Source organism: Ischnura elegans, chromosome 4 (assembly GCF_921293095.1).
Source record: "Ischnura elegans chromosome 4, ioIscEleg1.1, whole genome shotgun sequence".
Classification (NCBI taxonomy): Eukaryota; Metazoa; Arthropoda; class Insecta; order Odonata; family Coenagrionidae; genus Ischnura; species Ischnura elegans.
Window position 1 is genome coordinate 46,897,530 of NC_060249.1, and position 63,102 is coordinate 46,960,631.

The window sequence follows — 63,102 nt, forward strand, 5'->3', positions numbered from 1 at the left end:
CGTATTTTTATTCCTCTCTTTCCGAATGCCATTTTAATTATCTAACGGCGATGAGTCTTCGTGTTAGAATGCTCTCGTCTCTCTCTCTCCCCCCTTGAGAAATTAACTTTGCCGTCTTCTTCCTCGTCCAAGTCCTGACTCTCTCTCTCCTGTTGCATGAATTAATTGGTTTGCGATCCTGATGCAGTACAATGCGTATATGTAAAGCTTTAAAATGATGCCGTTTGACTGCAAGATTTCTTAAGCCAGGTATAGACGTCGAAGTCAGACGCCGCGCACTAGCTTTCATTTTCTTTACTTACGTATTTTTATTAGTTATGCCTTCAATTTAAGTGAGTTGTTTATTTGTTGTCAAGGTTTTGCGAAGTTTTGTCAGCTCTCGTTAATTTAGTTATTTATTTCAATCGGTTTTATCTTCAATTTATGTGCATTTTTTATTTGTTTTCATGGTTTTGTGAGGTTTGAGGGAGATTTTTGAATAAAAAGGGAAGAGACGTTCAAGTTACCGAGCTTGTGTGGTTGAACTTTTCTTCTTCCCCAACTGGGCATGAAAAGCACATATAGAGAGTTGGATTGAAAGTTTAAAGTTGGATTGAAAAGTTGGATTGTTGGATTTGGTTGGATTGTTGGTCAAGTTGGATTGAAAATTTAAAAAATAGCGCTACCATATATTAAGGCGTTGCTAATGGGGAACAAAAAAATTATTAGTGACACCCTTGGTGTCATTGACTGTTACATTTTTTTGTGGTTAATCGGTTAAAATTAAAGATAAAACTGCTCCTGCAGTGGCTCAAGAAAGACATCTGGCTACTTTTATCTACCAAGAACAGGTAAGTTTTTCGAATCCAAGGTTATTATAGACAAAGTCACAACTTTCACCACACAAAAAATACAACAGTCATTGACACCAACAGTGCCACTAATAATTTTCTTAGTCCCCCGTTATGATCGACCGAGTAAGTAATGAGGAGGCGCTAAGGTGAGTGGGAGAATAGATATATCTTATATCCTAATATGAAGACGGGACAGCCTAGTCGGCCACATCATGAAACCCTGACGAATACAATCAAGTAGGACAGGTTGACGGGAAGAAGGGCAATGGTCGGCCCCGTATGAGTTACTTAGGACTAGTTATTAAGAATGCAAGAGAGAATAAATAAGCCTCTACATAAGACTAGCAGATAGTAGATAGCAGTGGCGCCGACTCCATGGGGCCTGAGGGGACCCGAGCCCCCTCAAAAATTCGTTATAGGTATGAGGAAAAAATGTGTTAGGCTTATCGATTTTTCCCGCAGTGTCCAGATATCGAGATTCGAGTTATCAGGGTTCTAATGTTGATCATATGACTTCTAAAATGCTTAAAAAACTTATAAAATTTTCCGGGGCAAGATCCCCGGTTTGGGCCCCCCCAATATTTTTGTAAGTCGGCATCTGTGGTAGAGAGGAATGGAGAACTGCGTCAAACCAATCTTGGGATTGTCAACTTATGATGATGACGATACAGGACAATAAAAATGAGATCCTAATAGCACAGTGGACACAACTTACACGGCAAATTGGATATAGTGGCTGGAGTAGAATTCAGTATACTATAAAATCACTCCATTTCCTGGAAAGAGACCAGAGTCAGTTCCAAATGCCAAGGTTTAGAAAATAACACTAGCCCAGGACTCTTTCTTCACCGATGAAAAGGCACCCGACTGGGTAATTCGGTCAAAGCTTAAAGTCTATCTATTTTCCCCTTTTGGCGACAACCCTCAAGGTCCAAACTTTCGCCCCTTCTTCGTAGACGATCAAGGTAGGGAGTTGTGAGCGAATTCTGGCGAGGATCCCGGTTCTCGAAGCAGTTGGACTGACTGAGACTGCGTGAACAGCTGTGGCAGTCCGGGCGATGTGGTCGAGGATGAAGACGATGTAATCGTGCGGAATGGTAAGGATAAGTTTGGAGCACGTGGGACTCATGAATGGGTTGTTTGTCCTCAGATATACGTGGTGACATGGAGTGGAATCTCTCTGCCGCGATACCTACGCGAATTAATAATGTCATCTCCTTGCCCACCGTATGCAGGCTACTATTAGAAATTTCCCCTCCCTTATGTAACCGTTTCATAGGAGACTGTATTCCTTCTAAGTTTTTATTGAAAGTGTTCCATTTCGAAAACCCTAAGGGCTTGAATAGGAGGGATATTCAAAGGTGTAACTATTGCCATTGCAGTATTTTCTCTCCTAAAAGCAAATGTTTGTTGAGCGGATTTTTCGTGTGTCACTTAGGATGCTAGTTAATCGTCACAGAGGCAACTTGGATAATTATGAATCAGATCAGTAATTAAATATCCCTACAACCACACCAAGAACCGCATATCAATCGTGAAATCGATTTTAGAGTACTTATGATAGTTTTTACGTCTCTCTGCAGGAAAAAATATCTTTCTTGCTAGTGATTGATTCCAAGATAAATTGAGCTTTTTCCGACCAATTTCCGTCGTAAAACGAGTAATGCCACTTTAGGTTGTTGTTAACTAACAGACTCCCTTACTATGTTCAGTTGAGTCAAATTCAGCTGCAGTAAACCAGCCATATATCCATCCATTCTTGATACCTGTAAGTGACGTCCCAATTTAGGCTGGTCAATCATTGAAAATAAAAATAAAATTCGATTGCGTTTCTGACGCTATTTGATTTTGATAGACTAATCTCACCAGTTAAATTACCACGCAAGAGTAAACGCATCACTGGACTTGATTGGAAAGAAAACGGGACGTGTGGAATTGCGTTTCGTCACCTTTTGTTCTCTGATCAAAGCAAAGAAGTGCAATTAATGCCTCTTAAATATTTTACATTGATTAATGAATAATTTCGTTACTCTATACCTTGTATTTGTTCGTTTAATGTCTCCAAAATTCAATTAATTGCTTGTACGCCTGTTTTTTTCCGTTACCTTCTCCAAATTTACAACGGCGAGCTGTTGACAGCGAAGGCACGATGTAAAATTCCTCGACACAAATATTCTCTCGATATTTCTTTAGATTTACAATCTATGACCATTTTAGATTGGAGTGATTTAAGTTACCTAACTACTTTTTCTCTTCAAATCAAATAAAAAGAGGTAACTTGTGGCACAGCTATTTTTATGAAGAAGTTGTATCTTTGAGAAAAAAAACAGTTTAAAAGAGAAAGAGTTAAACAATAACAGTTTCAGTACTTTTTCTGTATTTCCGTATATTACTGGCAAAGTTTGAATTGAGGTAACTTACCGATGAAAATTTAATACGGTTGTACATTCCGATATTTCAAATTCGTTATGATTTGGCGCCATTCTTCATGTGAAGGTACAAGCAAATGAAAAAATAAATGCGGAATTTCACGCAAAAACCTTTCGAAAATGTTCATGTGAATTTTCAACTGCCTGGCACAAAGAACCGCAGTATTGTGCAGTTTTTTTTTAAGATTTCAGGCCAACATCTCGCAGCAGCGATTTGCTATTTGGTCTATTTATCCATGTTGTCGATTTATCAATCGACTTTTAACAATCGATTTAATATCTATCGATTAACTTCGATCGATTAATCATATTAAAAATCGATTGTTAAATATTATTATTGCAAATTAATAATTATGTTATTACTAATTTTTATGTGTGGCCATCAATATTAGGTATTTAAGCTTGGATGCAATTAACGAGTTAAAAATTGACCATTATAAGATCTTAAAGAAATTTATGCCGTACCTCTATAACCTTCACTTAGTAATAACAGTCCTTTAGCGGTTCGAAACTGCTTTCATCGTACATTCGGCTTCTCGCGTGTTCAGAAGTTGAGGATGGAATGAATAATGAAGTTGCGAAACGCCTCTTGTTTACTTTAATTAGTCCCCTAATTTTCTCCCAGTCGTCGCTTTATTTTTCTCATTTTTTTGCTTAGAATATTCGGTATCTTTATAATTACCATAAAGTTGAGCCTCAAAAATGATGGATGGTTAATTCAAGAATTTCCAACATCAGCCTACCGAGTTCTGGGGGTGAGAAATTAATGTGTATGCTACTTTTGGAATGATTTTTTTTCATAAATGGGATGTGCATAATAAAGAGATGAAGTTTTTATTTTCAAGCGACAAAATATCCTCGATCGCTTCATTTTTTTTTACTTTCCACGTACATACCTTGCATATGCAGAATAAATCATCACCCCACGTAGAGAAAATTTGTTAAGGAAGCGGAAACTGCCTAATAGCACACCTAATATCTTTATTTTCTAAAATCTAATATAGAAAATTACGTCTAAAAGAATCAATAGTTTGTAAATCACACCGAGTTTTTATTGCCATTGCTGATAAGTTGACTAAAGCTAAAAACATCCGGCTCCTTGCGACATTAAACTAACAAATACAAGTTATCGAATAACTGAATAATTTTTTGTGTTATCTTCGTGTAAAATCAATGAGAGGCATTCACTGCAATTATTAGCCTCGCTCAAGACAATTTAATTTTGCGTAAATTGACTAAATGTCCTCCAGAACTAACAGTGATATATTCAATAAATAAAATATGATCGTTTATCAGTTATGAAAATTATTTAATAGAACTTTGGATAGTTCATACGGCTGTCAATAGATAATAATGCTTTCCTCGGTTACTTTCTCAGGTCATTTCCCTTTAAATTTGATATGTTTTTACTAATAACCATTCTATATCGAGTTACGCCATTTAAAGTGATTGTGAGCCATTGGCCGCTCTTCTGAAGTAATCTTCAACTACATTGTTACGCCGAGTTAGTTCATGTCGCTGTTATCGGAGCTTTAAGCTTTCGAAAGTAATAGGTACAAAGCTAATAATTTTGATGTATTCTTTCCTAGAAAAAAAATTATATAGTGGAGACTTGAAGAGTATGGACGGCATGCAGATTATTCTTGTGTTGCTGTGTGTAGTATCCTGGTTAAGAGTAGTTTTGATGTCATAACTCCAAATGCCCCCTCCAAAGGAATTTTCAGTCGAATTACTATCAAATCGTGGTCTGATCGAGAAAAAAAAGGTTCATAAAAAAATAATGTTTAACGAAACACTGCAACCATTTTAATTCATGCTAATGTACCATTTATCAAAAATTATCGTGACTACAATTAATCTCCCTTTGAATTGCAGTAATGCGTCTAAGATGACATGGCTCTGTGCAAGACCGATAAGAATCGATAGATTAGCAAGAGATTCTTGAATAGATTATTTTCTTTTATACGTCTTTTATACAATTTCGACCAATTATTTCAACTTTTATGGACGCTCGTCCGTTAATATTTGGACATTGATGACGCACTGGTATTAACGAGTTTACTTATAACTTTTTATCACGGAAATCTTTCCCTCTTTACAATTCAAAAGAACATATCTCAAAGTTCATCACCAACAGATTCTGTCCCTTTCATCTTTCAATAGTGTATCTCGCTGAGATTGTCGTGTTCCGCTTTTCGAGAAGAAGTTGCTGAGACGCTTTCAATGCAGACGGTATCTGGAATACTCTAAGAAGGGAATATGTTACTATGTTTACTACAATCAATCTCCCTTTGTACTGCAACAGTTATTACAGATATAATTTATAATAATCCACTCGCCCGAGTATTTTGCTGCGATTACTCGGTGCATATACTTCTTTGCGTCTCTGAAATCAATGAAAATGACATAAACTTCCTTTCTTTGACTAACTTGTTTCGGTACAAACTAATAACCCCTGCAGGCTTCACTTCTTCCTTCCATTCTATGCTATAGTTTATAAACTCACTGTCTGAGATGGCGATTCGAGCTTTTGAAATTCATCGTTCATATTCCAATATGGATACACCAAGTTGTTAAAAGCATTTTCAAGCACGAAGCATTAATATTCATAATTTTTTGATTCCGGTACCTTGCAGTTCTCGCGTCTGCTTTAAGAATTTTAAATGGCAACGCTATTGTTTTATTTTGCTCTAGAACGTACCATATACCGTGTCGTTAATATTCCGATGCCCCGACGAGATACTGAAGTTTCGAAAAGCAATAATCCATCAGGTGAGCTTAAAAATTCACATAGTCCATTCACCTGTAAGCTAAGGAAATCTGCTCGAATGAGGAATTTCATATTACGAGCATAATTACCGTAATTCACAGCAATCTTTGCGTCTTTTATTAATTCCCGGCACGTGTATATTACGCGTTTTTGTTAACTATCAAATATTCCAAGACTTTGAAATGAGCCCAGTTCAAGATGAGTGAACTTCCATACGTTCCTTAATGGGTTCATGAAGTTACTTATTTGCCTTCCGAAGTCCTTACTTCTGTTTCCTGTGCTCCAAACTTTGCCGGAACTCATGGGAAAACAATCGCTCTTGTGTGTTTGTGTGTACACGTTTTCGAGTTATATTTGGTCCCTTGAGGCATAAAGCGAAAACTTGCTCCGTGCAGGAGTGCAAAACACGACCGGTGTACAGCATTAGTTACATTGCACCTTCGATTCGTTCTTGTTTGCAGCCTTCTGGAGCGCCAAACTCGTTCCATTTAGACGTTTCCCGGAGGAAATAGATGTTAAACTTCATTACGTAGATAAGTATATCAAACTATCTTCGATTGCAATGAATTTTTCAATCGCTCCGTACCTTCTTGGCCATACAGGAAGAGAAGAGCCTTGTTGCTATCTCGCTGAATTTTGCACGCCCGTTAAATTAATTTACGCGTGTATTGAGATCTAATTAGAGTCCTGTGATTATTCATGCTTCTTCAGTGATGCTTCTTTCGCCATTAGCAGCGCAAATCACTTTATAAATTGCCAGTGGTCATGCATCTATGTTATTAAACCTTTGCACTTAATTTTACATGATTCCGTAATTGTTTAAATAAGGTAAATTTGCGTTGTAGAATTCCACCGCCAGCAAGGATTTCTAATCTAGAGTTACTACGTTACTTCTTTGGTCGGTTCTGCTGATAATCACATTAATTAAGTAATTACTTTATGATACGCTCATTACAGAACCTTTTGATCATTCTAATGCCATCAAAGGAAACGTTTGACTCATCGAAGTCACACCTTTTAGACTTATTAACACTCTTTCTGGGGAACATTTCTATGGAAACGACATAGAGTAACACTTTCGATCATATTTGTTCACATGTGACCGCAATTGAGAGAGATGATAATTGTACGTACTGCCTTGTTTCGCCAAACAAAAATATTTTGTAATAATTTTGTGAACTTTAAGGAACAACTTTTTTGTACATACATTTTTATGAATAACGATTGAAATCCATGACACATCATTTATGAATCAAGTAAAATATCTCTCATCTTCATGTTTACTTGTTTATTTCCATTGAGAAAGAAATTTTCAGAATATGTATATTCATCACAAAGAAGTATCATACAGTTCCTTATAATTACACTAAAAGCGCTAACTCAGAGATATTTTATTTATTTGGAAATGTTGGGATAGCGTACTTTGGTAATAAAATATTTTTCATATTATCATTTTCTTAAAATTCGTTCATTTTTTACCTGCGATTAAGCTTTTTACCATTTCCCTAATAATTATATTATCCTTCAGTCGACGTGTTTATTGTTCAAAGCAATGCATCAAGTTAAAGCAATTAAAATAACTAAATAATAATAAATAATTATAAACGAAAAATGTAACTCCTAAAAATAATTTAAAATAATAAACTTTATTTAATACATATTAGAAAAAATATTAAGAAAATCATGAGAACAATAAATTTGGCTAAATTTTTGGGCTAAGAACTGACGATAACTATTCGTGTAATTCTCTTCCCTTTCTCAGAGTAAAATTATATCTTGCTTGTTGTAATGCTGTCCGATGTATGTTTCTAGCTATTTCGTCGAATTATTTTCAAATTGTATGAGTACATTTTAATTTCGATTACATAAGTTTTAATTCACCTATAAGCCATTCATATAAATATTACATATGACAGTGCTTTCATTGATCATGATACTCGTCTCAGAACATGGCGTCATGTTTTTTTTTCTATTCTTGGAAGAACTTACACTTTTTACTTCCATAAATGACCCAAAATTTCCTTATACCCGCAAAGCCGCTAAAACTAGTCATGGACTTGTGATATAAATCTCAATATAGTGTGAAGGAAAAAGAAGTATGAAACGGGGGATGGATCTTGAAATGTAATAACTTTACGACCCAGACCGGTTAGGCGAAAACAGCCGATGACCGTAATGCCGACCCCCCTCGCAGGGGCACGCTTCTTGAGGAAAAGCTGTATGTTTGCCGCGATAAATTCTCCACATTCTGTGGCTACACTCTTCCCACATGATTAAACATTGGCCAAGAAATCGATCACGGTCCAGCCCTTCAAAGTCTACGCTACTTTTTCTTACTCAACCATTATCGTGAGTGATTTCTTTGATGATATAAATCTTCCAATACATTGAATATAAAAGTCGTAACTTTTCCGATGACTGGTAAAGTAGTTACACTATCCTCGCTCTATTTTTTTCTTTTCCTTTTAATTTCGGATAGCCAATATTCCATTTTCGTATTACCGGTGAGGAAAATGTGGTTACATCATGTGCCTTAAAGTAACACATTTTTAGGTATGTCGTAAAAAAGTGCTTTTTCTAATTTCATTTCTCGAATTAACTCGGGAATGGTTTGTAAATGGTTAACAGATATAAAAATTGCATTGGATTTGTCACATAGGAAAATCTCCTTTTTTTACCTAAATACGAGAAAAGAACAATGAGTTAGCAGCAGGAATCGCACCACTATTACATGTCTTCAAATTTTGGATGCCTAATCTAGGAGTGGACAATGAAGCAGTTTGACCCTTTAAATGCAGACGACAATCTTCAAAAAGCATATTTTACCATTTTTTGCGGAGCAACACAAAGGCTTTTCTGTTTGCCTTAATTAAATCATATTCACCCCGACATTCCTTTTTTCGTTCACCTATGTTACCGTGTGACACCATCTTGACACTAGGTTTATAGGAAACGCCTACGTAAGAACAACGTTATTTTACACCTACATATTCTATTCCTATTAAACCTAAATCGAGAAGGGCAAACAAAGCCATTGAAGACGGATTGTAACTTCAGCGGCAAAAGAGGGAAATCAAATTGACACCGTAACCTCTTGTCAATACAAATGGCTCTGACTCCATCTACTGAATTTCTTTAAAATTTTATATTCACAGTTCCAAGCCAAATGGCTGTCTCCTGGGTGTTGTGAAGTTTGTTTATTAAGATAACTCCCTGTATCTAGTCGTGGCTTAACGGGTATGTTGGGTGGTCTGGGGCTAGAAGAAGGGTTAAGTGCTTAGTCAGAAAGTAAGTTCGAGTTTTAGGCTTGGGGGAAATCATGATCAATGAAAAGAGTGAGAAGTGTGTTGCTTATAATTGCAAAGATTCAGAGGAGCACGTATTTCTCCCAACCGACGCGTATTTTTTCCCCGAAATCTCACTTTTCCCACGCTTTTTCTTAACTTACTTCGTCCGTTTATTTATTTATTTCTCACTTCCCCGCAAACAGCACAGAATGCCCTTTACAGCGTGGGTTGCAACATTAACAATAGAACATGACAAACATCCATGCCCTGGATGGGGACCACCTACCCAGGCGGGATTCGAACCCGCTACCTAAGGATTTGCAGGCGAGGACTTTACCCCACCGCCACCGAGGCCGGCAATGTAATGATTTCATCGATGTAATGTTGTAATTGATTTTCAACCTATTCCCCATTGTCATATTGGCTTGAAATTTTCAGTACAGTGGCGTAACTATGGGGGGATGAGGGGTATATCCCCCCCAAAACCTCAATGACATAAAAAAATATTTAAAACTATTGTCCAGTTTTGATGCATAATAACTGCATCTGTTCAAAGTTATATTTTAAGTGCCAAAATGATGAAAAATGCATTTCCAGACATGTCATTTTCAAAAATTTTCCCGGACCCGTTGCTTGGGGAGGGGTTGCCCCATAAGGCCCTCCTATCCCGCCCCCTCCCCCCCCCCCCCCAAAGCATATTCCTAGTTTCCTAGTTACGCCACTGGTATAGATCATAACCAGATGACAATGCATTCTTACAATAACCATAGGTCTTAGGCACTATGATCAGCCACCTTTTACCACAATTAAAATTTGTATTCAACAATTCATGACCACAGTAGGTGTCATCTGGCGCAACGGTAACGCGTCAGCCAAGCGACCTCAAGATTACAGGTTCGGATCCTAGAAAAAAATCATTGTTTTCCTCGTACATTAAAATTTTGTTTACTATTGACTTACGCGTCTTCCATCGTTTTTAGCTTAGCTATTTTGCACTTTATACGAGAAAGTTTTCATAGCCTTACCATTGGACTCACATTTATAAAATTAAATTATGAATATAATCAGTAGCGTCACTAGAAATATGCTTTGGGGAGGGAATAAGGGGAGTGGGGAGTCGACTCCCCCCACCCCCCTCCAGGCTACGAGGGGTCCGGAATTTTTCAAAAAATGGCATGCTTGAAAATACATTTTACGTCATTTTGGCCCTTAAAATTTGGGTTTCACTCGTAATTCCACGTGAAACCATCACAACATAAGTATACTATTATTTCTCTGAATGTTTGGGGGGGGGGGAATCTATCCCCCTCATCCCCTCCATAGTTACGCCACAGAATATTATATTAAATGGCATCAAAAATTTAATTTAAAATATGCATATTTATTCTAACTAAAAAGAAGAAATTAGGAAAAAAAAATTTCAAAAATACGATTTTTACAAAAAACCGTATAAAATGCACCAAAAATAAATAAATACACTTTTCATCGCTTGTAGAATAAAGCATTGGTGCCAATCCTTCCTCACCTACCAGACGCTTCTACGCTCACCTCTTCTAGACCTAATCAACACCCACACTTTATTCTCCAAGTGATTAAAGTCTTATTTTTTTTTACTTTTTAGAGCATTTTATACTGTTTTTGGAAACAGCGTGTTTTTATCTTTTTTAATTCATTTAAAACTCTACCTTTTTCGAATTTAGCGTTTATAGGGTAGACCCTCGACAGCGTTCATGCATCCTGAGTTTAAAAAAAATTCCTCAGTATTTTCTAAGAAGAATTTTTTAATGTGATGTACTAGCATCAGTCATCAGAAGTCTGCTCGGTACACTCCGGAATTTTCGAGTTGATAGCAAAAGTTTTTAACGAGCGAAACTTCACGTAAAAAAAATGCAAAATACGACCGGCTGAGTGGGTATGTCGCGTTCTCTTAAGCAATACTGTAGAAATGCTCCTATTTGTAGTCGTTGGCGTAGTCCGGGGGGTCCAGACCCCCCTGAAATATAATAACACAATTATTTTCCTTCATTAAAGAGAACAAAATATTGAAAATTCAGTGAAGGTAAGAGGCGTGGAGTTGAGCAGGGTATATCTACATCTACATAATACCCCGCAAGCCGCCTAAAAGGCGTGTGGCAGGGGGTGTTAGGATACCAGCCGTTTACACATAAAAATGAAGTGCTCTAACAATGTTAGGACTTTCATTTATTAAAGTCCTTAAGGTTCGGGGGAAAAACGAATTCCCATTTCTATCCGTTCGACGAAACAACTCTCTTAATTTATCGCTGCTATCGGACCTGGAAATATAGTGTGGCTCTAATATTATGTTCTCTGTGTCGCTCTTAAAGACATCCATTCTCAATTGTTCAAGCAATATAAGCCTAGCGCGCAGGCTCCGAGTCTCCAGCGGCTCCTAGCCTAATTCGCTTCACATCTGGGTAAAGCTGTCTGTACGCCCGTAGCAGTTTTTGACGAAGCGCGCAGCCTTCCTTTGTATTTTATTTAGTTATATGTGCATATGTGAGGAGGGATTATCCGTGCAATATATGTACAGTAGGGTGGGCCGAAAAAAGCCACTTCCTCGTGGTGAGTTCTGGGTAGTTTCTTCACGAACTAGCGGAGAGCTACTTTGTTAGTTAAATACTCGGTGCTCAGGTTCTGTTCTTTCTCAGCCTTGGCTGAATTTCTTGTTGAAAATAGCTCCACAGGTACGTTATTCGTCATCATGATTGATGTTAATTTTAAAAATATATATCTTATTATTAATTTTTGTGTGATTATTTACTACCGTATGATGACTGATTTGCAAAAAACTTAAATTCAATCTAAATAAATATTATTTTACCTGCGATTTAGCCCCCAAAATGGGATTTTAGAAACGTAGACCAAAAAAAATGTGCTGTGCAGGTAGTCTATACTCTAATTTTGTTGTTAATTCATAGACATTGTTTGAACCATAGATTTTGTCAAATAAACTTCCAATTTCATTTTTATAAACTATAAACATTTATCCACTCTTTAATATTATCCATTATCCCATGTTTTCATAAAATTCGTCTTCATAGCCGTTTGATTCTGAAATCAGCCTGATTTTTCGCAAAATTTTAAACTTTAGAGCTCGGGCGGCTATGGTTAATATCATCCGATTAGAAAAAAAATTTGTGTGCGAGATCCTTATATCATTTCGCAACTTTCCCGCATAGGGCAAATTTGATCAGGAAAAAAAAAACTTTTTTCGGCCCACCCTAATATACAGTGCTGTTATTTACGAGAATTTTCGTTTCGATGCGGAGTGATGAAGTCGATTAAATGAAACGGCGAATAAATGCAATGACTCCTTCGGCATAGCTGACTATTGTTTTGATGTGAGACGCCTAGGCGAGTCCCTTCACCTCACAGACACCAAATTATTTCGTCATTCACTGCTTTGGAATGTTTATATTTTCGATCTGGGGGTCCTCTCCCAATTTAGTTTTTAAATTTTCGTTTTCTTACAGTTCACGTCTTCAAACTGCATTTAATAAGTTCATCCATATAGGTCAGTTAGGTTCACACATTAAATGCGGGTAATTTGCATAGAATTCTCAGAATTTATTTCAAAATATTGGTTTGATTTGGATGCTATCATTGGACGGACTATGGATGTCGCCAATGGATGCTATGATTTCCATCTTAATTTTCCGAAAACTTGATCGGCAAGACTTTTCCTCCACTCATCATTTACTCGGTGTTCATCCTTCAAGATTTTTCGAGGGCTCATGTAAGACAACGTAAAAACGAAGGGTTCTCTGGCACTAACTGCGAGACTCGACCTGCTTCACACGCCATCGCCTTGCTTCCTCAGAGAAGACTAGAAGAAACAAACGTCTTAAGAGATAGTCGCTGGAGGCGTTCTTGCGAGACGTCCACGGCACGTGGAATGGTGATTTAAGGATGTAGGGCGCAGAGTGAAAATAGTCTGCCAAGAAAAGGGTATCTTAATGATTCTATTTTTCACTTTTTCCACCAAAACAATAGATAAAAAAATATACTAAGGTGATGTTTTTAGTTACTAAATAAATATTTTGAAACCTTGTCAATTCTAAACTGCTTTTTTGGCAAAACTTGTCGGTTTCAACACTCATGTCGACCACAAGAGGAAAAACAACTTGTTTCTCACGGCGATTGCGTTCACATACCAATGTTTAAGTCACGCGAAATGTGAGGAGGAGAGTTGGAAGGGTTGTAGAGAAAGAGCATGATTATGGCATGAAGGTCAAAGGTGAGTAAACAGACTGGGAGTGGGTATGACCAAATATTTTCTTGGAGAGGGGACGGGGACTTGGTAGAGTGGAGAATGGCATTGGTGAAATCTTCTCGGGTTTTCCACTGGGTGAGTTACTTGTAGGCCGTTTCGATAGCTACCTCTACCATCATCCTCGGGGCTTGATTACCCTCCACCTAAGGACGATGGCAGAGGTAGCTATTGAAACTTCGGCCTACAAGCAACTCACTCGGTGAAAAGCCCGAAAAGATTTCACCGGTATCGTACGCGGGGAAAGAAAAAAATCATATGGGAGAACGGCATGATTGTATCAAGTCATTTAACAAATGCCTGTAGATCAGTGTGGCGTACGTCTTACTTCACAAGTTCTCAATGAAATCCAGCTTTGCACCTTTGTCGACTACAAGCCAAACATGCGCTTAGCGATAAAAATCAGATACATGAATGGTATATATAAAATTATTTTCAAAAACTGGTTTGTTGTCAACATTGATAAAATATTTTAAATATAATGTTGTCCTTGCACAACTACCTACGTCCTTAATTAAGCGGAAATAAGTAACGCTGTTTGTCAACCGAAAGCCACGTGGGCGATCGACTGTTATTTCATGTACTTAATAATTAGCCGATGAATTGTGTTAATTTCCTCCTGGCTGGAAAGAGTCAGTTAAATGAATTAATATAATATCCGTGCATATAAATGAATCAAAGTAACAACTCTCGTTATCTCGAAAATATGAATTAAAAACGTTCATATCAAATTCCTGCCGAGTGGACTCGTGCCGAATTAGATACTACGGCTTTGATTGTGAAGGGGATATTTTAGGCACCATGTATTGCGGAACGGCCAATTACGATGACAAAACCGACTAACATTGATTCCACTCCAGAGAACTAGTCTTTATTACTGAGTCAGTGCTTAATTTCGGCCGGAATGCACCCATGGCCGGTTTAAGCGATAAGAAAAGAACGCGACCGCGTAAGGCGCCCAAGCAATAGGGGCGCCCAAGCGCTCACTCCGATGTTCAGTAATTTATGCGTAAATAAATTCTTAAATTTCTTCAAATCTAACTAGTGTTGTATTTATTCATTTATTTACATTTTTTACTCTGAATTTTTATGTATAATTGCTTTTTAAGCTCTAAAAATATCACATTCAATAAGTAAAGGCAAGCAAGTTTGATATTTAAGTCTCGACCTTCATTCCTAAAGCATTTGTATTTACTTTAAAATGTATCAAGAGGTAATCCCTAATGCCTCTCAGGTGATTTTTGAGGGGTGGGGCGGAACGTTCTTCGCTTAGACTAGAAAAACATCTAGTACTGGCCCTGACCGCACCGGAACGGCGTTCCGCCGCCTCCCAGGAAAAATTAGGTTACGTCAAAAAGTCGTTTTTATACTTGGTAAAACATGATTCCTCATTGTCACTTTTATTACAAGTTTTAAAAATCGGAAGTTTTAAGGGGGCGGCGACGGCTTGTATTTGAAAATCATGAGAGGAGTAGTATGCGTTCCGAAAAATAAATTTTTAGAAATTAAGCAGTTATAAGTTGTAATTGGGTTTTTCTCTAGGAAGTCGCAAAGAATTCTGCAAATGAACGTGAAATATAGGTTAGGATATTTTTTTTATTCAACATTCACCCGTTCTCTTGAATGAAAGTTTAAAAATTTAAATTGACGATCAAAATGAAAATAGGAGACATTTTTTCTTACACGATTGATGAATTGATGAGGGCCGTCATTTGAGTTCTGGTCCTTTTCCGTCGCATATCGTTCGAGAGGTAGACGAAGGATGCTGATGAATGAAACAACAAACACAGTGTCCCAATTATGAATTATTACATAAAAAGCAAAACCACTTCCAATAAAGCGCGCAGCTAATAGTGAGGACATCACTTCGTTTTATAAATGACTAACCTTTATGCCAGAGATTGAACGTATTCATCATTTTCTCACTTTAAATTGCTAGTTATCTGTTCGTATTTCATTCCCATTCCTACAGAACCCTAATATCTTACAGAAATCTTTTCGCTTAACTTTTGATGCCGCTGCTTTTCAAAAGGCTCTGCGTAAACCAGCCTTCACCTGTAGACAACTTAATAATATTATTATAAAATAATCGTAATCGCTATTCGGGCTCACAAATTTGTGGGAAGAAGATTGACCGGTAACCCGCATTACACGCCGGCTTATTTCTTCCATTTCGCACTGAATGACCCAATGAAAACATTTTTTCTAGCCAGAGCCGAATAAATCGGTTGATTCATTGGAAAAGTCATGATGATAAAAATTTTTCCAGATTCTCACCACCTTCCTAAAAACAAAAGATTTATACTTTTATCACTATTTTAAGACTGGCTATGATAAAGTTAGGTTAATTTTACATGTATTTCAAGCGCCACCACTATTTTTCACCATGCCTTTCACGATATCGGCTGTTAAAAATAGCTTCATTGGGTCATTTACTACAGCAATATGAAAACGAATACCTACGTGTGTTGCATTTTGCCTACCACACAGGCGCCGCTCTTAGGGCCGTAAATTATTATCTTTTCCGTGGAAAATAAGCATATAATTGGAAAATTAATGTTTTAACTCCAATACTCAACAACATTTAGACACTACTGCCGGCAACTATTGTTACCCTGGGCAAAAAAGTTTATGCTAATTGTTCATTTTTCATTGAAACTTTGAAAAAGTCATGAAGAAATGATAATACAATTTGTAAAAAAATTTAGTTCTAATATTGATGGGGGTAGATACACTATTCTAAGCATATGAGATGTAACGGCACCCTGATAAGTACTGCAACACAGTAGGGAAAAAGTACATATATAAACAAATTTTTCATAGAGAATGAGAAATATAATATGATAAAAGTTATCTTTAAAAACCTGCCGGAGAAATCCACAAAAAATAATTAAAAAATAACCTACCTTATCAATAAACTTATTTATTGTCTTCATGATAGAAATAAAAAATCAAATCAGTGCGTAACACATAAACCCTGGAAAATAACCTGCCAGTTATACATTAACTTAGTCCATACAATGCACAAAACTTGGGCATAGAACACTTTTGGGGTTGGTTGAGTAAATTCCACTTTTAATGTTTCACCCATACATATTTACAATGCATGCTAATTCAAGAAAATGTCTGTTTGGTCCCAATCATAATGTTTTTGTGTGCCTCTCCTTATTCCGAAAAATCCTTCAGGAAAAAAATGTCACTGCGGATTATTGAGCTTTCACAGAAAAGTAACACTCTTTGGATCAGTCATTTTCATCCAACCTCTGCCTGACATTACGCTTCTGGCTACAATTAATTTTCCTCTTCTTAAAGGAAACTGAAGAACTATCACCTCCGAGGGACTCAACCTTTTTCTCCTTGAATTTTACTTTGTTTTCTTCAGTTAATTCAGGTACATTATACTCGATGAAATTCCTTTGCTCTGGAAGCTCCAGGTCCACAGATGAAACACTAAAAAAATACAAATATTCAATCATTATTAAGAGAGAGAGAGGTATTCTACTTTACAAAACCCAATAACTTGCAGTGATATTTGAAGAAAGAAATTCATAACTTTATATCCAGTGACTCATGAAAGAAACAAATCTAATTTTTCCAGTTCCTAACACATCTCATGCTGATGGAGAATTCATAATTTTTCATACATACCATATTTCTCCGAATATATCCCCCCCCCCCTAATTTTGAGGCTTCTGATTCAAGAAAAATTTTAGAAACAAATTATTAAAAAGTCACTCTCTTCACTTTTACCATGGGCACTATTAGGAGAAAGGGGGGACTATGGTAATTTTTCTCTGCCTAGCACCAATGAGGTAGCTTGCAAAGCATAATATTATATTGGTACATTGATTCTTAAAAAAATAACAAGGAAATGCATTACGAATCACCAATTAATTCATATACAGACTTCTTACTGAATTAACCACAACACCATTACTCAACCAGTCCTTTCAAATTTCAGTGAAATTCAGACTGTACATTCTAAACTGCGAGATAAGTCCCTCGTTAATTTCTTGTTAAATAAAACTATTTATAACTCTTCATACAGGCTTTAAGTTACTGGGAACATACATATGAAATTTTGCAAACACTGTGGTGGAAATAAAAACTGAATTGCAATTAGAGTAAAGATTTTCTATACTACTACCTATACACATACCCTGCTGAACAAGTTAACTGCTACATATTTACTGGTGTTTCCTTTATAGGTTAGGTCTACTGTCATTCTAAAAAACAACTACCACTTCTTGAAGTTCTCATCAAAATGGCCAGAAGTGACTTTCAACTTGGAGTAGAGAGAGACATAAATATATTCATAAGGTATGACAATCCCTCACATGCACCTTAAATCCAAATTTAAAAAAAAAACTACTGATTCAGTTCACGCAAAAAATAAACAGCCACTTCCTTAAATGCACCAACCACAGAATTGCAATAAAATTAAGCATTCAATAAGGCTCCATTACGGCAATTAATGCAGTCTCAGTCAGTCTACTCCAGTTAGCAGTAAATCCATCCTATTGATTTCCAAAACAGTTTTGTCTCTCAAAATTTTTACATGGCACAAAAAATTTATCCTTGGTAGCAGTCAACTTCAATTCGAAGTTCAAAACAACTTATTATTTTCAAACTTGCCAATTCCACTATATAATTACATAAAATTGACTTTTATGCAATGATTTCTTTTATTCGTGCTTGATCTAAGTTATAACCTAATGTTTCACTTCACCCATTTTAATCCACGAATGAGTTAATTTCAGGATTTCAGTGTGGGGGATGCAATTTCTTTCCCCTACACTGCATATAAAACCTAATTCTCTAGTTATTAACTTTCATTGTTCCTTTTATTCCTAAAAGAATTATTTTGGCCCGACAGAATTCTACGTCTTAATTTTGAAGGGAATTTGTAGACTTCATCTGCAATATTCAAAGTATTAAGCATTACATGCCATTCAGGGCAAAACAACAAATTCTTTTTTTACCAAACACTCATAGAATCTCTCTCTTTAATCCTTCAACTCTCATAAACAGCCAAGTATATCATTTACCACGCGTAGACCATATAGACAAAATTTACGTCAGTTAGTCACTTAAACTTTCAATTCAATATTGCTTTCTAGCACTAAAATTTTACCAGTCTTGATAAATTTATGGATACATAAATGTGAGCCTCGTAGCGTACATCAGGTACGCATGTTGGACTAGCTTTTAAATGCTTAGCATGATCAGTATAGGGAAGAAGACAAGAAAACTTGAGAATGGAAAGTATTAGGGCAAAACAAATTCGGAATATAAATTTCAAGTCCTTATCTTTTAAATGAGTGGCGGACAAAATAAATGGCTAACGTATCAGCCCATGAATACCTCTCCTAGTGCATCGCTTAAGTTAGTTGTAGGAAAGTGGCTAGGTATTATTTAGATGATATGGAATTTTTCTCTTTAACCGAGCAAATTGCAGCTAAATTCGAGAACATGACCTTATCATCAACACATGTAGTTACAATTTTTGTGAGCCTTACATAATTCTTTAAGAAAAATTTACCACAAATACAAGTGAATGTCTTTCCGAAATCACTTGTAGCAATTACAAAAAATTGATCATGAACTAAAAGCTAAAGAGGTCATATTTTCATGCAAGTAAATTACTTTGATTGAATTTTTATGTCCCATATCATCCATTTCATGAATTTCCACTAAATTTGCATAAGAATTTGTTGCTACTATCGTAAAACCAACGGTAACACCAGTGGAGGTGCCTGGGGTGGGCCCGGGCCCACCCAAATAAGACGGTCAAAGTTCAGAATAGAAGTCCAAAGTCAAATTTTATGTTATAAAATTAATATAACTTGCATACGCATATGAAAAACCACTCTGTTAATTAGCTGTATGTAAAACAATTATGTATTGTCCATATTAACTCCGTAACATAAAACAAATACACTCCAAGTGGATTTCATGATGTATGTATTTATCCACGTTAGGCCCACCCATTTGACACATACTAGAGCTACTGATAGGTAACACCTAATCGCAAATATGAGTCACACCTTATTCTTTTTATGGAAGTACGCATATCCTCAGAAAAAACTATTTTAAGTACAGAAATAATTCGGCGAATGATCAATACCTTGGTTCAATAGTCTGCCAGGTCCCATAAGGTTCTGCTTTTGGGGCAGGGCCAAAAACAATAGGAGATTCAGTCTTAACAGGAGCATGCTCCACAGGTGGCTTCTTTTTCTCCTTGAACATTTGCTTGGAATCTCCCTTGTTTTCTGCAATGGACAAACATCTTTCAGACAACATCTCAAACCATTATATTTCTTAGTTCTTTAAACTATAAAAAAATTGCAAAACAATAGTGAACTTTTGGTCAACCTACTAAGTCTCAATCGTTCACCTATTTCACAATTCTTTCCCCTCATTGTTCCAATAATTATATGTATTTGTTTTGCTTAAATTTTCAATATTTTTGCACGCTATTTATTTATCTAAATTACCCCCGAAAACAGCACAATGTGGCCTTTACATCGGGAGATTGAACAATCAACAACAGAAGATCACACACCCATGTCCTGGAAGGGGAAAAATATCCAGGTGGGACTCGAATTCATAATTCGATTCATAATTTAACATGGAAAAGTTATCAAAACCTCATTTTCTAGTGAAAGAGTGATAGACGGAATGTCTCCACTTCACCCTCAAGTTAGATCACCATAGTAATTGTAGCATAATTGTACAGCATTGACTGTCATTTGAAATAGGAGAAGGCAATCGTTTTGTTCTAGGCACAGCAACGTGAGGCACAAAACATTGCACTTAATTTAAGTAATAAACTCCCTCCATGAGCACAAAGCTCTCCTAAAGTACTGAAATAATAAATGATGGCCGTGTGATATTGCCTCGAGGGCTGAATGTGGTTCATGGGTCACACTGCTGACCCCGATTTAATTCTTTCAAACTTCTAGAGTTCCTGAATAATACACACAAACTTACATTCATCAAGCATGCTTTGGGAAAACACTGAAGGAGAGGTGCTACTTCGCACTCTGCAGAGTCAACCTTGAATATGTGGCAAGCATATTAAATGCAGTGAGAAAGACTTAATCCATGAGCTTGATAAAATAAAAAGGAAAGAAGCACCATCTGTCGAACACAGCCAAAAGCATAACACAGGTATAACACAAATTACCTCAGGAGCCTTAAAATCCTGAAGAGGCTTCAAGAGCTATGCTTGAATTGCTTGAGCTATCACAAATACAGGGTTCCCACTCCAACTACATTATAAAATTCACGGTTTTTTCCAGGTTTTCACGGTCTAAATGTCATCAAATTCACGGTTTTTAGATAAGGCATTTTAGGCAGAAATATTGATCATGTAACAATCATCGGCCGCACGTTAACTAAAAATGTAACAAACGCGACAGATGCCTTGAATGCAAATGCAGCAATGACAGTGCTATCCCTCGTGACGTCACCTATCGTTAGCAAAATTCATGTCCGGCTAAAAGGATGTGAGTGGGAAAATGGAGAGAGCAGGGTGGCAGGGAAGTGAAGAAGATCCTGATTTTTTGCCAGGATTAACGTCTTCCAATCGCAAGCTTAAGGTCAATGTGCTGTCAAGGCACACACGGACCAATTAATAGTTGCGCTTTCGAATACACGTGTGCAGATAAATGCTTGGACATTGCCTGCACGTGAATGACCTTGAAAAATGATTGAAATATCGTTTTTTTTCTTTTAACCCGTCTATTGTTGTTCTACAATCAAGTTTGAGAGATTTTTAAGGTTTTATGACGAAATTCACGGCTATTTCCAGGTTTTTTCATGGTAGAAGAAATTCACGGCTTATTCACGGTTTTAAGGTGTTCACGGTTGAATGGGAACCCTGCAAATATCTTCAAGATATCTTTCAGAGCAACTCAGAGAACTTCATCTTAGAACATAACTCTTTACAGGCCTGACAGAAACAATATAATAGGAGAGATATTTCATTGGAGAGATAGGTGGACGATTTTTTTTCTCCTGAATAATAAAAGACTTAAATAAATGGGACTCTGCTGTCAAATATCTTCAGCGTGCACCTTATTCTATTTTTGATAATGGTTGGAGTCCTAACACCCCCTACCACAAGCCAATTGTGGAGGCTGTCAGGGTTACAAGTAGATTTAATATATGTATGCACTCAAACCCAGAGAGTCTTCAAACACATGCATCATGACCAATTCAATTGCATCATTAGCAGTCATAGGTTTCAGAAAAAGGACTTACTTTGATTTCCAAAATGTTTTGCACCATAACTTTTAGAATTTTTTTCAGCCTTATTACTGGCTGCTGAAGTAGATGACTTGGGCTCGTCTATCGTTTTCGGTAGACTTGCAGCCATCTCCTTTATGGTCTCTGATGAAAAATCTGGATTAGTCTCTGCATCTTTCAAGTAAGCCTTCAAGGCTGCCTAAGAAAAAATTAGCATCTTGAGTCAGAGATTCTCTAAAAAAAATAAAAATTTATAATTTCTCTCATAATGAAAAACTAAAATAAAGCTATCACAAAAATATAGCCGTGACCCATACCACCAAGTACATAGAGAAACGTTGTCACCACCGGAATTGAACCACTGTCTTACACAAGATACCAATTAACACATTAACCACATTACGCAACACCAACTAACATAAACCTCCCTCAGCATGTAATGAATGTAAACACACGAGTTTTCCTAATTCAACCATAAGCCACATTAACTTTAAAAGATTTGACTTTTCATTTGAAACAGTTAAAATAGTTTGCATTCATGCAAGCCATTCGAATCAATGAGAATGACCCCAACCAGCAATATATTTCCCCGAAATGTTGAGGATATTCAAAGAGAGAAGCTACGTACACCCAAAAGCATCAGCTAGCAACTTCATGAAGAATATGCCTCTATATTTCCAGTAAAAATTTAAAATTTAGGATATAGAGATAAATTTACTGGTATAAACTGTCTCAATCACATCTACATGATTTTGTTAAAATTGAACATGGATACAAAAAAATGCTTAAGAGAACAGTAGGGTGACTTCAGGCATCATGCATGGTAATAGGACTAAAATGATGCATGCATTTGTGCTAAAGTGTAATTTTATTCCCCCTTCAAGAAAAAATTATCAACAACTACTACCATAAAATTGGCTCCCTGTCCACAGAATAGGAGGTAGACAACGTAAATGCCAGACAAATCATTAATACCAGACCCTGATGCTAGGCTAAAGCCTCTTTCACTTGAAACTTGATTGAACAGAAGACTTGAATGCTTGATGTTCTTAGAAACATTGAAAAACCACTCTCTTATATAACCCCAATATAACTCAAATTTTACAATTAATACATCATATTACGGTTTCCTTGAAATTTTTAATATTTTAAAAAAATGGTTCTTCCATAAACAGAAAATGAGAAAACATTAACTATTTAGAAGCATGAATACAGTATGAAAGGAATCATTCTACGAAGTTTTTGGCCATCACTATATTTTTACTTTTTAGGAAGTGGAGACACATATATTTTACCTATTGGATATGCTGGAAAAACACACAGCCAGAATTGAAAAACAAGATTATTGGTCAACTGCCACTGGACCCTTAGGGTATACGCAAAAAGCCAGAAATATGCTTCAGTGAGAGGTTACGCAGCATGAGGGTGTCCCATACTTAATTTGATACAGTATCTCCACTTTACACTCCACTCTCCCATTGCTATTTTTCTCCAATACAACACAAATTTTACCTTTAGTACCTCACTTTACAATACCCTCAAACCTATACTGGCAATTTGTTGTCAACTCACACACATAGTAAGTCCATTGATTTTATTTAGGAAGCTATAATTTTTTTTTACCTAACCCTGAAGGTGAAGTCATCTTTCGTTATTACTGAAATGGCTGGTGTAGTTATAGCATGTTCTCCATCGTCATTTGATTCCTAACTCCACCTGATTTTTGAAAACTTTTTAACCCTAGGTCTCTAGCAGCATTAACTAAAAATATCAAATTTATAAAAATTTCTTTGTGCAATGTTTTAATAATAAATACACTTTTATTCCATTATAGATATTCTTTACGCATCGCCTTATAGGATATTCTCCGGAAATTTTTGAAATAATTTGTCTTTTTCAAGTTCAAACAAAGTTGCATTCAACAGCTATTCATACTTTGAATAGTGGCTAAAATTAGGCTGTGCTGCTCTAGTGTCAGAGGATAGGTGCCTCTACGCTAGTCACCTCTTGAATAGTTGTATTGCAGGCTGCGGCCTGAATGGGAAAAAATTGTGAGAAATGGCCTGTGGAGTACCTTTACGCAGTCACTGTATGCACAGAGCTCAGCCATTATAATGGATATTAGGCTTGCAAGCCAGATTGATGGTTCTATTTCAAAACATACTCCCACACGACCTACTGCTGGACTAAGTACAACATGGTACAAGATTACAGTGGTGCAGCCATGGGGGTGTTTTGGGGGATAAAATCCCCCCCACAGCTCAGAGAAATTTTTAAATTTAATCCTTTTTACTTAATGGATTAGTATTACTTCTAGAATAGTGTTAGGATTAATCAAATATCCCTCAGAGAGCCGTAAAACTCGCCATTTTGAGCCATTAATCCTAAAAATTTTCTGGAGGGCGGCACCCACAACATCCACTTACCCTGACGGGTATGCAATACCCCCACACCCCAAAGTATTAGTTGTGCCTAAAACCCCCCCAGCCTTAATTCTTAGCTGCGCCCCTGCAAGATTATATAAACATAATCTTGATCCCATGAATATACTCGAGACACACATGATACATTTCCAAGCACCTGTGTAGGTCTTTGGTGGATATTACATAATCAAAAATTAGTTGCGGCATTGCTCACCGTTTCCATTTTACGAATTTCGGCATCAACCTGCAGTTTCTCCTTCTCCTGTTTGACACTCTTCTTCGTGATTTCTCCCAGTCGTCTTTGAACATTTTCCTTGTGTCTTTTGCCTTTTTCATGAAACTCGATGCTCTGATACGATTTGGGAGAAAATTATTTCAGCAAAATTGCTCCCGAAAATAAATTTGTCTCGATTATTCCATTTCAAATCGAAGTGATGTTTTGCATCTTTTTAACCAAGATCCACACTGACTTACCGGTTTGTTATCAGCCAACCAACATTTACAGAAATCACAATACTTCTTAGCCTGAGACTTCCAGTAGTCGGCCCTGAAATTATAAAACTATATTTTTACTAACAGCAGATGGAAAAGTGATTTTGGAAGAAAAAGACTAATAAAACAGCAAAGGGATCACCATCCTCTTTATTCAAGATGATGGCAACATTTACATACAGTGTTAAAAGAAAGTTACAGGAGAAACATTTCCTTACAACTTTTTACTAGAAAATGTTTTAAAATGAAAGAACAGAGTCAACGTAAACTAACAACAAAACTCTTTGACAAGTGTCTGTGATATGTTTCACTTTTTTTTCTTAATGGCATGTAAATTTAGAATTTTTGGAAGTCTGAATTTATTTTGGAAAGTATTCACATATTGGTCAAGTTATCAAGAGCAAAGTAACAGTCATAGCCCATGATAAGGCGAGATGTATATTCCTAGCATTATCCACACTTTTAAATAATTTTCTCAAATTAGTGTCACTGCCAAATGGACGGACTTCATGTATCTAAGTTGCAGACCTACTCCAAAAATAATGCTTTGTAACACCAATTGAATAGGAATTGTGCATCCTCTGTAAAAAGTACATCCTACTGAACATTTATCAAGCGCCTAAACTTGTAATGGTTTCCAAAGGTGGAGTTGGAGGTCAAAATTTAGAACATTGACATCACCGGCCATAGTTTCTCTTACAAAGTAACAAGCTATTGCAATGAATGAGGTTTCCAAACAAAATAAATGATGATGCAATCCAACTAAATATGCACGGTTATTCTTTCAAGGATTTCTTAGTTCACATGCAAAAAAATAATTCCATCAATCCCACTAAAAATACTTTAACTTTTCAGTTTCACAAGACAAAATAAATATTAGATACCTTACACAATCGTTAAACACATGTCTTGCCATGTAACATCATTTGAATAGAATTAAACAACAGAACATTCATGGAAAGTACTCAACATTCTGGAATACATCGAAATAGGTGTTTGGGATGCAGTCAAACATGTTAATAGGAATTAAATTAAGAAAGAAGAACTTTGTACTTTCACATTAATACTTATTAACACATTATATTAATGTGAAAGTACAAAGTTCTTCTTTCTTAATTTAATTATGAATCGCTTTCACATAGTTACGCCTCAAACAATTAATTTTGTTAATAGGAAATTACACGAACGAAACAACATCTCCTTCAGAACAACTGGAAGTATGAATTGAAAATACCCTGAGGATAAGAGCTTATAATTTACAAAGGAAACATGACCACATACTTTTTTTTTAACTAAAGAGAAAGGAAGCTATCTTAAATAGTAGGTTATCCACATCAAATATTGTTATGTACAACATATTCAGGATAAACAAACACATTAACATGAAAGAATTTGATTACAAGAGGTAAGGAAGCATAAGAGGAATTCCTTGCGTTTAATATGATATAACATTCATGTTACACAAAGGAGTCATAGCTCTACATTATATTCCAGAATACCAGAGTAATATGACGATACACAGCAATGTGACCCCATGAAATGCGCAAAGATATTAGCGAAACAGTAGTAAAGTATTCAACAAACACGACTAGGTCTTAGGAACATTGAATTAACCCTGCTAAAACTGGATGGCACTTAAATGTTATATTTTGACTACTCTTTTTAAGATTTGCTGTTAGCACTCAACAAATAAATGCACCAGCTCATTTTCACTGGTTTTTACCATGCGTCAAACAAATCCTATAGTGAAAGCGTTTCAATGAGTATAATTCTCCTTAAAACTGTAGTTACCCAGACTTGTAAATAGCCTAGTTAAACCATTGAACTATTTTCTTCTTACGAAATACAATAAATATGTCATATCTCCAATACGTTAACATTTGATAATTATATATTAAATATATAACATGTCAACAGAAATACCTAAAACAAATATATCTGAATAACTATAACAAAATTTTATCCAAAAATAGGTTTCCTCTCTTCTACTAATTTATTCACTTTGAAAAGATGGAATACTTCACAATTCTAAAAACAACTGTTAGCAACAATAATGCACATCATTCGATTTGGTGAATGCTACTCACAACTCATATTCAACAAAGCAACAGCATTAAATACGTATCCAAGAAAACTTAACTCCACTTTTGACGACTTCGTACAAATTTATTCTGCAAGTCTCATACTTTTAGGTAGGTCCTGGTCTTACAATATGAAAATTTTACAATTGTTGATGGCTTACTCATGAAGGCAGATATGGCCACATGTACAAGCTCTAGCATTCATGTTTTAAAATGCAATAAAATTTTTTGGATATGGACTGGACGTGAGATGCTTAACTGCTTATTCAATAACTTGAAATAGCAATAACTGCAGTGATACTGCAAAATTTACTGCTTTTTTTCAGATGTGCAACTACCATTTTCTGGCCTGAAAATGTAAAGTAGCACTTCAGATCGATTTTTATCACACATTTTGATATGGCTACAGAGTAATAAGATTACTTTCCTCAGTTACACGATTCCCATAATACACCAAACAAGCCACAACAATGAAATATGAAGCACATTATCAATCACACTGAGAAATGGTTAACAAGTTTAAGGGCTTGTGGAAATGTACTTCATCACATTGAAACAAATAACAAATAAGTGATTATTATCCATAAAAAAACATGCAAAGTCAAAACACAATATCACAGGTTTTTCAAATGGTAACAATTAAAACATGAAACAACAACAACATACTAAGTTAGTGATATAATGGAATACAATTGACTTGGTTGCCCATTTGTTTGGCTGGCAACATCAACGACTTGGGAATATGTACCAGATATTTGGCTATTTCTATCAATTTAATGGCTTGAAAACAATTCATATTACACAGAATTTAAAAACACAATCCAGAGTATGAAAACTCTATTCGAGTGATAGATTTTTAATAAGAGTGATAAAATAAATTAATCAATGCTTGTACAACACAGAGATAAAAATTATTTTTTTAATTAATCAGACCTTATTCAACCCCAACAGCAGATCCAAATGCCTAAAGCTCCCTCAATACATAGGGGAAGATAGCAGTGCTCAGGCCAAAATTCTGATACGCCATCATATAGATAACAAAATATATCACTGTGTATACAATTTCTTGGTTAATAATCATCCAGTGATACACACCAAATATTCTTGATCACACCTGTCCCCATGATGGGTAGTCACAGATTTACATTAAAAATTGACCACATAGATATACGTTATGTGCCCCCATCAGCTTAAGTTAAACATTGCAATTCATTAAAAATAAATTCTTTTAAACACACAGCATTCAGTCACTGTCCTCCGACCAATTTATAATCAGATATGCTCATCTTAAAACATTCTTCACACTTGGAAAATGGAGAGCTTGGAATTCCTTCTACTACTTAACTCTATTTTCATAACAATATCACAATCAATGACTTCCACCCATCTTGTGAGAATAATTTTAATCATCACAGACACAAATGTAATCTTCATCAGTGCATTGATAAATATCATAGAAATGTTACGCTCTTTGTAAAATGGCAATAACTACAATGTTATCCTTGCAAAGGACCTAATAATGGCACATTAAGGAATTATTGAGCTGTTGCTGAGATCTATAAATTATATTCTTAACCTTAGAATATGTTGACATATTGGAATCCACATTACGTTACCAAGCTTATGAGAGGTCAAATCTGCTTTTCTGACTAGAGATATAAAATATACATTTATCTCCCAGCTTATAGGACAAGCTTTTCTACCCCTCTAACAATGGGGTTTGTGGAAAATATTTCTGTCTTATACAAGGTCAAGGTCAAGGGCCAAAAGAATAATGGCCATGAGCCCAGGATATAACAGTGCTGGAGATCCAAAGACATACATTGAAAATTTGTGCCAATTTTATACTATTTCATTTGTGAAACATTGGTTCAAAGATAATTATTAGCCATTATAGCCTATAACAATGAAGAGAATCAGTAAATAAATCAAATAAACTTTGGCAGATTCTCTTCATGATAAAGCCATGCGATACCATGCTTATTTTATTCATTTAGTATAACAGCCTTCATTTCGGATATTAAACGATAAAGCAGAGATTTTCTTATACGCCAGAGTATGACGTCATAACTAGTGAGTGTCTCATAAGCCAGATAATACAGTGATCATTGTGAATCTATGACCACAGTTAGCAAATTACAAATAACTCTCACAGCACCTTCTTCATGTTCACAACTAAATTAACTAAACATACCTCAACAAACACAGCTATCAAAAACATATCACATTTGTGTTTAGCACTTGGCTATAAATATTGGTACTGACTGTAACTGGATGCAAAAGTATTATTATTGGTTTATAAAAGGCACAAACCAAATCCTAATTTCCACAGTCGTTAGCAATTATGACAAGAGCCATTGGTGTAAATTTTGCGCAGCCTCAACAGCAAAGGGTAGTGTATATCTTCGTCATAATCACAATGCTTTTTCAACTCTAAATGACGGTTCCAGACATGCTCATTGTATTGATAATCTATTGTACAATGGAACTTACTTTTAGCCTCTTCAAGGAATTTATCAAGAGTATCACCACGTCTAGGAGCCATTACCAAACCTATCCCATTTTCATTCAGAACAGTCCAAATAGTTTCAATTAAATCCTTCCTATCATCATCAAAAAAGAGGCAATCAGCACACAACACAATATCATACTTGCTTTGAGCATTTTCATATGACATTCGCACACCCCACTGTAAAACAGCACATGTGACAACTGATGACCCAAAATCATTGTGGTTAATTATGTGCTGAACATTGTTGACTGAAATAACATTCCCATCTGTAAGAAAAACTCTCACGGCAGATGCATACTTTGCTATCATTACTCCAGCCAAACATGTCATCCCACCTCCTAGCTCTATCACAGACTTTCCAGAAAATAAGTCTAAATTACTCAAGCAGTAATAAGCCAAAACTTCTTCCGATGGCCAAACACATACATTACCAGTGTTATTGAAGCCCATTAGATCATTAGCAGAAATTTTCTGGGAGATATGCTTTATGTTAACAGAAAATTTATTAGCAGCTACTGCACTGTAACCAAACCACAAACTTTCACCATACTGATGATCACACTCTTGGATAGGACAAGGTATAATCAAACCAAAGCAGGATATTCGTCGCACAGAAACATCCTTCATTGTCCAATCACAGTCCCTCTTCTGCAATACGCGAGCAAGGAGTTTCCATCGACGACGCGCATTTTCATTCCTGCCAGAATCTTTCTGAGAGACGTGCTGAGAGCCATTACATAAAGCAGACATCACCAAAGCAGATTTCAGCTAGCCACTTTCAACACCAGATCTAACTGCCATGACTATTTAATGACCTTCAGGGCAAGGCCTTCTAAATTATATACGAAATGTTGGGCTGGAGGTGGGACTCATAATCCTGCAATGGAAAAACTGAGGTTAATCCTCCAAGGAGTGGAATCAAGTGATTTCTACATAACTGAGAAAATGCACAACCTAATGTGCACTTAGGGATGTGTTCAGCTATTATTTCCCATGAACTACGAGTGTAAAGTGATAAATATCATTGATGGTAAAGAGGACTCTTCACAGCTAACAATTGTATGGGTAAGCAAGTACGAACTGGTTTTATCCTCATGGAGAACTGACGATTTCTAAAAGCAGTCCTGGAGAGCACCTTAAGATTCCACATATATGCATGGTGCAAACACACAAGTGACAAACGGTTAATGTTATGGTTAAATTGCAAGCTTTTAGTAACTGGAGGCCATTAACATAGTTAATTTCATCAAGGAATATTTAATAAAAATTATTTTTTCCATCAAATCAACATGCACACTCACACCATTGAACACTGCAGAATGAGATACAAACCATGCAGTACGATATATATAATGCTGCTACATCAGTGATGGATTATTCATCTTCCAGTGAAGTTGTTCTAGCTAGGTTTTAATGCTCTAAATGAACATAAGCAGCAATTGATGTTGCAACTGTACGAATAACTCACTGAGGATATGGAACAATATGGAATACCTTGAAACCACAGTCTGCACTCGGGAAAATTGACAAGAATGATGAATGATTACCACTTAACAACACAAAGGACCGGTAAACAGTGATTCATTTACATGAGTCTGCCAAGCCAAACTAGAGAGAATAGATGTTTCGCTGAACTTCACTCTTCTTGAAAAACATGTATACAAACAAGGAATTATCATTTACATAACACACAAAACTAATATCACTATCCTTTATTTTTCAAATGAAAAACAAAGAGAAAGCAAAATGAAAACGTTCAAACATTATTCCTTCCCGAATAATCTCTTCCAATTAATACGTAGATGCAGAAGCAGTCGATGATAATCACAGAAATTGCTGGTCTGTCTCCAAAAAATGCAAGTCAACAGTCATTTTTTTAAACCTTTTCATAACATTTATCATATTTGACACTACAAATCAACCTTACACAAAACGCAACTTCGAGAATGGTTTGTGAATTTGGAAAATATTTACATTAAAAAATAACACTGGAAATAACACTTACATCAATTATTATTATAAATGCTAAACACAGATGTAGATTTACAATTAAATAGTCCATTTAGATTGGGAGGGAACAATACCGGGTATAAATAAAAAAACAAACTTGCAACTACAACATGACAGTGGATTCCAGGTGCATACTGACACATGCACTAAATACATTATAGGATAACAAAGTACATAAGACTGACACGATTTAGACACATTGAATGTGAGAGTGCTTTCCATGTTGCCTTGGACTGAATGAGGCTCCATTTACCAGACTGGACATAATTAGTTACACGAACGTGTCAATATACACGCGAAATAAAAAACACATACTGCAACGAAAAAGAATTGTCTCCTAAGCAGCAACACTGCAGTAACTATGTAAAATGATAGGTCACCATTCCACCGCAATGGGAATCCTGTCAATTAATTGAACGAAAACCCTACGTTTATGACGAAATTTAAAATTCGGGATCATGAAAAAATTCGGCTAGTCTTAAAATAAAATTCAGCACAACTTTTGACATGTCCCTACCATGGAGCATTTGGGGAACACAGTGACACTCGCTAATATCCATTGCCAACAAGGATTTTGGTGCAAATAAGACTGCATTAAGTCGCGCTTGCTCGTTGCCAGAAACAAAGGGCAGATGAACTAAATTCGTCGCACGATGTAATTAACGATAAAAAACCTCTGTTCGATCACCGAATAGATCTATAAATAAATTCTAACTACGATATGTAACTGAATGAATACCTGTGTCCGTAAGATTCATTCGAGTTCAAATACAGGTATATCACTTTTTGTATTATCATAACTACTCACATTTCTCTCCTGCCTCAAATTTACTTCCAGCCAAAGATCTCCCCAGCACCTAACCGATGCGACCAACCCTCTTGAATCCTAAATCGATTTTGAAGAGCGGAGGAGCCGCCGATAGCAGCTCTATGGGCGTAGTCCAGTACACGCTCCCAATGCTCCCAAGTGCTCCCGCTACAGACGCTACAGATTCGTGGTCCACTTTCGCTCCTATCGCTCCCAGTGCTACCCTACTGGATCACGGCTGGAGCGATTGTAGCATTTGTTAGTCGTTTGTTTTACTAGTATCGTCTGCTCGGATATTAGATCGTCTGAATTAGGGATTGTTATAGCCCCTTGTACTTTACTTAGCTTGTTAGAGAGGTCAGTAATATAAATGACAAAAAGAATATGACCATGGGGTACACCACAAGAAATCTATTTAATATTAGATCTTCATTGGATACCATGATCGGGCACCACAGCAGACCGATGCTTGTCCTGAAGATTTTACCCACTGGTTTGCAAATCCTCTAACAACAAGGTGATAAACTTAAACTATAAAGAGCAGATCATATGATACATATTAAAGAAGATAAGACTGATTAAATACCTTATTAGAGAAATTTCAATTAAACGAAAAATAAGCCTAATTAACTTAACTCACCTAAAAGCCTGCGTTTAAACGATACAGGTACAAGTTAATGCCTATTTGCGTGAATTATTTTTGTGGACCGAAACGGAACATGTACGAATGTTTGAACCTAGCTAAAATAGGTTAAATTTGTCGATCATGCATTTGCACAAGTTGAGTGGTTACACGTGCAACAACGCAACCGTACGGTACATTTCGTGTTCTTTCTCGCGTTCATACATTTAGACTTGTACGGATTTATGTAGGTGTAAAAAGGCCTTAAGTGGAGTGTCCTTTATACGATTTATCAATTGCACTCATGACATTGTATGACAGTCTCAAAAGCAGTCCTACACTTGAACCAATCTCGTCAACAACGAGCCTTAAGCATAAATGCAATGCGTGTCAACCTGACCTTAAGAAAATTACATAAGTAAAATACAACCGAACATCAATAATTGATTAAACTTCAGTTGAAGATTAGAGGAAGATATCATCATTTAACAGAGAATACAATCTTCATGGTGAAAGCTTGAAGAAAACCTAGGTTGGCCGCCGAAAAGCAACAAACGGAATGCTTTAACTAGAAGTTCACGTACCCTAACCTAAGAAGTCATATTCTATCTCAATTTCACGCAATATCAAGTTCAAATAACTAATAATTGATCTAAATAACAAATAAATCAATATAACTTACAAAATTAACATAATTCTTATATGTAACGGACGGAATTAATGCTTCGACCGGAAAGTTCACTCACTACATGTCTTATTAATTTCGAATAGCCATTTTCTATCTCCCCTTCTCGCTAGCTCAAGCTTAAACCACTAATAATTAAATAATATTATATATAATTAATTATCACAACAACAAATTTTATAAGATATCTTGGTCTTGCCGCTCAATTTCTTCCCCGATCTGGCCCGTGGCGACTCTGAATTGTGAAACCATTGAGTTACAGCCATTTGCCTCACCGTAATATCCCCCGAATAGTTCTTTAACTATTTGTTTTTAGCATTTACTATCCAGGCTCTCTTAGTGACTTCTTCCATCAACTCCAAATGGTCATATTATTGCCGGCCAGGTCCACAATTGTTATGAACACCATTTTCTTTTGCCTTCCTTCCCGTTCAAATTCGCGCTGAAAACCGGTTCGCTCCAGCCGCCCTACCTATTTCTGGGAGCGTTTGTAGCGAGAGAGAAGCGAATATAGTGACGTCATGCGTGACGTACGAGAGCGCCACGGGAGCTTTTGTAGCTTCTACTGGACCACGCAAATGCCCCGTTCACATTACCATCTTTCTTAACCAGCGTAAGATGACGTCAGAACCAACGCGCGTTCACACTCAACTATGGTTAGACCCTGGCGACATCTGATGAGTGGTAGAGTAATTCCAAGTGAAAAATGAATTGACAAGAGCGAATAACTTGTTGGAAAGAAATATAGAATGTGCAGGGAAAAGTTCTTGTGTTAATTGCAATGATATTGATGATGAATTTAAACATATGTGCATATTATGAGCTGCTTATGAATTAAAAATTGCATTCCAGCGTCGACAATCATTGTTCCTTGCTACGTAGAAGGTAATTCAAATGTGTTCGTCCAACTAATCATTTCATCCATAGTGTGGCTTGCATTCTTCTACTGCTCTATTTAATACGAATGAAAGCGAATATTACTGATAATTAGGTTGATATCAACAACATATACTACTACTTGCCCTTGATTCGGATGTGTCGACAAATCATTGATGTAGGTGAAGAAAATCGAGGACCTAATCTTGAGACTCGAGCCTCAATTTGAGACACTTGTGATTTGGGATGGAGATACTCTTTTCGCTGCATTACATTCTTAGCTATTATTGTTTTCTGACTTTGACAAAGGACATGATCCACTCTGATGCTATACCGTAAATTAAAACTCTTTTACCTCTTCTTCAAATGTGGACGAATAACTTGCAGAAATGTGACGATTGTTGAAATTTAACTTATGAAATAAGAGAGAGAACATGGTAATTTTTGCGATATGTGGTATCACCCGACGTTTCTAAATTTATTTTCTATCGTAACATCTAACTAGCCGATAGCCTGATACTTTATATTGATATGGGAAGAACTTTTGTTCAAGGATGAACATAAGTGATCTTTTTCAAACTGGGACAAAGAACTCTCACCAAAACATTAAAATCATTGTGACCTTCGGATTTTTATTATGGTAGTATCGCACATTTTACTTAATTCTAGCAAAATATTAATATAGATAATTCAATCTGTCCGTAACAATTCAATACGATCTAATAGCTAATTCACTACGAACTATAAAGTATATCGCATAACTTAAATCAGGTTTAAAATCTCATACTATACAACACATTACGGAATGAATCAATAGCACTTTCCTTTGAATTAATTCTGACGAATATAATTCAACAATAACGGCCGTCTCCTCTTCGAAACTTTATTTTCTGTTTTCTTTCCTCCTATATCCCACTTCGTTGCTGCTTCGCCTTCTTCTTTTTCTAACCAGCTTTTAACCAACTTGCGTTCACACACGCATGAACTACCGCCAACCATGGTCGGAAAACGGTGGTCAGAATCCCAACCACGGTTAACGGGAACTTGCGTTCACACCTCGTTTTGTAACCATGGTCGGGGCTAACCGGCGTAAAAAGGACGTAGTGTGAACGGGGCAAGAGACTCGCTTCCAGTGCTTCGGAGCACTGGGAGCTTGTACTGGACTACGCCCTATGAAGGCAAGAAGTACGGATATCTTATGTTTGCAGTATTGGAGTAGTTGTTATCAGAGTCCTCTGGATTGTTGATAATACACTACAAAGTTGAGTCGTCGCATCCTACCATCTTTGTTCTCTGCACTTGTTGTTTACACATAGAAAGTGAATGTGGCTGGCAGTTGCTCGGCAAGATATTCCGTTATTTGTAGTAGAAATACGGCACAATAGGTTGTAGTTCGGCTCCTAATTGCTCCATTAGCACCAAGGACGTGTTTAAAAATTTAAGTTTCCCTCAAAATACTGAGAGAAGAGCGAAATGGCTTCAAATATGCCGAAGGGACAAGTGACACCAAGCAACGTCTTCCCGCCTACGTGAGGTAAGTTTTTCTACACTTAATGGTTCCTTTAATACTATTACCTTAAATTTTTATTAGTGTTTATCCACGTATTTCAATTATTAGGTTTGAACTGTGCATAAGTAGTAATTTTAAAAAATATGTGTTCCGGTTCAGATAATCCGGCGAGGTTCTTGACGAGTGTTATGTGCTCCTGTGTTTTCTATTCATCAATGGAATATGTGAAATTTTGTGACTAAAATATAATATTTAGTCTGGGTTGCAGAGATGATTGATGTAGTTCTTTATCTACGTACCAGAAATTGTAACAATAACTGTTAGTGCTGCTAGTTTTGTATTCAATAAAAATATTTGTTTTTGTCAATGCCGGTATGAAGTAATCTTACGGTCATTTACAACAATGAAGGCAATTACGTTTTTGAGTAGAATCTGCGCATCTGGATACATATTAGTGGACGAAACTCCACTTTTCATTGCTTTATTTGTGTGTAGTTTATGAGAAGAATGACTATTATATTTCGAAGTAGTGTGAATGCTTAATTTTAGGATGCAATTAAAATCTCGACGAGTCGCTTTTGCGACTAATCTTTTCCTTGACTCATTCCGAATTTTTAATTCCAGTTTAAGTCCAGTGAAGAGGATTACATTCATTGGGCTGGTTAAAACGGAAAAATACATTAATACCGAACTTTTGTCGTGGCCCAGTGCTTATGCTGCTGTCTGCTCCTGTGTACTTGAAGTTTCAACATCTTTGGCCGAATATTTACTTGTGGTACGTATTCGGGCTTAGTAACTAATTGTAAAATATGGAAATATATAATTAATTAGGTTTTTCTGAAATGGCTTCAGTGATTATCAAAGAGGACGGTACTATTCATGCCTAATTATTGAGTTATTTAAAAAATATGGCTATGGAAAACTAGGAGTTTTTTTTATTATTTCTTCGTACATCATTTCAATTTCAATGCCTTGTTGTCAGTGTGTAAATTATTCATATAAATTTTTCTAGAACTTATTGTTTTACTTATACATTTACTTTTATTTAGCCTGTGTGTTTAATTGTGCTTTTATAAATGTTTTATAAATAGTGATTGTCAAGAGTGGATTGGGAGCTTATTGTTAATGTGTAGATATAACTTATTCAAGACCTGATGTGGTATTGTGTGAAAATAATATGGTTTTAATGATATTTTTGAGATATCATGATTTCTGTTGCAATAAAAACTTCTTTAAAATGCATTTCTTAGTGATACGTTGTGATAAACCTAGGATATTGTACTCCTAAATCCATTTATGGTGTTTATCCGAAGCCGTAGGGGGATTTTCTGCCATTTCCTTTTGCGTTGATTCTATATTCTAGTGATCAGTAATGTTTACCATTGGAATAAATTAATAAAATTGATTTGCATTATCACTTGCATGTTGCTGCTACTGTTCATGCAGGTTCCAAGAGTGTCATTTGGCAAGGGAGCAACATAGGAAGAACTAGCACACGATGCTAAAATTACTGATTGGGTAAGTTCTACTTTTTACAAGAAATACCCTGGCATTGAGCGTTCAACTACCCTTTCTCACCAGCATGCATGTATGAATAGGATACCACATTGCCATTTATTTGTTTCTTAAGGGTTGAGGTTAGTGTTTGTAGCTTTGAATATATTTGTTGAAGGTAATTCATTAGAGTTCATAGAGGAAAATGGTGCACTGCAAAGTAAAAGTCAAAAACCTCATAATGAAAGTGGCATGTAAATATTAGACGCATTGGTTCTCTTTGAGTTTGAACTTAACTTAATTGTAGTATAAGCTTTTATTTTTTTATACATCACTGATTGGCTGAATTTTTATCATTTTAAGCTTGGCATCATTCTTTTCCAAAGATATTATGGCTTCATCGATTAACATGCAGAAGATAATTCATGTTTAGATGTAATTTTTGGGTTTCTTGTTTAGTTCATGTATTTGTTGTATAGAACACCAAAGAATCATTTGGTCCTCAGTAGAATACATTATAAAGGCCTACTATACTGTATGGTTTAAGTACAACAGAGTGTTTTAAGCATGCTGTAGAGTTGTAATTCTTACTTTCAGTTTTCTACTTCAGCATATGGTTAAAAAAAATTTGCAATAGGTCATTGCAACATGGTTGAATTTTTTAATCAATGATATTATAAACCACATACTATGAAGCCACTGCTTTTAATCCTTCAGTCAAGTTTTAAAGTTCCAATTACGAAGTGCCCCCTTATTTTTGAAGAGGAAATTAGTATGTATGAAATGTTATTATGTTCATGAGATTAATGCTGAAATCAAATTACAAATAAGTGCAACAGTCGTTCTTAGAGAGGGGGAATTCAAGCACAAAACATGTTTAATCAAAGTAAATATTGCAAGTAATATGATTCCATACTCAAATCCAAGTTGATATTTGGCCTTACCAACAAGTTTTCTCTTCAGACTCCTCTGTCCTCCATAATGTCAACCTTTTCCCCAACTCATCCCATGTCCTCAACCACTGGGTCATTGCATCTTAGTCTTGGTCTTCCTTATGGGTGCCTTCCCTCTGGTTGACCTCTCCATACTCCTCACTTCTTCTTACATGACCAAGCCATGCAATTCTCCTACTTCTGATCACAGTGACAATATCTTGTTTTATGAAGTTTCCTGCTCTATGTTTTTCAGTATTCTCCAAACCCCTTCGTCAAATGTTGGACCATATATCCTTCTCAAAATTTAATTTCCAACAGTTATTTACTTCTTCTAGGGCTGCTTTGTTAGGGTCCTTACCTCAGCCTCATATACGAGCACTTGCTGTATTATGATAGTATACATTTTAATTTTTATCTTTCTTGAGTTGATATATATCTGGAGTTGGTATATTGAGAAGTTGAATCTACGATAATTTTGATAGGCTCCAGTTGCATCTATTAGCTTAATTTATCCCCGTTTGTATCTCTTCATCTATGTATTTAATTTTGGCAGTTAATGGTGACTACCAAACACCAGCAGAGAAATTTTAGGCTCTGCCACTCTTCCAATTTTCATATATTTAGTCTTATCTTCAATTAACTGTAATCCTACTTTTATTACTATTCTACTTGGGCTACTGATTTGAGGTTACTTTTACTATAGGCTATTAAGGCTACATCAGCAGCATGGGCCAATATATTTATTTTTCCTTCGATACTTGCCCTTCTTGGTATAGCTTAAGTTGCTTTCAAAACTTTTTCTAGTGCCAAGTCTCTTCTTCATAATTCAGAATGCTTCTTTTGATGGGTAAGTTTAGTTTTTTTGTGCATAACTGCATTGCAATTCTGTGATTCCTCTTTTTAAGTTAGTTTCTTTCCAGAAGTGAGGATTACTTAATCCTTATTGGCAAATTACTACATTATATGTTGTACTTAAAGGAATATATATTCCATGACGGTGTTAATGGAGAATGTAAATGTTGTTCATCTCATTGATTGGAGGGTACCATGAGCATTGACTTGAACTCTTCACTGAACAGTTTTTTGGGGTTGAAATCTGTTCTTCATAATTACTAGTGGTTCTTTTGATAGGCAAGTTTGGTCTTGCTGTGCATTAATTCACTACTATTCTGAGATTCCTCTTATACAGTCAATTTTTTTCCATAACTATTGACTGCTTAATCCTGGTCTGAATGTTATTATAATGGATGTAATACGAGAGGAAACTGTATGACACATTCCATGGTGGTGTTGATGGAGATGGGTAAATGGTGTTCATCGTTATAATGAGGGTCATTAATTGGGGGGTACCTTCACCATTGACATGAATTCTTTGCTGAACAGTATTCTGGGGTTAAAATATGGGATATGTTTGAGAATGCCTATTAAATGTGAAATCTATCAACCTATTCCGCTGTTTGGAATGTTTTAAAATGTAAATATTTTTTAAAGGGGGAGAGCATAGGATGGTCGAGATTAGGCAATGGAGTAGTTTAATATGACTGTATGTATTCAATTTGATAATAATTTTAGATGATCTGATAAATGTTGAAATATTTGTGTGAAGGAGTAATGGCAATGGCGTAACTAGGAATATGCTTTGGGAAGGATAGGATGGCCTGGGGTAGCAACCACCTCCCTCCCCCTCAGACAACGAATCAGTCCAAGAAAATTTTTGAAGAATAACATTCCTGGAAATACATTTGAAATCATTTTGGCGCTAAAGATTTAACTTTTAGTCAATGCAGTTCAATATATAAAATAATTATAAATAATTTTTTTATTTCTCTGAGGCTTTGGGGAGGGATCTTTCCCTTCCTCCCCCCATAGTTATGCCACTGAGTAAGTGTTGTGGAATGTTAATGTCATATTATTCCTTTTTATAATTTTGTATGCTGACAGGAAGATTGCCATCTTGGTCATCATCATCATCACTGGTCAACAATCCTGGGATTGGTTTGACGCAGCTCTCCACTCAGTTCTCCTATCAGCTAATCTTTTCACTCCTACGTATTTCTTCTCTTTCACATCTCTCTTTACTTGTTCCATATATTTTGTTCGAGGTCTTCCTTTTCCATTCTTGCCTTCCACCTGTCCTTAGACGATTGTCTTCATCAGGCCATCTTGGTAATAATATTAATTTCCAGCAAGTTGTCTGCCAATTGAAATTGCACGTTTATTAATTTCCTATTGCTAAACCATGAAAGATTGTATAGAAACTTAAGTGATTGTATGTTTAATAAACATCTACACATTATAGAACTTTATCAGGACTGTTGATTGTGAGAATTTGATGTATCACTAATTGTAAGATGCTGTTGATTAAAATTACTTATGAATTAATGCTTTTGGTGTAATAAAGCTCGAAATTGTATTTATATTTTTAATTACAGGTTCAGATATTCGAGTAGTCAATGTCATTGGTGGTAAAGGAACATAGCAACATTGAGAAGAATGCAAGATGTGTGGCAGCTGTTATCACCTATTCATCATTCTCTCCTACTAATTTGAATCCATTTTAATAGAAATTTTACATCTTGTGCACTTAAGATTTATTTTTTATTTTGCAATATGTAAATAATCTTAGTTTCAATGGAATTGTTAAATCATTCTGGAAATCTTAAAATGTAACATTTGTGGTGTGTGTACATTATATACTTTGGAAAAATGTGATTTTTTTCTTTTATATACCTCCTTTGATGATATCTTTTATGATCTGCAACTCTCGTGAAAAGTACATAAACTGCATGACAGCTTGTGACTTCTGTAGTTTTTCTTGTCTAATTTTGGGGTAGGATAATATTTCCGATTTTTCGGCACTAAAAATAAACCAGACTTGTCCTCAAATTCCTCGTATAATATCCATTGCGCTGTTTTCATGGAAGTTCACTCGGATATTACATGCGAAATCTCTTCCGATCTGAAGATAACAATTCTCTCTCAGCTGATATTGGACTTTTCAAAATCTGAAATTATTCCTTTAACGAGAAAAAAAACGCTATATAGTAGCCCTGGGAGCAGTAATATTAGTTTTGGAAATAATTTACCCTGTTTCAGACATAAATATGAGTTTTTCATATCTAGAAAAACGTCCAGTGAAAATAATCAAAACTTGGCTGAAGCGCGATTATTTGTTATTTTTCACGATTTAAAATTTACAATTGATAGTAAAGTGTTCCCAGTACATCAAGATTGAATATATTATAATTTATAATTACCGAAAATGCGACAGGAATCGCGTATTTATGAAAAAACTGGCATTATATCACTTTCCCCCATAAGACTCTATAGAGACGGAAGAACTAAAATGGCGGACGTCTCAATTCCCATAGTGGAAGTGTATGGAACGACTCGACCCTATGAGGTAGTAGTGTAGAGAACTGCCATCCAGAGGACTCTGGTTGTTATCAGCCATGTTCTTTGTACTTTCTCATGGGTAAAGTAGAGGCGCAATAGTCGCATAGGCTGTTTTCGATTTTCTTTAATAATTGGTGGCCAGTAACATGGTTAATTTCATCAAGGAATGTAAGAATAAAATCATTTTCTAATCAAATCAACATGCTACCGGCTATTTTTGTTCATGCACCTGGCTCCATGATTATAAAATTTTTAGTTTTACCTTAAATTTGCGTTTATTCGAATATGAAAGAAAATTCACAGCCCATTCTCCTATTAATTTGTTAATTTACTACTTATTTATTCGTTAATTAACTATAAAAATGCTACGTTCTACAAGTAAATTCGAGCCCTGTGAGAGATAGCGCTACCCGTGGTGACTCCACCAACCAAAAGAAAATATTTCCACACGGCAGCAACGATTAATTACTTTATCCCATGAAACTACAGCATAGCATCATTGGTGAATCTGGTGAATTTTGAGAACTAACGGACCAGATTTTCTTAATGCATGACGGATAGTCTGAAACCGAAGATTCATAATTGAATTCCCACTCGGAAAAATGTTTCATGAATTTGAGCTAAGGCAACGTTGAACGTCCACATTTTTTTATTTTTTGAAGAAGAGAGCCGATAGCAATCCTTACCATGAAACATGTAGTAAATTGTCTTAGTAGAAATAAATTTAAATTTTGCATCATTTTTTTCAATATTCATAAATAAAACTCATCCTCCCTCTTGCGAATATTATTTCGGACCTCAATTGTTTCTTAGAAACGATAAGAACGCCCTCTGTCTTCACATTGTCATTAGCAGAAATTACAGGAAAGTCTGAATCATGGTAGAAGATAACACCTTGGAAAGTGATCCCGCAAAAATGACCGATTTGGAGCCTAGTTCAGATGGAAATCAGTCCTCAAATGAAAATGGAGAACAAATTGAAGTAAAGAGTTTAAATTCTTATTTCTAACTTCTCAGTTTACCTCGTTGTCTTATCCCGGTCATGCTGACTAGCTACTGTTGTTTTCTTATTTTAAGGAAACGATACTTTTATCCAATATGATGAAAAGATATATTGGGTCTTCTTTGTCTAATTTAAATTGATACTAAAAATCAGGACGGTTCAGTCACTGTTTGGAATGAAAACCTACCCATTTGATGTTTCGATTGGGGGGAGGATAAGAATCAATACATAGTTTATGTAGTGAATGTGGAATACTCCTTAATAAAGTCGTAAACTTGGCTCGCTACCGCTATATTAAGTTCATGCTGGGTAATATAATGTCTTAGGTGATCGGGAAAGTCTGGTAAATTTTAGTTCTCTTGTACTAGAAATGGCTATTCACTCCGCGATCTTCCTATTTTCTATATTTGTCGCCATAATTGATGCCGATGGATAACTTTCAATGTTTGCATGTTTATTTCCATTTCAGGATGGACAGCAGGCTCACCAGCCTTCCAGATTAGAGTCCGTCGTTTCATTTGCTAAAACATTTATAATAAGAGGTCTTATTATGTATTTCGTAATGTCATTTTTTCGTCGTCCGGCACCAGCTCAAGACCCCACTGCTGTTTCCAGCACCCCTAGAACAGAAGCCCTCAATCTTTATGAAATGGGTGCCTTAATGGTATGCATACTATCCAATATCTTTGTTTTTTGTTCGCATCAATTGATTTTCATGCAACTCTGCAATTCTTTTTCTAAATTTTCACAGGACCTCTACGTGTATGTGTCAGAAGATGATATTTTCACAGATTTCAATAATTCAGAATCTCTAATTTGGACCCAGAATAATTTGGTGTATGGTGATTGGACTGCAGGTCCAATGGGAGATGGTACCTACACTCATCGCACCACAATTAAAGCATCCGAGGTTAGTGTTTTGGGGAGTTACTCTTACCCCACTGAATAAGGCTTTGGTGTAATTAGTCTACTGGATAAGTTCAGAATAGAAATTTCAGTATCATTAAAGTTAAGCCCATGTCCAGAAGATTGTGGTATCAAATTGAAATTATTTTTAAGCAATTGATTGCCTGTTGTGTATTCCTGTTTCTATTAACGTGGCATTTGCTTTCTTTGGCCTGGATGGCTTGAAAAATCGAAAAATCATAATTCTCAAGCAGATACACGTATTGAAATATTATCATTTTTTAACAATTTTTCATGCTGTTCTGTAGTGGTCTTTCCATTGACTGTATGACTCTGCACGATTTTAATTCTACCATCCTCTTATCTGACACATACTTGGTTGCATTCTATTGGTGACATTGGTTAGGCTGACCAGAATAGTACTGAAGACATCGCAGACCGTGGGGCAATAATGTCTGTCTCCTTTTCCCACCATACCTTTAAACTAGAGTAGGGTTCACACTGGTCTATGAAATCATGGAAATAAAAATTGGGATTGAGAGATGTAAACATGGTTCACTAATATTTACTTTGACTACCTCAGGCAATACCCTGTGTTGGGTGGTCAAGAAAGCCTCAATTATTTAGTTCTTTTGTACTAGAAATAGCTATTTAAAGTCCATATATCATACCTAGGAAATTAGGTTATAGTCAGGGGAGAGCTATAGGTACAACAAATGGATGAAAATTACTGTTGAACATTTGGAGCATGGCTGCACTTCAGGAGCTCGATGGGAGTTAGGTTGTCATCCTGACTGTGTAGCGAAGGTTAGCACCAACTTGTAGCTACTTGACTTTATTTCACAGTATATTTTGCTGCATTTTTCCATAAAATCCCATTATGCAGCCATTTTGCCATTAATATGAAGCATGGGTGTCACCTATTAAGAAAGAAAACGTGTTGCTATGGGCCTGGAAAGCATAAAATTACCCGTTATGGCAAAGTTCCAGACTGTGTGTGGCACAAAATTACCCTTTAAATTAAATAAAGTTCCAAACGGAGGCAGGAAAATGTTATTGGTGATAAATTTCATTTGGTATCACTGAAGGAGTGATCAGCTCTTTGAAATACAGTTTTAATTAGTTAAAAATTATTTATGCTAATAATTCAAATTAGGTTTTTGTGGTACAGTTTTTATCTAAAATATATATTCATACAAACTTCAGGGTAAAATACCATTTTCAGATTGTAGCACTTTAAATTTTCATTGGTTGAGGTGTAAAGGTGTGTGCTGTTTTCCGTTCCACTAAATTGATGCGGTCTGTTGGTCAAAGGCATTTCTGGTGATCGTTACCAGTATCATGTATACGATCCTGGATGTTTCCACATTCTAAAAGAATTTTTTTCTATCTCCTTGAGATTCAAATACGTTCAATTCCACAAGTTCTGTCACTTTATCCAAGCGCTGACTCTATTGCTCCACGTTTTATCCCAGAAAAATCATTTACGCATTTTGATTATAAACATGCTGAAAAAAAATAATGCATTAGGATGTTCCAGGTAAACTAGTTCATTTGTACACTGATGTGTTTACACTAAGCTGCCCAAATACATGGGTGGGCGCTGTGAACATAATCAGAAAATCAGGAAAACATGCTCACAAGAGTTGATAAATACAAACCTTGGGACCGCATTTGTAATGCTTCATTGCAATGCTGTCTTTTTTGACTCAATTTGCTCTTATATATGTTTTTAACCAATAAAAAAATGGCAAATGCATAATATGCTTTGAAATGATACTTGTGTCTTAAAACACATGACATATAATTTTTTACCTATGTAAGTGAGATCCATTTTTATTTTACAATAAATGTTTTTTCAGTGTTATTAATATTTTATGCAGTGTTCAATTTTTTTCTTAACACTTAGCCTTACAGTAAAACACTAGCCATACAGTAATCAGAACACTTCTATACTTGTAAAAAAAATTATGAAGGGTATAAGAAAGAATGCAAGGAAACGGGGAACGGTCAATTGACAGCTTGTCGGTCATAATAAATATTAGGTATGCAGTTTACTCCAGTCATTCTATACCATTTTCCCGAACTGAAGGCGGCTGGGTGGAAAATAGAAAGTAGCCAATGGAAAGCGCTGCCCCTTCCACCTCTCCGTTCCCCTCCAACCCCTTCCCTTTTCCCCTCCGCTCCCGTCCATCCGGTCGACCGGTGTTGCCAGCCTTGGGAGTAACGGTACTTTCGGGGGCAGCAGAACGAGCGCTCGGCGATCTCCAAAGATTCGGCTTGGCAACACTGCCAGCTGGAGAGCGATGTGCACTCAACGGAGTTCGGAGAGAGACTGCGGGCTCTTGCACACTTTCTCCTGTCGCTCTTCTGTGATTGGCTAGAAGAGTGGGTAGGTTGCAAGCACGCTCAAGGTCAGCCGCCTTCAGTTCAGGAAAATGGTATAGTGTTAAACTTGATGTAACCTCTGTGGATGGTTCATGGGGAAAAAATTAGCGATAAATTTAAGTCTGAACTAACAATAAGCAGAAAAAGGGTTCACAGCTGAAAAAATAATAATGATTTTAATGTTTTAATCATTATGTAAATCATAATAATAATAAGAATAATATTTTAATTTACTTTATATGAAGATAGTATAAAGTTGTGGTCAAATTCATCTCCTGTTTCCTTATTGTGCATTTTTTTGTTTTCCAGAGACTTCAAAATAATGGCACCATATTCCTCCATGTATATATGACAAAAAGAGGGAAGTCTCCAGATCCTACTACTGGGAAAACTCACTATTCTGCTAAGCATGTATCGTACAGTAGAAGGATGTTGAACAAATTCAAAAAACAGCGTTATACCAAAACACATAATTTACTTACGGGTGAAACTGCAGCATCAGAGGAAGAAGTCAAGGTTTGTTGCATTAAATAATACATAAATACTTGTAGCATTGGACTAGCTCTTGTTTATGAGCAGTAAATTTTAATTAAATGTCTCTGAAAGAATTTCATATTCTATATCAGTTTGTCACTGGGCAATATGCATGCTTTGAATTTTATTTTATGTTAATTTTGCTAGCAATAATTTTCAATCTCATCTAAATGACAAATGTGTATTAATCATAGTCGTGCATGCAATATACATACATGTAGATTCATGAATTAAAATTTAATTACTAAGATATACATACTTTCTTAACATATTCTTCCAATTAATAAAATTCATTATATTTTAGCCTATGTTTAACTCTTTCGTACATGAACCTTGTGGAGTGAAATTCGTTCACATTACGAGTCCGTTGAAAATTCCATCCCTCTTGCGCAGTAGGAAGGCAGAGATTCGCACCCGTCCCAAGGTTGGGACTCATTTCAGCAGGACGCTGACTCTTTTCTTAGGCTGCTGTCCAAGACGGTGGACGGATTAAGAGACTCCTTTGCAGTGCCAGTCCAAAGTCAACTGTGTGAAATAGTGGTCTTTCATATGAGCAAATATTTTTTGTTCCCATTGGTATTTTATGTATGAAATGAATCCCCTATATTCTTCTGAGTGTGAAGAAATTTCAACTAAAGTTCTAATGTTAATATTGATGGATTTAGTATATTTCTGTTCCATATCGACTAATTTGCAACTGAATTGAACTCCATTGATATTAACGGCAGAACTCAGTTTGAAATTTCCGTGGGATAAGCGAAAAAAGAAGAATTCATTTCAAATATTCGTTTTCAAAAGTAAGCAACAAATTTTTTTTTTTAAGACACACTGCAAATAGCTGTACTTATTTGACCTCGTGGGAAGAGTGAGAAAGGGTAGATCTAAGCAGCTGAGGAAAGGTCTGGGTTCATGATAAGCTGGGTCTTGAGGGGCGACCATGCACCTGGGTTTATTGCTTTTGCCACACTCACTTTCCTCCACCTGACACCACACATACTCGGCTTTTGTTCATTTGTGTTGGAAAATTGATGCTGCAAATATGCAGCTTTTGTTCTTTTGCGAAGAAAATCCTCACTGCAAATGTGTGGCATTCGGTGCGAAAGGGTTTATATCTGGTTTTTGTGTAGTAAAGTGGAAAAGATAGTAAATAAAAAGTTTCATTTTTAAAACATTGAAGGATTTGGTACTTTTGGGCTACCTGCAGTAGGACACCACCAAATTTATCCCAATTGCTAGTGATGTAGTCATGTATACAAACTCTTGTCTCCAGGGAGCTCAAGTTTTCTTTAGCATCACAAATGCATTAGTAACTGCTCCGATCATATAGTCATAATGCCCAGTTTGATGAATGGTGGTTTACAGTGGTCTTGTTAGTTAGAACAAGTCTTGTCATTTTCAAGGGTAAAGTCCAATGTTCTGAAGACGCGTAATTTTTTTTCAATGGGCAGGAGTGAAATTTTCATTCTTTTATTTCAGAAAGCAGAGACCCTGAAGGAGGAGATAGTGTCTCATTGGCATCCTAACCTTACTATAAATATTGTAGCTGACCAGACTCGGTGGGTGTATGGATCTGTGCCCCCTCCATTGGATGAATGTGAGTCTCTCATCGTACTGTGTGTACTCATCCCAAACTTATTCATGCTACTGTTTAAAAAAAATTTAAATAATTAAGATGAACTTGAACATCATATTTTACATTCCTTCCAAAGCAAAATACAATATTTTAAGAAATGATATGGATGAAACTCGGTAATTAATTATTCACGTTCATTAATATTTAAAAGGTTAAACCACATTATTAACTTTAGGAGGCACAGTTACTCCAATCATGAAAGTGAAAGATAATGCCCTATTAGATCTCCAGGCTAGGACTGAGAGGATACATCAGTGTACTGTGATAACATAGGAATGTGGAATGTCAGAGCATTCAAATATTTCGAACTTGCAGAAGAATTCTCCAGTCTAAATCTCTTTGTGTTAATGCAAAGAATGAACCTGGACATTCTAGGTATCAGCAAAATGATGTGGCCAGAACTGGGAGACTCGTAATATAGAAGCTACAGGATTATTTACATTACATTCGTAAACGACAACACAGTAAAATCGAACTGAAGGACAGCTTAACTAGAATAAAATATGGAATGAAATAATTTTCTAAGCGAGGAAAGCTGGAGAAAGGTGGAGGAAGAATTTCTGCAAAGATGTACTGAGCAACCTATCATATCGAAAAGGGGAAGATGCCAAGAGAAGACTGAGAAACCACTTCAAGGACCAGAGCACCAGATGCAATCCCGTATTGAGCAAGCATGGATATATGGTTAAAAATTAAGAGAAAGCGAAAAGATGCAAGGAGTACCTGGAAGAGAGATAAAATGGATATAATCTTGCACCACAGTTCTGCAAAACTTTCTGCAACATCTACACAACAGGAAACATGCCAACGACTTACAGATGAACATCATAATTTCTATTTCCAAAGAGAAGAGAGCTGAGAAATTTTTAGATTTTAGGACAATTAGTTAAACAACTTGTGTGTCGAAGATATTGCAGCAGATTCTCGTTATTACAAAGTTCACGGGACCAAAAAAACGGATGTTCGTAATTACGAGTTCGTATGAACGTTTCTTTTAGGAATTATCGAAAGAAAAAAATTCTTTGTCAAAATTTCTTGTGTCTTCAATCTCCCGCATTTATAATCTTCCGAGTCAGGTGTATAATATGCACGATTAAATTATACGCAAGTCCTCGATATACGAAGAAGATGCTTTGCGTACTTTGCTCGTTAGTTGATAAACCTATACAAGACATCAAGGAGAGTGGTTATCCTGCAGAATGTAACACTGCATCACAATCTTGCGTTAACTCACGATTGTGATGAACTGATCTAGCTTGCAATGTAGCCAGAGCCGAAAAAAAATCGCTGTCCGCGGGAAGAAAGAATGGGCGAAGCGCTGAACAGTTCCTGACTTCACGCCAGAGTAAATGATACTTTGTTCAGATTATGCCCAAAGTGCAAGTTCCTATACGCCAGGTGGTGTCGCATCGACAAACTCCAAAGGCACCAAATTTGAAATTTCAGGTGCACTTGAATTTTTCTAATATTTGTATCTCTGAAATTTCGTAAATCCGATGTGCATAGGAAGAGGACTAACTGTACGTCCAATTTACGAGCGTTCATGAGTGGGTAACCATAATTCCACAGGAATGAAGCTTATTTTATGATGTTGAGTGCATATTGAAGTATCTCCTACTGAAGAAAGAACCAAAATTGATGCTCTCAGACACAGTACAAGAAGAGAACTTAAACGTAGATCAATGATGATAACGTAGCGAAGTGTATATCCACCTAAATGCCGTTGCAATTTTGCGGCGCTTCGTAATAAAGTTCATATACGCCAGGACCAGAACTGAGGTTGTAATTTCGTAATAACGAAAATTTGGTAATTACATTACTTTTATTATAGATTGGATAGGCCTTTTCGTCGGGACCAACAAATTGCTTCGTAATAACGAGAACTTTGTAATAACGCTAACTTTGTAATAACGCTGTTCGTACTAACGAGGGTCTACTGTAATATAAATCACCTACAGGAGAATAGAACGAAATGAGAGAAGCTTGTGGATTAAGATTCAATTCAGATTTATGAAAAACAGTGGCAAAAGGCCATATTGGCCCTAAGGCTGCTCATTAAGAAGAGAATGGAGAAGAACTCACTCGAACTCACTCGTGGACTTAGAAAAGGCTTTTGACTATGTGGATTGGAATGCAATGCTTATAATCCTGAAAGAAATTATAAATGTTTTTTAGTGACCAGGGAATTATCCTCAATTTATAACAAAAAAAGTAGCTGTGATTGAATCAGGATCCAGCTGCGAAGAAGCACAAACAAGGAAAAGAGTGAGACAAGGTTGTGCCCTGTCCCCCGTAATTTTCAGCTTGTTAAATGAGAAAGCGATAAATGAAATACAATGGTAAGCACCAGGAGTAAAAATCAGTGCTGAAAATCAACGTGAAGAAAACAAAAGTATTGGTCTGCAGTAGAAGAGAAGAGGCTATGATCATCCTGAAACTAGGAAACTACAATGGAACCCCGAACTATTGATCCTGCATTGATCGTTTTCCCACATTCATCGTTCACCGTTCCTGGTCCCAAATAAAGTTCCATAAAGACAATGTAATTTTTTCCCGCATCCATCGTTCCCCGAAGTATCGTTTTCCGGCATTGATCGTTCGAAGATCGCGGTCCCGTCGTATAATTTTCCCGCATCCATCGTTTGACGAAAATGAGACGAAGTGTTTACAACGTGTTATTTGTAGCTAATAACGACAGATACATAGTTTGAATCGTCCCCAGGAGATAGAAATGCTATAGGGAGAAACTGAGTGCCGTGGGATAGTTACATTAGCGCATTTCCCAAGATCCGCTATCCCACTCCATTCAGCACTCGCCTCCTCCCCTCTGAAGCTTTCCTCTTCTCCTTAACAAAGAAAAGGTCCCAGCTCATGGAGGGATTGTATTACGAAGGCCTTATCCTCGAAAAAAAAATATCAAGTTGGGCGAGAACAATAGAATCGTGTTTCACGCTCTCCGATTCTCGCCCACTGAATTTTTTCAGCCTATGAATCACCTCAAAATGTGTCTAACAATGAATTTCGGCAATTGGTATTATACTTTTATTAGAATGAAATATTAGTAATGTGCACGTAATTCCAAAAAGAATGATACTGAACATGACGTATTTCTAACGTTATTTAAGCATTTTAAGCGAGGAAATAGTTGGAATAATACGATGGTGATTTCTGGCGAATCTTGATATCCTCGCACTGATTGTGAGCTTCTCGGCAGTTGATGCAGCATTTTTTTCGAAAACAGGGCTTCAGGTTACAATTTACGAATTATGCTACAAGTCTCACTTGTCAGAGTTGCTAACGAAGCGATGTCTTCTCATTATATTTAGTTTCTCCCCACTAGCAATCTGAATTCATCTAGAGCTACGCTACTTATTGTTAGAAATGAGTGGGTAAGTTGCCTTCTCTATAGGACAAAAAATTTCATTGCGTAGTCATATGGTCATGCTTCACCCTCTGCAGTAAGCTCTGCTTATGCCGTACGCGATACCATTAGTGCCGAACTTCACCACGAACGAGTGGTTACGTACTTTCCAGGAGATGAGTTGACTTAAAACCAGCAAGTGTTTTCCGTGTGGGTTCAGTCCGGTTTTATTTTCAATAGTTTTATTTTTATTCGCCTTCGGACCATGACCCATCCTAAGAAACAAGTGAGAACTTTAAAATATGGACTGAAAATAATTGAATATGAAGAAAACCATCCGGGATAGAAGCGCGTGAATATTGCAGTGCGCCTCGGTATGTCCGTTAGCACATGACGGCAGGGGTGGGGGTAGAGCGAGCTAACCGGTGAAAACAAGAAGTGGGATGAAGCCGAGGATCAGGTGGGCGTGCCACTGACGATTAACGCAACATTGTTAACGCTTTACACATGGCCTCAATCATATTAAAAATTTAATTGCTAGAAAGGAAATTTTCAAATAATAAACTATTTTTGGCCTTTTTGATCCATCTCGTAACCAATCACTGCCTCGGCAAAAGCGGTTGTTTTAGACTCAACATGCACATTGCTCTCATAAATACGTGTACTTGAAATGACATTTGATTGATAAGAATTTTTACATCGGACAGAAATCCATAATAGCAGTGAAAATGCCAAGTACAGTGCAAACTTTTTTTAGCAAGGTTGTTCCTTTATGGCAAAGATGTTCCTTTAGGATATTTGAAAGAGATATAAGTCAAATCAACAATATGACCTACGTGCTTCGACATAGGCAACCTGGTCAAACATTCCCGCATTGATCGTTTTCCCGCATTCATAGTTTTTTTTCATCCATCCCCCTGAAAAACGATAGATCGAGGTTCCACTGTATTAACCAAATGGTTAGATTGTGTGAAAATGCATGAGTTCAAGATGAGTAGTCTTTGGAAAGCCTTTGGTAGAAGATGGAACAATTAAATTGGCCACATCATGAGACACTATGGAAAAATGAAAATTATAATTGAAGTACAGCAGAAGGGAAAAACGGCAGAGGTAGACTATGAATGAGATACATAGAGCAGGAGATGTTGAGTTCAAAGCAGAAGAATTGTGTAGGTATGAAAAGGTTAGCTGATGGGAGAATTGAGTTGAGAGCTCCGTTAAACCAATCTTCGAATTGATGACTGTTGATGATGAAGATGGTGGTGAATACTTAGGATATTTGTTAATTTTTGCATTTACATGTTGGAATAGTTAGATATCTCCTCTTTTTAATTACAGACCGGAAAAAATTCATAAAATATTGTGAATGTGTGTACTTTCTTTTATTTTGCACTCAGAGAATATGATGTGCTTTCGAGTCATTGCACTTTAATCATTTGTATTTTGTTTATTTCCAGACATAGAATTCACTTCTGATGGCAGATATTATAAGCCTGTTGTGTACCTGAATGATTACTGGAATATGTTGCGAGATTATTATCCAATAAATGAAACAACAAAGTAAGTAATATTTAATGTTAATATTTTTAAAGTCATGTTTTAAATTGTTATTCATTTTTAGCAATTTCGTAATTAGGGCCTAAATAATAAAACCTAAGCTTTCCCAAGGAGTGGGGGTAGTGAATTTGCTTATTTTTTGGGTTCGTATAGTGCGTATTTTTGTTTATATACATAGTGGGGGAGGGTTCAAAATCACCACAAATATATGTATGTAATAATTAAACTCCCCAAAAGTGGCAGTTTCTGTGAGCATCTCTTCTATATAATGAGAAAGTTAGCGATGCATCTGTTTGACCTTTTGGTCCCATCAGTTCTAGGGGTACTAGAGTAAAATCTCTGGATCATTCTTCTCTTACGAAGGTCAACCATTTCTTCTGGAACTGTTTATTCGGTTTTGCTAGTGGTAGCCCACGTTGCCCTAATGGCATCTCAGAGACTCTCCATCCTTCTCGTCTGCTCTTATCGAGCCCTGGAGACATAAGTGGGTTTTTAATTAAAATTGAGTTAATGGAATAAATCACAGTAGAAGATAGATAATCCAGAATGCTTGGAACCAGAGGCATGCCGGATTAATTAAATACTATACATATTTCCATTGAATAGATCAGTTGCCTTGATGTAGGCAACACTGCAACATGGAAAATATTTTTTCCCTGAATGTGTGTCAGCATCTGCAGAATTGATGCATTGTTGAAAAAAAGGTCAAGTAATGATAAAAACGCAATCTAATTCATAAAATTTATGTTTACAGGCATGATTTAAACAGATTTAAAATGTTTGAAAAAGTTCTTCTTCCTTAAATCGCAAAGGTAGATTGTGAAAGTTAACTTGATTGGACCGCTGGTAAATTTTTACAATCGAAGGGGAACATCAATACATAATAGAATGGTCTTGATGCAACACCCACATCCCAATTCATCAGTCCAAATTCAATGAACAGTTGTGTTAGTGAAATCCAACTCGTCACCAATCATTTTATATGTGAAATGATTATCTGAGTGCACGAGATCGTGGATTCTGCCAACATCTGCTCTTGAAGAACAATGTTGACCTTATCTGTTGTGAGGCTTGTCTTCAATTAATGCTCTTCCTTCTGAAAATGCCTTAAGCCATCTAAAAAGTTAGGCTCTCGACAAAACACTGTCTCCATAGGCCTGGCAGAGTTCTTCAAACATTTCTGTTGCATTGTGTCCAAGTCTGATGCAGAATAGAATAAAATAACTTTGTTTTATTCCACACTTTATTTTAAATAGCACGACCCGGGTTTCAACATCTAGTGTTATCATCAGGTGATCAGAATCCTGATGATAACACTAGATGTTGCAACCCAGGTCGTGCTATTTAAAATAAAGTGTGGAATAAAACTAAGTTATTTTATTTTATTCTATAATGAAGCAACTCCACAAAATAATGCCTGAGACCGTGTCTTATATCTGATGCAGAACCTTGTTCGAAATTGATGTCACTCAATTTCAGAAGGCACTGAAAAAGCCTTTCTAGCAAAAACATTCCCTATGGACAGCTAATCTAGCGTGTTCAAATTTGTTTTGAAGCATATCAGATGTTTTCATCTCCTCCACGTGCTGCATCCCCAGTATAACCAGATCAAACACTATAGAATCAGTCTCATTTCTTAATTTACACACCTCGTACTTCTCAGAATTTATTGGTATGTTTATAACTTCATAAACTGAGATGTTGAAGTCATGAAAGGACTCTTTACTCTTATCATCAGTTATTTATTCTTTGCAGATCGTATTTTCTGTTTTGAATGCATAATTTGGAGTCCTTCGAGTACTTCCAAGCAATTAAATACCAATGATTTTGTGTGATGATTAATCAATTTAAAGAATTATTATTATATGATAGTCATGAGATAAATGTAAACAGACATACATATTTCAATTGCCTCATTTCTCATCCTTCCATACCATTGCTCCTTAGTTGTCAATGTTGTGGGCACTAGAAATTTTGGGCTATCCCCCTCTAACTTGTTTATGTATGTGGTTTAGGTATGACTCCTCCCTCCCCCCTCTGCATGTAAAGGCAGAAGAGAGAGTTCCTATTAGGGCTTTCCTTTGAGGAACAAAATACTGAATGGGTTAATACTGTTTGAAAACAATTCAATTTTTCTCCTTTCATGATAACCATGATGAATAGGGTCCTTGATTTATGTGAAGTAAAAACTATTTTTGTAATGTAATAACTTTTTGTGCTTACTCAATATATGCTGTATTCCCTCTAATTACAGGGAACTTGAGTTGATGCTAATCTTCCAGCCATTATCGCTTTTCCGTTGGCAACTGTATACTGCTCAAGCCATGAGAAATAAATGGACTGTGAATGTGCTGGGAGACACATTTACTGAAGAAGAGGATGAAGATCAAGATACTCTAAAGGAAGCCTTATTAGAGACATCACCGTATCTCCTTGGTCTCACAATTGTTGTTTCCACACTTCACAGCATATTTGAGCTGCTAGCATTTAAGAATGGTTAGTAGGCTTGTTTTAACTTGACAAGGTTTATCATTTGCATGTACTATTGGTAGAATAGGTTTCCAAACAAATGAGGAGCGGCACTACCTATGCTCTTGAATGGAATTTGACCATCTTCTTTGTTGAGAAACTACTTTACCAGCAAATCAATTGATCATTTGTGTCAATTTTTTTCTGGTCTCCCATCGGTTTGACAAGGAGAGGTCATGTACCTTCCTCTGCCTTTTTCAATGCCGTATTTTTTTCGGCATTTGGAATGGCGAACTCATCTCTGAACTCGTAGTGGTGCCATTGAATGGACCTTTAATTTATTAATTTTCATGCTGTACTTTTAACAAGCCTTATATAAATCCAAAAGAACCACCCTACAGATGGGTCAGTTGGTTACATTGTGCATAATATGTTCCTAATGTGATATTCAAAATGTGAAAATAATTCTGATGATGTATTTTTTTACAGATATTCAGTTTTGGAACAATAGGAGGTCTTTAGAAGGCCTGTCAGTGCGGTCTGTTTTTTTCAATGTATTCCAGTCATTGGTGGTCCTGCTTTATGTACTTGATAATCCCGCCAATACTATAGTAAAAATAAGCTGTTTTGTGGGGTTGGGTATTGAAGTGTGGAAGATAAATAAGGTAATGTTACATACTCTTTCTGCATTGTCTGTTGATAATTTTAGCAACTGTATACTTGAATAATTTTTCTCTTCATGATAGGTTATGGACATCAAGATCAATCGTGAAGACAGAATTTTGGGATTTCTTCCTCGAATATACTTCACAGACAAGGGCTCTTATGTGAAATCCAGTACTCGGGAGTACGACATGATTGCATTTAAATATCTATCATGGGCACTCTTTCCACTTCTTGGTGGTTATGCAGTGTATTCATTGTTGTATCTAGAGCATAAAGGATGGTATTCATGGGTCCTTTCCATGCTCTATGGATTCCTGTTAACATTTGGTAAGTTTCTCTTACGAGTCGTGAGACTCAGGATTGGTTGTTAACTTCCCTATCTTTTGCAAGTTCATTTGGTCTTGATTTAAGATTTTGCGCTTAACCCTTTCCGTACCAATGACGAAAATATGCAGCAGGACGTTTCTTGACCCGGGAGACGAAAGCCACAAATTTTCGTTGGAGATTTTCCTACGCAGGCGAACGAATACCAAAGATATATGTTTCCTTGCTCCCCCCCTTTTATGATGGTCGGGGTGTCCGAAGTCTTACATTAGGGGCCCAACACAGTGGGACTTAGGCCACGCCCTCAAAATGCGGGAGGAGGTACCCGAACTCCTCACCTTATTTTACCCCTCTTTGTGGTCATACCATTGTTCATTCAGTCAGTTTGCAAAATAAATATTTGTTCCTTTCTCAAAAAATATAAACTAAGAATTGAATTCTTTGTCTTTTGAGTAGCGTTTACAATTTTTAAGCGAAATTATACCATGAATTTTAACTTATATCTCGACTTCAGTATATACATCAACATGGAAATTGTTGATACATTAAATTCGTTAATATTTATGGTAAAGCTACGTTCAAAATTAGACTATTGTCAGAATAAAACGAGGAGCTCAATTCTAAGTGAGCAATTTACAAATAAGCAACAATTATCCATGCAGCTAATTCATATAAACAAAGCATGAGATGACCGTGAACCAATGCTGTTGGTAGGGTTATAAACCTGGAAAGGAGGGAGCCCAACTACTGTCGTAGTCCGAGATAATGCAGAGTCCCCGCTAGGAAGGGTCGAAAAAGGTTGGTGCTGAGTGTGTGTGATTATCCGCAAGACCCTTCTGAACGAAATTCTGTAATTGCTATGTAATGAGGGAACAGAAGAGTCTCTTGGGGCTCAGTCCAGCAGTCATGCTATGGAGAGAACTCTACCGTCTTGAAAGGGTTAAATTATTATTCAGTAAACTCCCTTGTATCCTGGTTAATGATGGCGAGAGGTGGCACGAATAATTGGAAAATGGTGATAATCCAAATCTTCACTTTTAATTCGTATATTAATATTATTATCATAATTTACTCAAATCAAACCATTATATTAGTTTTTACGCACATAGTGTGTTATTTTAGATTGCTTCCCTGAGTCATGAGAGCTTTCTTCTCCCAACCACGAATCTTTTTAGGGACAATAATGTCATTTTCCTCCTGCTTTGAATACCTTAGCTAATTGTCTACACTGGAGAGCAGACAAAATATAAACCTCTGGACTGCGTAATCTATTTTTTTGAGTTTCTTATGTTTTGCATGAACCAAGGAGGCTCAATACGATATACAGCAGACTCCCGATTATCCGACTGCAGTATATTGGTGTTGCAGATTATCTGTGCTTGATTTTCACTCTTGCTCAATATTTTCCGCGATCTCAATATAAAAATGAAATAGGACGCAAAATCACCGGAGTTACTACATTAATGCTAGGATACACCGGGTTTATTATTTCCATAAGAATCCCCTTCGTAAAACGGAAGCGATTGGACCTTAGCTGCATTCACGGGAGCACGGTGTTCCTGTTTTCCAAGCCTTGCAGTGCACAACTGCACTCCGTGATCACGGATACACGTCCCGCAGCAGTTGCAACCCAGGCAGCTTGTGCTAGACGCGACTACATACGTGGCGTGATGCCTGACAGTGTAGTTTCCGACGTCAAGCAGTGGTTTTGAAGCATTCGTGCAAACCACTATTCTGTATCGGTGATCACACAGCCACAGATGTGTGGTTTTTGAAACCAGGTCTTACATGGAGCATTAGTAATACCAGGACAACCATGTTATCGCCACTAAAAAGATCGTGAACTGGCGAAGAAAGCTCTCAATGAGTCCAGGAATCACTCTAAAATAACAGAATAACTTCATAAATAACAACATATTGTTTGTTTACGTAAATTATGAACATTACAAGACAAAAGTGAAATTTTGGGTTATCAGTGTTTTCCAATTATTAGTGCCAAGTCTCCCCATCATTAGCCTGGATAATAGGGAGTATGCTGTAGTTAGCTCTTGAGACCTATGGGCCATCTCTGCATACAATCAGTATTTCCTGAGTACTTTAATTAAACCTTATTCTTCCAAGTTCTTGTCACTTGTTCACTTCTTAAGCATCCTCTTAAAGTATGATGTTTTGGGGCCTCACACAATTTTGGGCCCTAAGGTGGCTTATGATCCTATTTTTCATCCCTCCAGTGTCACATTTTATTTTCTGATGTCCCATTAATTTGGTCATTTAGGCATTATTTGCCTGATTTCAGAGTATCTCATGTAAATCTGTGTCCTTACATGAAGTAATATAAAGGTATATTAATGTGTGATGCTGATAATGGAAATCAAATGCTGTAGGCTCAAAATTTTCTAATATTTTGCTGATATTTAATGTAGCATTTCAATTCAACGGAAAATTTTATCAAATTCTCTCTAAATCTGAAAAATTCCAAGGTAAAGGTTAACCCACTGTAATTATCAGGTCATGGACAAGGAGTGGCCCTTGCTCAACAAGCAGTTGTGTTGTTTTCTCTGCTGATTTGCCTGTATTACCACTTTTTGAAAGACAATTTTGAACATTTAAAGATGTTGATATTAGGTGAAGGATATGTTTACCTTGTGTGCTGTAAAATATAAACTGTGAACTAAGTCTTAAAAATAACCTTATCACAATGCCTGCCAATTACTATTGTTATTCATTCACATGGCTGCATGTATTGTGTGAAAGAATACTTTGACCATGATTCAATCAATGCATTTGGTCACTCATACATTTGGTAGTTAATTTTAATGAATGATTTGAGATGAATGAAGATGATTAATTACCCTTGATTTTTTCCAGGATTTATTATGATGACACCTCAACTTTTCATCAATTACAAGATGAAATCAGTTGCTCATTTGCCATGGCGGATGATGACTTACAAATTTTTCAACACTTTCATAGATGATATTTTTGCATTTGTTATCAAAATGCCCACTATGTACAGACTGGGATGTTTCCGTGATGGTAAAGTGCTTTTTCTTTTTGAAATATAACAATGGCATTATTTTACTTTCTGTTAATATTCTCACTTATTCTTGAGGAAATATTGTATGTTCATTTCCAGTTTAATTTTCATATTGAATTTTTTCCCTTGTAGATATCGTGTTCTTTATCTTCCTGTACCAACGTTGGATTTATAAGACTGATCCCTCCAGAATTAATGAGTTTGGTTTCTCTGCTGAGATGGAGGAGGCTGCTGCAGCCAAGTCTAACCAAGTAAATGGTACTCCTGCTATTGACGCAGCCCCACCCCCCAGTACATCAAAATCTCCTTCACGGAAGAAGAAAGATTAATAATGCATTAGTGTTAGCTGAATAAGGCGTGGCAACTAAATTCTTTTTAGACAATGCTGTGCAATTGTATTACATGAGTGTTGTCTTCGAACAATCGAGTATAAATTTGGAAAGAAAGTTTAGCATCTCATAATTTACATATGCCGGTGCTGTCATGATGACTTAAGTTGCATTTTTGTTGGCAGGTGTTTTGCTCTTCTTTCAAAAGTACATAAAGTGTTATCTCTTGAAACATAATTGAATTGTTGATTCCTTTTTTCAGATTGTCGAAACTATTTTGGTTTAAATGTGAATGATTGACCAAAGTTGTTTGTTGCACAAAATGTTTTATTTATTAAAATTGCCATAGAAAATTTTATTCGAAATGACAAATTTAATATGCATTGCCGAATTTTTGTTTCCATTGCTAATTTACAGCACCATATCACCTATTTAATTGTTTGAATGGAGATAGTTTGTTTCATCCTAAATTTTGATATTTTTATTGGCATTTTCATTTGTGTTTGTTCATGTGACAGATTTTGCTTATTTATTTGAGCCATCCATATTTTCCATGTGCCAGTGGTGATAAAAGAAATGCTACCATTCCAATGCAAGTAGAATTTAATGTACTCATAGAATTGTCTGTGTATGGAAAATGTTTTGACCTTCCTGTCATTTTCCTTTTGTTCGCATATTTTAATAGTGGAGTTGGAAATTTTCATTTAAGTGTAAGAAGTACCATCAAAAAGTGTGTGTATAATAAAGTGTTGATTTATCTACATGTTTTATTATTTATTTTGGTTATATTTCCATTATGATACGCAAAGTTGGTTTAAAATAGCCCTTTCTTAGCTCCTGAAGTATGTAAATCTCACTTCAAAAGAGTTTTGGGAGACTAGCCTTTTATTTTATCATCAAAGTTTTTGTGATAAAATCTCCTGACTATAATCTGTTACTGCAGGAGCGTCAATATTTAGTTGCCACTGTGTGTGGGACTTGAGCGGGGAAGATATTTTTCCGTCGACCCCGGGCGTGTATTTAGCAGGTAGAGGGCCCTTCGAATCCGGGGCTGCCCACCCTACCCCCTGACGACAGACTATGAATATAATAATATATGTTCTTGGTAATTACACAGGGACGGAAGACCTACCACCGATAGTTTGAAAAAGAGAGACCAATGCGTTCAAGTAAGTTTCCCCGGCTAATGGACAACAGCAAGATAAATATATTCCTAGGAAATGCAAGGATTCGTTGGAATTGTTTTCATCGTGAATGCACCCCGGAGAGCAGGGAGCTCTCTCGGAGAAGGGATAATCCAGGTTGCGCTCCCCATGGTGAGGGTACCCAGTCCTCGAAAGACACCTTTGTGCTCTCTGCCATTAGGTTGGGCCGAGTTCAAGGAAAGGCTGCCAGTGGTAAGAAAATCTGGTAAAACGTTTCTCCCGCACTCACTATGCGGACTGTTTAAAAACGTTCCTGCAGCCCAAGGGTTAATTTTCGGATTTTATTGTTTTTATTCCCAAATATATACCCTTATATGCACTATGAAGGCCATCGTATTTTGCTCTGCCTGTAAAGAAAAATAACCTCTTTCCACTGTGCAAAGTGCTCTTTTTCTTTCTTCGATAGGGTGTTTTCCTATTTTTTTATTGCCTGAATCGAAAGGTTATTACTCCTAGAGTATGTTATTCACGCTTTAATATTTTTAAATTACGATATCTATTTTTTTTATTAAATGAAAAGTGAAATTTTTCAAGCACGCTAAAATGCAACAACTAAGTATGAATACTGGGAAAAGCCTGTGTGATGTCATTCTGGTTCCGGCTGCTGCCGTGTGAGGCCACCTTGGTGCAAGGCTATGAGCGCCGATACGATGCAGGCTGCCTGCAGGTAGCACTTGGCTTAAATAAGGATTAGTAATACCTTATCCAACAGAGGAAACTTTCCGACCATAGGCAATTTTAATAGGTGATTATTAAGTTATGTTTCCCTGAGCTCTGTGCCTCATGCATGCATTGGTAATCTCAGACGATGTAAAACTCCTATCTACTCATATAGAAACTAGGTCCCTGTGACGTCATTGGTTTCTAGCAATTTAATTAAAAACCTTGACTATAATATCTTCTTTGTTTAAGAACAAGTGGCTCGACTAGCTGGAAGAAAATAGAACGTAATTAGAAAATATAAGATAATCTGTAGATGAAGCAGTGTATGAAGAAACATTTTCAACCGAATGATATCAGTGTATCCAGATATCTAGTGGCAAATGGTGTGTTCACATTTTGTTTTTGAATTTTGTGTCAATGTTTTCTGCAAGAATAACTTATCTTTTAAGGCCTACTCAGTACATACTCTCACATAACTGATGCCTACTTTAATAACTCATTTAAAGATAATTAACTGCAGAGAACCCAAAAAAATAATATCATTTACTAAGCCAGTCTCAGTTCATGTTACCTTGTGGATTCAAATTTAATCACAGATGAATTTGAAAACAAAATTGGGAGGTTAAATATTATTGAGTTAAATTTTAGTATTCATTTCTATCAAATCAATAGCAACGACAAGACTACAGCTGGGGCATAAACAGCTATGGGGGGAGGGTCACAAGTCTGCCCACTAATCTCTTGAGATTAGTGGGCAATTTAGTATAGGGTATCATTTCTTGAGATAGTCTGTGGCTTGTGAGGAATGGAAGTTGTAGATCTATGTCTGCATAAAAATCCAAATAGATGGAATATAACAATATTATTTCACAGGTTTCTCCCGTTGCAGTTTTGCTTAATATTCCCCTAGGGCATGCCGAATGCACTCTTAAGTAGTGGTTATCATTGAAGTTTGTATACCACGGCCATGTCTCATGTATGAAATAGTATTAAATATATGGCTAAGTCAACAAACTTAAGATTGTGCCTCAACTTTTACCTATGTGTGCGAATCGATATTACCAGTAAAAACTTTTGAAGGTAAATTTAACTCAAAGATAAATAAAAATATTCATAACCATATGATACAAGAAAAAAATCCAATTATGTAACAGAACACACGATCTTATTCTGTTCAGCAGAGGGCCTACACATATGGGTTGCAAATTGTTTAACAATTTGCCAGCTGAAATAAACTGATTTTTAAAAAATTAAATGGAAAAAATATTATCATGACAACTATTTTTACAATGTAAGATGATTCTTGTCTAATGACTGATA

General features: G+C 36.3%; 2 protein-coding genes and 1 long non-coding RNA gene across 6 annotated transcripts; 2 read left to right on the plus strand and 1 right to left on the minus strand.

Moving 5' to 3' along the window:
• Nucleotides 1-16,513: 16,513 nt before the first annotated feature.
• LOC124157394 (WW domain-binding protein 4) lies at nucleotides 16,514-32,308 on the minus strand. 4 transcript variants are annotated; one of them, XM_046532071.1, is made up of 6 exons: nucleotides 32,190-32,308; nucleotides 24,761-24,833; nucleotides 24,501-24,635; nucleotides 21,879-22,062; nucleotides 19,738-19,882; nucleotides 16,514-17,060 (listed from the first exon to the last, which is right to left on the minus strand). In XM_046532071.1, coding segments are annotated over exons 1-6 (747 nt in total). In that variant the 5' UTR covers nucleotides 32,192-32,308; the 3' UTR covers nucleotides 16,514-16,852. The 4 variants fall into 4 exon arrangements, 1 of the variants encoding a protein (XP_046388027.1); XR_006864582.1 differs by lacking the exons at nucleotides 16,514-17,060; nucleotides 19,738-19,882; nucleotides 21,879-22,062 and adding an exon at nucleotides 27,793-30,248 and having other exon boundaries at nucleotides 24,606-24,635; XR_006864583.1 differs by lacking the exons at nucleotides 16,514-17,060; nucleotides 19,738-19,882; nucleotides 21,879-22,062; nucleotides 32,190-32,308 and adding exons at nucleotides 27,793-30,248; nucleotides 31,899-32,144 and having other exon boundaries at nucleotides 24,606-24,635.
• Nucleotides 32,309-35,604: 3,296 nt separating this feature from the next.
• LOC124157395 lies at nucleotides 35,605-40,816 on the plus strand. The gene is made up of 4 exons (XR_006864585.1): nucleotides 35,605-35,906; nucleotides 36,507-36,657; nucleotides 37,329-37,400; nucleotides 40,744-40,816. It is a non-coding gene; the product is annotated as an uncharacterized LOC124157395 (long non-coding RNA).
• A 1,707-nt stretch (nucleotides 40,817-42,523) lies between these two features.
• Nucleotides 42,524-60,675, plus strand: LOC124157396 (cleft lip and palate transmembrane protein 1 homolog). The gene is made up of 11 exons (XM_046532072.1): nucleotides 42,524-42,689; nucleotides 43,180-43,374; nucleotides 43,462-43,620; nucleotides 46,314-46,520; nucleotides 48,015-48,132; nucleotides 52,990-53,092; nucleotides 55,344-55,585; nucleotides 56,048-56,223; nucleotides 56,305-56,551; nucleotides 59,417-59,584; nucleotides 59,718-60,675. The coding sequence occupies exons 1-11, from the start codon at nucleotides 42,585-42,587 to the stop codon at nucleotides 59,912-59,914; spliced, it is 1,917 nt and encodes a 638-aa protein (XP_046388028.1). The 5' UTR covers nucleotides 42,524-42,584; the 3' UTR covers nucleotides 59,915-60,675.
• Nucleotides 60,676-63,102: the final 2,427 nt, after the last annotated feature.

Bases quoted from the DNA above. Each gene is read 5' to 3' on its own strand.
- LOC124157396 (XM_046532072.1), top strand. From the start codon at position 42,585: ATGGTAGAAGATAACACCTTGGAAAGTGATCCCGCAAAAATGACCGAT. The intron at 46,521-48,014 runs GTTTGTTGCATT...CTTTTATTTCAG, and splicing joins CATCAGAGGAAGAAGTCAAG to AAAGCAGAGACCCTGAAGGA. The intron at 53,093-55,343 runs GTAAGTAATATT...CTCTAATTACAG, and splicing joins CCAATAAATGAAACAACAAA to GGAACTTGAGTTGATGCTAA.
- LOC124157394 (XM_046532071.1), bottom strand. The intron at 24,636-24,760 runs GTAAGTCAGTGT...AAATCGTATCAG, and splicing joins GGTTGGCTGATAACAAACCG to AGCATCGAGTTTCATGAAAA. The intron at 22,063-24,500 runs GTGAGCAATGCC...ATTTTTTCTTAG, and splicing joins AAATTCGTAAAATGGAAACG to GCAGCCTTGAAGGCTTACTT.